Source organism: Coenobita brevimanus, chromosome 102 (assembly GCF_032717465.1).
Source record: "Coenobita brevimanus isolate Jiangsu-jjx chromosome 102, ASM3271746v2, whole genome shotgun sequence".
Classification (NCBI taxonomy): Eukaryota; Metazoa; Arthropoda; class Malacostraca; order Decapoda; family Coenobitidae; genus Coenobita; species Coenobita brevimanus.
The window spans coordinates 34130342-34202430 of record NC_137055.1 but is presented as its reverse complement, the minus strand read 5'-3'; the positions used below and the strand labels follow the sequence as shown (position 1 = coordinate 34202430).

The window sequence follows — 72089 nt, the reverse complement described above, 5'->3', positions numbered from 1 at the left end:
CTATTGTTACCGTGGACCATTCACCCAGCAAACCAAATCTCCATGGACCATGTTTCCCACTACCCACCCACACTTTCCACCTACTCACCCATTCCAACCACCCAACCACCCACCCTTTCCACTCACCCACCCATTGTGCAAGTTAGTAAGTCAGTCTCTTTAAATCCAATAGGAGAATGCCTCTTAATCATCGTGTTATATCTCCTTCATGCTGTTCAGCTTAGGGGAGACTTTTCCAGCTTGAGAGGTTAGGTATTGTAGCTTTCATTAATCCCCACACCGATGGACGTCTTCCTTAAGTTGAATAAAATCATGCAGAGGTTATCTGACTGAAAGGAGAAATACGCCATTGAATTATAGTGGTTGCGTGAGTGAAGAAGAGCACCAATAAATTGCAAATGAAGTACTCGTAATAAAGCCAATAGAAGATAAATAGATAGATACACAGACAGATAGATAGAAAGATAGATAGGTGGATAGATAGAGTACACAGCAATAAGGTACTATCGGTGAAGCATTTAACACTGGGTGAAATATTGACTGGCCACCTAAGCGTTCTTCCGTGCTACTGCCTTCGGTTTAGAATTCAAAGCCCCTCGCCTCGCTGTTATTTCCCATGAATGCAAAATACATTCATTATAAAAGTTGCAGCGTGTATGACAAAGGAGAGTGAGTGTAAGATGGAAATGCAGGGTGATGAATGGGTGATGAGTGGTGTGGTGTGGGTGATGAATGGGTGATGAGTGAAGTGGTGTGGGTGATGAATGGGTGATCAGTGAAGTGGTGTGGGTGATGAATGGGTGATTAGTGAAGTGGTGTGGATGGTGAATGGGTGATTAGTGAAGTGGTGTGGGTGGTGGTGGTGGTGGTGGTGATGGATGATGGTGTGAGTGGTGGTGGGGACAGTAGCGATTAGTGTGGGTATTGATGTGATGATGGTGATGATGGTATGAGTAATGATGATGATGATGACGATGGAGATGGTGGGTCATGAATATGGTGATGGTGGTGGTGATGATGATGATGGTGATGCCTGGGCCTATTCCTTTCCCCCTCCTCCTCCCTCCACCCTTCCTCCATCCCTCCCCTGCAAACCACTACCTCCCTCCCTCTCGAGGCTGGTATAGCAACAGGTTCCCTCCCCTCTCCTCTCTCCTTCCCCTCCACTCCCCTCCCCTCTCCTCTCCCCTCTCCTTCCCCTCCACTCCCCCTTCCCTCCCTTCCCCTCCCCCCCCTCACTTCCCATTCACTGACTCCCCTCCTCTCCTCATTCTCTCTCTCTCTCTCTCTCTCTCTCTCTCTCTCTCTCTCTCTCTCTCTCTCTCTCTCTCTCTCTCTCTCTCTTTCTATTGATCACTCTGACTCTGTATATTTGTTAGTTTCGTGGATCACCCTGCCCATTCAGTCTCCCTCCCTCATTCTCTCACGCTCTCCCTCCTTTCCTCCCTCCCTCTTTTGTCCCTTTCTCTCCCTCCCTCCTCTTTATCTCCTACTTCTCTCCTAATGTAACTTTCTATGTTTGTCTCTCCCTCTTCCCTTCTCTCTCTTTCTCTCTCCATCCCCCCCCCTTTTCCTCTTTCCCTCCCCATCCCTCGCCCCACACATAATGTCTCCCCCTTGCCTCTCTCCCTGCTTCTCCCTTCCTTACATCCCTTACATTTCACTACCTACCTCCCTCTCACGTCTCTCCACCACCCTCTCTCCCCTCTCATCCTCTGTGCCCCCCTCTTCCTCCCCCACTCCTCCCTTACCCTCATGATTCCCCATATCTTTCTCCCCTCCCTCCTCCACCCCACCTTCACTCTCGTAGTTCCCCCCTCCCCTTCCCCTCCCTCTACTCCTTCCCTCCCTCCCCTCCACAGTGTCGCCCTCTCTTCCTCTTGCCTCCCTCCGGTCATCCCTTCCCTCCCTCTTAATGACCCCCCTCACTTCCTCTCTCCCTCTCCATCCCTCTCCCTACACATATTACCCTCCTCCCTTACCTTCCTCTTCCCCTGCACCCCCTACCTTCATCACTGCCAGCCTCCCTATCTACAGCCCCGTACATTCACCACATCCACCTGTCCACCCCATAATGCAGGACCTTTAAACCTTGCACCTCATCGCAACACTCTCACCACCGCATCACCACACTCGGACACAGACACCACCACAGACCCTCATGACATCAGACCCTTGCTGCTCTGGGTGATGAGTGTGGTGGTGTAGGGAGGCAGTGCTGATGTGGTGTAATGTGAGTGAGGATGATGTGCTATAACTAAGGAAGGAAGCTCATCATAAGAGAAAGGGGAAGTAAAGGTTATTTATATATATATATATATATATATATATATATATATATATATATATATATATATATATATATATATATATATATATTCTACTTCAAATAGTGTCTCCTATGTTGATTGCAAGCAAAAACTAAAAAGCATTTACAGAGCGCATACCTCCACCAACGCAAAAGTGCCCTCTGTCGCAATGTTAACAAAAATCATGGATCAGCATCAGGATCCGAATCCGCCTCAAAATCAAATTAGTTTTTCCTTGGCGAATGGGCTAACCCCACCAGAAAATTTCATCGAATATTCGACTGTAACTTTTTTAGATATTTTGTGGACAGACAGAGACGCGTGATCGCATAACCTTCGCCAAACTTCGTTGACGGAGGTAACAACGTTCTCCGGATAAAGGTGTTAAGAATATAGGTGGCTGTGTGATCGTGTATACCGTCTAATGTCACAGTATTTTACTAAACTGTTTGATCGGTATGATTTCCCCTCCCACAGACCCCCCCAAAAAAGGACCATTTGATCTTAGCGTGATAAAATTACTTACGTCATCATTGCTGGAAAAAAGAAAAAGTTGTAACCCCTTCAGTCAGATGGCGTCTTTCATCATCTGCTATCTGCCCTGCGATTAGCTTTTCGATGTGGAGAGGTTCGGAATGGCCTGCAGTAGCGTCTTTACTGTGAGGCTTTCATAAACCGTACACGATCATCTGGTGGCAGCACAAATAACCTTCGCTTCAGAATGTCAAACACAGCAAAGGAATGAGATTTTTATGTGACTGTATGTAGTGTGCGTGATCTGTGTGCTGTAGCGAATGTGGTTTGACTGATGAATGTGACTTGAACGAGAGAGTAATGTGACTGAGCTGAGGGTCGCGTATATGGCCCCAGAATATCAAGAACACCAACATTCCAACTTTGAAGGGAAAAATCGCTCTGGGATATTAACGTCACTTGTCCACCACTACATCATTTTACAGCGGCGCCTTTGAAAATGTTTTGAGTCTGGGTACAGTTTTAAACACGAGGGTAGTGCTCTTGTTATACAGCATTCTAGGTGTCACTGGGGGCTTCGTAACACCTCTCTCATAGCTATTAATTTGAGTATTGCACATTAACATTCTCTTCTGTGTTGTGCCATTTTTTGTCATTACTGAAATGGGTTGCGTGAGTAAATAAGAGGTTACTGAGATGTGCAGAATAATTTGCCAAGTAAGAGGTGTTACAAAATCTCCAAGGAATACGTACAGTTCGATCTTATAAACCAGGGACGTGTCTCACTCAGGTGGTACTATATACTGAAGGAAGCTTGCAGATCAACTTTATACCCGTCATTTGATATTTATAAGGGAGTTATTTTGCAATTTACCTGGGCCTTTATGAAAAAAAAAAAACATAATAACGAAGACTTCTTGCATTTATTCAACATTTTTTTTTTTTTAAATCAACTTGAAGATGTGTGCTTGAACCAACTTATTTCCCTGTTCATAAAAACGAGTGTGTAGAATGCAATGACATAAGAATACAGAGGTAACTGATCTAACATAATACAACCCTAACGTAATCTGCCCGCTAACTTGGACATATCGTATTTTACCCAATCTAGTTCCCACTCTGTAGAAAAAGGTATACCATAGACGTAACTAACATAACCAGTCCAAACCAAACCAGACCAAAGTAAATGGAACCTTGCCTAACTTAACCATACTAACTTGACCGTTTATATTTTACCTAGTCTGCATCCTAGGCTATAGAAACCAGTGTGTAACATAGCTCTAACTGACCAAACCAAACAGAAGTAAGCGAAACCTAACTTAACCTAGGTAACCTGACCCTGTGTACTTTACCAGTGTGCTTCCCGGTCAATAGAAGCCAGTGTGTGAAATATATCGGCGTTATTTTTATTCACGCGCCTTGCTTTGACCTCGGTGTCCATCAGGGTTTTCTGCCGCCGTCCACCTGCCCCCGTGTGTTGAGTGACGGGGTAATGGTGGTGTGGTGTACTAGGCTTCACTGTCACCCCCCCACACCCCTACACCACCACACACATAGCCCCATACCCCTACACCACCCCACACATACCCCCATACCCCTACACCACCACACACATAGCCCCCACACCCCTACACCACCACACACATACCCCCATACCCCTACACCACCACACACATACCTCCACACCCCTATACTACCACGTACATACCCCCCACACCCCTACACCACCACACACATACCCCCACACCCCGACACAACTCTACACATACCCCCACACCCCTACACCACCCCACACATACCCCCACACCCCGACACAACTCTACACATACCCCCACACCCCTACACCACCCCACACATACCCCCACACCCCTACACCACCACACACATACCCCCACATCCCTACACCACCACACACATACCTCCACACCCCTATACTACCACGTACATACCCCCCACACCCCAACACCACCCCACACATACCCCCACACCCCTACACCACCCCACACATACCCCCACACCCCTACACCACCACACACATACCCCCCACACCTCTACACCACCCTACACATACCCCCACACCCCTACACCACCCTACACATACCCCCACACCCTTACACCACCACACACATACTCTCACACCCCTATACTACCACATACATACCCCCCACACCCCTACACCGCCACACACACAGCCCCGACACCCCTACATCACCCTACACCCCCCTACACCACCCCACACATACCCCCACACCCCTACACCACCCCACTCATACTCCTACACCCCTACACCACCCCACACATACCTCCACACCCCTACACCACCCCACACATACCTCCACACCCCTACACCACCCCACACATACCTCCACACCCCTACACCACCCCACACATACCCGTCACATCCCTACACCACCTCAAACATACCCCTCGCACACCTGCACCGCCACCTCACACCCCCCCACATCCCTCCACATCTCCACATCTCATATCTACATCTCCACACTCACTATACTCACCCACTTCGCACTCTAAACACACACACACACACACACACACACACACACACACACACACACACACACACACACACACGCAGCATGTCACGGGATCCCTGTACAAAGAAATATAGGCCTGAAAAAGTGCTTGACGAGGTATGAGTGCGTTTGAGTCGCGGGCAGTCAGTATGCGTGCAGAAGAATGTGCGTGTGATGTGCGTGTGTTTTGCGTGCGTCAGAGTGTTGAGGTGTTAGGTGCGTGTGTGGATGTGAATGAATGTGATCGGTTTGTGTGTGTGTGTGTGTGTGTGTGTGTGTGTGTGTGTGTGTGTGTGTGTGTGTGTGTGTGTATGTGTGTGTGTGTGTGTGTGTGTGTGTGTGTGTGTGTGTGGAGTGAGGAATGTGTATGACCTTCAGTCTTGTGTGTGTATTTGTCAGAAAGTAATGTGTGTGAATATTGAGGAATGTGAGTGTCTGTCAACCTATCTGTCTATCTCTCTATCCATCTATCTATCTACCTATCTGTCTATCTATCTGTATAATATGTCTTTCTGTCTGTGTGTCCGTCTGTCTGTCTAGTTGTCTCTGCATCAATGTATATATGAATGTATGTTACGTATGTATGCATGTGCGAGTATGTATGTACGTACGTATGTATGTTTATATGTGCGTGTATATATGTAATTATTTGTGTGTATAGATGGATGGATGGATATGTGAGTGTATTTATGTATGTATGTGTATGTATGTATATACGTATGAATTTATGTATATATATTTTGGAATGTAAGTCTGTTTGCATTGCTTCTGTTTTAAGTATAGGAAAACACGTGAACCGGCTATGGCTTCTTAGTGTGTGTGTGTGTGTGTGTGTGTGCGTAGCTATGTATGTGTGTATGAGTGTGCGTGTTTGGTTTTGCATATTTTAGTGAAGGCAAATCGATGCTTGTTTATGCTTTCATGTTTGTTTTTGTGTCGTGTGTGTGTTTGTGTACAGGTAGGGGGTTAGTGTGTGTGTGTGTGTGTGTGTGTATATATATATATATATATATATATATATATATATATATATATATATATATATATATATATATATATATATATATATATATATATATATATACCTAAGTAAGTGCTTTCTTGTACGTGTCTTGTTTGTATATGTGCTGTAAGTGGGAATGTTGCTAACATGTTTAGCTGTGTGTGTGTGTGTGTGTGTGTGTGTGTGTGTGTGTGTGTGTGTGTGTGTGTGTGTGTGTGTCTGTGTGTGTGTGTGTGTGTGTGTGTGTGTGTGTGTGTGTGTGTGTGTGTGTGTGTGTGTGTGTGTGTGTGTGTGTGTTTCTCTGTAGATGTGTGTGTGTGTGTAAGTATGTCCCTGTATGTACGTATGTGTGTGTGTACGCATGTCTCTGTATGTACGCATGTGCGTGTGGTAGTACAGTGAGAAGCGTGTATGTGTGCAGTCATCAAAACAATGCAATTAACACCGTCACTTGACAATATGCAAATTCCTGGTGAAGATTGAATCATTTAGAAAAACCTCAAAGCCTCGTGGCACAACAATGTCAACTAAATTTTTGGAAAGGACATTTTTGCCACGGTTCAGACCAAATTGCTCAGCTGGATAAATAAATCTGAGGGCGCGTTGTGCCGGTCGGGGGGCCAGGCGGGGAGCGGGGTGGGAGGAGGGGGAAGGAGGGCTCACAATTATTATTTATGTAGGATTGGATGAAGAACTGAAGATGAATTATTATGCTGAAATATCCTCTCTCTCTCTCTCTCTCTCTCTCTCCATAAACGTAGCTGAAACCTAATGAGTAACTGAAACCTGGCAAATTCAAACCATAGAATTTTATCGATGTAACCTAATGAGTAACTGAAACCTGGCACATTCAAACCATAGAATTTTATCATTCCTACCTCCCTCGCTCCCTCTGTCTGTCTGTCTGTCTGTCTGTCTGTCTCTCTCTCTCTCTCTCTCTCTCTCTCTCTCTCTCTCTCTCTCTCTCTCTCTCTCTCTCTCTCTCTCTCTCTCTCTCTCTATCTATCTATCTATCTATCTATCTATCTCTCTCACCGATGTTGACGAATAGGTGTTGTGTGAGCTTGCTAAAGAATGGAATTTGTTTTTATTCGTTTACATATTTTTTCATTCATTTATTTTTGTGGGATTTGGCGAAAAATAGAGGATGAAGGATGTTTATTTCACTGTTGAATATTTATTTCGATGTTGGTGGAAGATTTCATATAATTTACGAAAAGAATTTGATATTCGTATGGTATGTGTGTTTATGCAGGACTGAGAAAAAGCAGAGAATGAATAATGCAGCCTTTTTCCGCTCCTTTTTATTTATATATTGGTGTTTACGAGTTGGTAGTGTATTAATTTTCAGGCGTTCATGAATTTGGCCAAAAGAATGAATAATACTGATTTCTTTCTTTCTTTCGTGAGTGTTATATTGGTAACAACTATGCGAAGAATAAACTTATTTCATTCTCTCTTATTTGGGATTCCTGCTAACGTGTTGTGTGATTATTGTCAGGAGTGGGATTTGTTTTTACGTATTTATTTATTCTCTTTTTCATCTGTGTAATTTACATTTGATGCGCCGATTCTTTCTCCCATTTTTAAGATATTCATAAAATAATGTTATGTGAATCTAACAATACATAGAAACTGTATATATTTATTTATTTATTTTTATTTATTTATTTATTTATTTATTTTTTTTTGCAAAGAACAGACGACGATTTTTTATTTATTTATTTATTTTTTCTTTCGCTTTTTGATGTTCACGCATAGTTGGATATGTGATGGATACGTAAATTTCGCTGAAAGAAAAAAATAGCCCTCATATATCACACTATTTACACCTTAACTGCCGTAATTGCTGATATCCGTTGTTTTTTCCCAGTTTAAACCTTTATACCGAGGATTATATTTTTATTATTCTTGTTATCACTAGTGTTTTTGCTCCCTAACCAGGCCCAGATTTTTTTCCCATTGTCACTTATTTCCCGTACGTCGGAGGCAGAAAAAGACAACGTTGCGGCTCTATATTCTTTCCATAGGATTTCTTGGTCACCAGCATCATATTCTTGTGTTAATCTATTGTCAGAACTCTGCATTCAAGATGGAGAGACGGCAGTTTAAGGCCAAGCTAAAGTACAAGGAGTGTAAACAATGTACCTGAGCTCTGGGAGGACGTGTTGTAGCGAGGGTGATCATGAAGGCTATCTCTAAATCATCTGGTTCAAAAAGTCTGTCTAAAGGTGAATGCCATCGTCTTGAGACAGCAAGAACTGGAAAGCACTAAGAGAGTACAAACTTCCGCCAGTTCCAGTAAAATATAAGATTTACTGTTTCAGTTCCTCTTACCTACCAGATGAATACTTTTACGGTCTCATATAGTCGGTTAATTCTACGATCTTAGACAGCTGTGTTACACAGTCTCAAACAGCGCATACCTCCGTCGATGCCAATAAAATTTATTATTTCATCCTGCATCCGGTTCCGGATCCACACCAAAATCATAGCAACATTTCCTTGACACACTGCCCACCTATCCACGAGACTTCACTGAAATTCAGCAACAACTTTCTATGATATGCACAAGCAGACAAACATGGATGAGTACATAACTATTTACAACATCACTGGGGGAGGTAAGTGAATAAAAAATTACGTCATAGGACTACAGGCGTTTAAAGCATCTCTTTGCCCTTATGTACAGTTGTCCCGACCATGAGAGAGATAATGGTGACGGTATGTACACAGTCTGAATAATATCGTCCTGCATTAACTGGAATAGAATGGCAGCGTTTCCCCCACCATGAAATAGTTAGTGAGTAATCACCAGCATCCTTTCTTTGCTTTCACAATTTACACATTCATGTGGTGACACCGATATAAGTAGCTGGATGGGCTGCCCAGTTATGCGAACGTCCATCACTGCCCTCCAGATCCTCTGAAAGGAGGATATTGGATTGCAGATGAAGGGCATCTTCAACCTACAGTTCACCTGATTCAGGTTCAATTCAACCTGGGGCGACAACTGCAACAACAACCCTCCTTTCCCCTCCTGTCCATGTCTCCACCAACTGTGCAGCTATGAGAGGGGTCTGGGGGGGCCCGTCCCCCAGTCAAGCCTTTGACCCCAACCCCCCCTCCGGCATATTTAATCTTTTTTGTTATTATTTCCGTCAATGAAGCTGGACGGAGGTTATGTACCCACCCGTGTGTGTTTGTTTGTTTGTTTATGTACAGTATGTCTCAAAAAGTTGTTATTGAATTTCAGTGAAGTTTCATGGATAAGGGGGGGGGAGTGGGTCAAGGAAGAGTTGATTAGATTTTGAGATGCATCCGGATCCGGATCCAGGAATAAATTATTACCTTTATTCGCATCGGCAGACTTATGCTCTCTGTGACTGTATAACAGGGCGGACTATGACCGTACAATTTACTGACTATGTGGGACTGTAAAAGCATTCGTCTGGTGGGAAAGAGGAATGGCAGCTGTATATCTTAAATTTTATTAGCGTTGACGGAAGTATGAGCTCTCTGAGTGCTTTCTGGTGTAGTGTGCACACACTGTTAAGCAAATGGCCCCTCAGAATATGTGGCTTGGCCCCAACTTGGTCCCGATCTCTCACCTGTACCCATCTATCTCCAGCTCGCAGCTGGCAGAACCCTTGTTAGATCTCCTGACAGGTTAGACTTTTGGGTAGTAGGAGGTTGACAAAAAGCTGGTCATGGGACTGAAGGGGTTAATTGATTGTTTGTATTTATTCCTGAGGGATAGGTCACCAGTTGGTAAAATGAAGAGGCTTAATTAGGGAGGGTGAAAAGTGTTCGCTCTGCTCCTGATCACATTAATCCGTATATATGTATGAATGAATGAATGTATGTACGAATGCTTATGAATATAGGAGCTGTAGTGGCTCGGTGGTTATCATACTCGTCTCATCATGCGTGGGACCCAAGTATTGAGTTCGAATCCAAGCCGCTGCGGATATTTAAAGTGGGTGCTGATAGAATGTCTTTTCAAATGCTATCTGATGACACATATAGACTCTGACACACGCAAACATAGCCATTACAGCACCTGAAAAATCACCTGTCTCATTTCTCCTACAGACACTCCTTCCCCAATCATACTTCGCCAGCACAGACAAGGATTAATTCGTTTTATCATTCTCCCTCCGACGGGAAGGTTCGGACTCCTGCTGTGGACTTAGTAAGGACTGATACAGATACACACGTTGCTGGAGAGTGACGCCTTCATGTGGTGGCACCAATATAACCGAGCTGCTCCACTGCCCGGTTATACACGCGTCTCTCAGCTCCTTCCCTATCTCTCGAAATAAGTTGGACTGCAGGGAATGGCAAGTCAGTCTCCAGTACACCGAGTTCACGTGTCACATTACTACTATACGTTTTTACTCTAACTTGGCACAGATTTTCATACTTTTGATGCTTATTTCGTGTTGCTCAGTGGCAGAAAAAGACAATACTAAGGCTCTACATCCTCTCCACAGCACTTTTTCGTGACTAATATCACATTGTAGTGCTAATGTATTGTCATAGCTCAGCATTAAAATTGGAGTGATGGTAATTTGAGGCCACGTTTGAATGAAGTATAACACTAATACTGATACTGTACATGATTACACATATAGGTCAGAAATCTCTCTCTCTCTCCCTCTCTCTCTCTCTCTCTCTCTCTCTCTCTCTCTCTCTCTCTCTCTCTCTCTCTCTCTCTCTCTCACACACACACACACACACACACACACACACACACACACACACACACACACACACACACACACACACACACACACACACACACACACACACACACACACACACACGTTATCAGATTAAAGAAGTTAAGCTTTCTCATACCAAGTTAAGTACTGTTGACTCACGCTGCACGAAAACAAAATATATTTCTAGAGTTTACTTTAATTTGACTTAGTTTAGCTTAGTGTTACTTAGTTTAATTTATTTTTTAGTGTAGTGCAGTGTAGTGTAGCGTAGTGTAGTGTAGTGTAGTGTAGTGTAGTGTAGTGTAGTATAGTGTAGTGTAGTGTAGTATAGTGTAGTGTAGTGTAGTGTAGTGTAGTGTAGTGTAGTGTAGTGTAGTGTTGAGTAGTGTAGTGTAGTGTAGTGTAGTGTAGTGTAGTGTAGTGTAGTGCAGTGTAGTGTAGTGTGGTGTAGTGTAGTGTAGTGTTGAGTAGTGTAGTGCTTTAAAATATAGTTTAGTGTAGTGTAGGGCAGTGTAGTGTGGTGATGGGTAATGTTATTTAGCTTAGGGTTTAGCTTAGTTTAGCTGTGTACTCACCGCCATGATGCAGCACGGCCGTCACCACCAACACCAGCAACAAGTACCGCCCCATCCTCACGCTCTTCTCACTCTCACGCCGCCAAACCTTCACTCCTCCCAACCCTCACTCTAAGTCACTCTTCTTTCCTCTGGTCAACTCTGTAGTCTTGAAATAGAGTCAGTTTAGTCAGTAGTCTTCCAAGGAGAGTTAATAATTTTCTTTTCTGTTGATATTCCTTTTTTCAGTTTAGTTATTATTGGTTTATAGTCCTTTTCTGTTAATTTATTTTGTCCTTTATTTCTATTGAGTTCCTTTTATTCCAGTTAGATTTTTTTCAAGGTTTCATAATTCTTTTGTCAACCTTCCGCGGATCTCCTAACTTCAGACAATATTCCCTCACCAATCTCGTAATTTAGTTAGTATTGTGCCACGAATCTGTTAATTTACTTATTATTATCCCTGGATCTCTTAATTCAATAATATTCTCGATACCTGTTAGTTTATTCATGACTCTTATTAATTCAGTTACTGTCTCTCCACGAGTCCTTTAATTCAGTAAGCGTTCTTCATTTAATTCTGTTAGTGTTTTTAAAAGATCTGTTATTTAGTATTTTTCCACGTATCTCATAAATGCTGTTGCCTGGGACCCTATTTTCAAGAGGACGAGAAGGTTACCTAGCACCTTTTCCTTAGCGATTTAGGTTCAAGGCGAGACATTAGTTTTCTCTTCTATGTTATTATGCAGTTTCAACATCGACAATAGTTTGTATATATAACACAGAGGAGAAACACTACCATGCCTTTTTCGGAAATAAGATGATGAGGAAAAGGTGTTCAGGAGTCTCGTGTTGCTGTTATGCTCTGGGCTTATCTCAGATGTGAACCCGGTGGATTACAGGCTACAGATGCCCATTCGGGGATAGGGAGGGAGCTGAGGGACGTTTGTATAACCAGGAAGTGGATCCGCCCAGTTATTTCGGTGCCTCCACAAGAAGGAGGGTGAAGGGACGTTTGTATAACCAGGCAGTAGAGCCGCCTACTTATTCCAGTGCCTCCACAAGAAGGCTTCCCTCTTCAGCCTTCTTTAACGGACAAGACTACGGCCGTAGAGGCTTGGAGAGGTTGTTGGTGTGTTCGTGACTGTTAACTTTAACTATGTCAGGTCGGACCAATAAGTGAGTGTTGGTGCAGACTATGAGGGAAGGTCAGGGCATCGCTCAGGCTTTATTGTATTGCTTTATTTTGCTTTCCTTTCCTTTACTTTTAACCTTTTGGCTGCTACGACGCCTCTCAGTTGCAAATAATCTGTATTTGGCTAATACAAAATTCCCAAATGTACCAATAACAGCGATATGGATTCTGAATGTTGTTTTAAAGCCCTTGTTAGAATTTCTCGTGTGGAAAAAATCGTCTAGTTTAACCTAAATAAAGTTCTTCAGTGCACCAGTAACAACGATATTCTTACTGCTTTATTTTTCACCTTTTGACTGTTACGTTTTTTCTCAGATGAACGAGATGGTACCATTTAAGATACTGTTGGTTACTTAAGACTGTTTTAAGGCTCTATGTGACGTTAGGTTACTTAAGACAGTTGATAAGCCTCTAATCGATAAGATTTGCCTTAGATGAAAGTTTTGAAACAGAAAGAGGGAAAGTATGGATGACTGCTCGAGTGCCAGAATTTCTCACAGGTAAAAAAATCTCCTAATGTTAGCCTGAATAGAATACCAAAGTGTACTAAGACCTGCTAAAGAGTTAAATATATGTCGCTAAGTGTATATAAACTTCCAGGAGTAGCTAAATGAGTTAAATATACGTCGCTAAGTATATATAAACTTCTAAGAGTAACTAAAAGAGTTAAATACACGTCGCTAAATATATATAAACTTCCAAGAGTAGCTAAAAGAGTTAAATATACTTCGTTATGATTAAAAGCGGCGTTGAGAGCGGAATGGAAACACGCCAGAAAGTGACAGTGCGAAGCGAAGATGGTCCATTGCGCACTGAAGAACCAGGGACCATTTGTCATTTATTATCTTATTCTTATCGCTCCTCTTCCTGATCTTAGTTAAAAGTAAATTGCTCTTGCATATTTTAAGAGGTGGCTTAGAGCGTTTATTTATTTATTCGTGCATTTATTTATTTATTATTATTATTATTGTTATTATTATTATTATTGTTATTATTATTATTATTATTATTATTATTCTCGAGCGGCCACTCTTTCAGGCTCAGTTTTTATTGTAAGTGAATAATGATAAAGTTCTTATAATTATGAAAGTACTACGTGTTTCTTATGCTACTGAATTCCTGTGGAGAAACTGAGGCTTTGAGAAACAAGAGTCTTACGAACTTTATCTCTAGGTCCACGGTAGTCTTACGAACTTTATCTCTAGGTCCACGGTAGTCTTACGAACTTTATCTCTAGGTGCACGGTATTCTTACGAACTTTATCTCTAGGTGCACGGGAGTCTTACGAACTTAATCTCTAGGTGCACGGGAGTCTTACGAACTTAATCTCTAGGTGCACGGGAGTCTTACGAACTTTATCTGAAGTGCACGGGAGTCTTACGAACTTTATCTCTCTCAGTGCGCGTGAATATTGACGCTGCTAAGAGATGCAAGGGGAATCTGGACATTGAATCTTTACTACAAGATACACAGAACCTTACGAAATTTTTGTTAAAGTACACGAAATTACCTTAACAATGGATGCCCACGAATCTTACGAATATTATCCCAAGGTGCTTAGAAATATTAGGGAATTTTATCATACTGCGAGATTGGCAAAAACTTCCAATTTTTATCTTCGTGCACGGAATCTTACGAACGATATCTCCATGTGCACGGGGATCTTACGAACTTATCCCCATGTGCACTAGTATATCAGGGAATTTCATCTGTAAGTGCACTTAAACTCAGATATTTAAGGTGCACGGTGACATGGAAATTCTGTCTCAGTGCACGGGAATGTCGTTTTTACTTTTACGTGCACTGGACTATTACGAATCTCATCTCTAAGTGCACGAAACCCTAGAAATTTTATCTCTAGAAGCACGTAAATGTAATCTTAACTAAAGGTGCACGTAATTCTAGAAAAAATATCTTTAGATGTGTACGTGTGTCTCGGAGTGAAGGGATGAGGGGGTGGAGGTGTGGTGGTGCGAGTGAGTGGAGCGAGGCGGGAGAGCTGACGTGCACCCCCTCTGACCGCTAGCATGACACTGGTTTGCGTCGCGTGGCTTCCAGTGTTTTAGCCCCTCCTTCCAACCCCCCTTCCCCCTCCATCTCCTCCCTGCTTCCCCTAGCCACCACAGGGTCAACAAGTGTATAGTCACTCAACTCGCACGCAACGCACTTAGCACACTGACATACTGACGAACTTAACACTTAGTACACCGCACTCCACATTGAGAACATACTAACAAATTTACCACATACACAGATAACACATCGCCACATTTAACACATACATAGAGAAAACAAACTCAGGCAAACTTAACACATACGCACCATATTCTACATAGAAAACACGTTAACACCAAAAAATTACAATACATCACATACCACATAGAGAACACACTACCATCCTAATTATCTTATCACACAAGCAAACAACGTAACGCTTACAGAACACTCATACCGCACTGACACATAAAGCAGCTCCCACAGAACACAAGTAGCACGCTAACGCACTAACATAAAGAACTAAAACGCCTCTTCATTTAGTTGGAATCTAGGAGTAAGTGAAATCTGGCAGGTTGCGACCGTAGAGTGTTTTAAGCGTCACACCCCGATCTCTCTCTCTCTCTCTCTCTCTCTCTCTCTCTCTCTCTCTCTCACACACACACACACACACACACACACACACACACACACACACTTTTCTATTTATTGGCATGTCTTTCTGCGCCATTGTCGATATAATGTTAGCCCAGTGAGCGTGGGTGCCTGTAATACATTAAAGCGTTTAATCTCTCTTCATGCCAACCTTCATTACAGTCTTTTTATTTGTGCAGGGAGAGTCTAGTGACAGATAGATAGATAGATGGATATAGAGATAGATAGATAGATACAGATAGACAGATGGATAGATATAGATAGATCGACTGGCAGACAGACAGAGACAGAAAAGTGTGTGTGTGTGTGTGTGTGTGTGTGTGTGTGTGTGTGTGTGTGTGTGTGTGTGTGTGTGTGTGTGTGTGTGTGTGTGTGTGTGTGTGTGTGTGTGGCTTCCAGTGTTTTAGCCCCCCTTCCAGCCCCCCTTCCCCCTCCATCTCCCCCCTTCCGTCCCTAGCCACCACAGGGTCAACAGGTGTATAGTCACTCAACTCGTACGCAACGCACTTAGCACACTGACATACTGACTAACTTAACACTTAGCACACCGCATTCCTCATTAAGATCACACTAAAAAATTTAACACATACACAAATAGCACAATAACATATTAACACATACATAGAGAACACAAACACTAGCAAACGTAACACATACGTACCACATTCTCAATAGGGTGGAGTCAAAGGCTTTTCGTCTCATTAACTCCCCTCCCCTTACTGGCTCCCTTCAACCTCTGTCTCCTCGTTTCATTGTTGCCTCTTTATCTCTTTTCTATCTCTACTTTCATGGTCAATGCTCCTCTGAACTGTCTGCTTGCATCCCTACACCTCTACTACGGGTGTGTAGCACCCATCCAACAACAAACTCTCATTCATTTTCTGTCCAACTCTCTAATGCAAGAGTTAACTTTTACTCCTCGTCCTTCATTTATGCAACAGGCCAACTCTGGAACTGTCTCCCTCTGTCTGTATTTCCTACTTCTTATGATCTTTAGTCTTTCAAAAGAAGTGTGTCCAGGCATCTCGAAAGGAACGGATCTTGAATTTGGCTCTCTTTTGTATTGTTGTTGTTTTTTTTTAAAGAACTTTTTTGAGGGCTCCTAGCCTTTGGTTCCTTCTTCCTCGCATAAAGAAAAAAAATTCCACTCAGAAAACACACTAACAGCAAAAATCAACACACGTCACATGTCACAGAGAGAACACACTACCATCCTAATAAACATATCACACAAGCACACAACGTAACACCCCCAGAACACTCATTCCACACTAACACATAAGGCAGCTCCCACAGAACACACTCTTACACACTAACATAACGCACTCAAACGTCCCTTCAGCTTTACTATTTGCTATAAATATAGGAGTAAATGAAATCTGGCAAGTGGCGACCGTAGAGTTTTGACCATTTTCTATGAATCTAGGAAGTGTAAATGAAATCTGGCGAGTGGCGACCGTAGAGTCGTATAAGCCTCTCTCTCTCTCTCTCTCTCTCTCTCTCTCTCTCTCTCTCTCTCTCTCTCTCTCACTTCTCTATCTGTCGGCATGTCTTTCTGTGCCGTTGTCGATATAATGTAAGCACAGAGAGCGTGGTTGCCTGTAACACATTAAAGCGTTTAATCTGTTAACATGCCAGTCTTCATTACATTCTCTTTACTTGTGTTAGGAGAGTCTAGTAACAGATGGATAGGTAGATTAATAGATAGATTGACAGATAAATAGACAGATATATAGGTAGATCGACTTGCAGACAAAAAGAGACAGAGAAATACAAGTATGTGTGTGTGTGTGTGTGTGTGTGTGTGTGTGTGTGTGTGTGTGTGAGAGAGAGAGAGAGAGAGAGAGAGAGAGAGAGAGAGAGAGAGAGTGAGTCCACACCTGGCACCTGACCTTCCGCGAGTTACCTGTTCGAGACTAATTAGATTAACGCACCTTGGGTCAAAGTTCATGTTAAATGCGATCCTCAACCGGACTGCCTAGGTCATTGGCGAGACGGAAATAGGTCAGAGGTCATGGAAGGTGAGAGGTTACGGTTTTTATGTGATTAAAGGTGATTAGAGGTCACATTATACGACTGATCTTTTTATGGGAAAAGGAAATAAGTCTAATAGGTTAGAAGTCACGTCGCAAAAGGTCTGTGCTAAAAGAAATAAGGTTAAAGGAGATGAAAGGTGAGAAGTGAGGGTCCGACGTGGTTTGGGGTGAGTAGGGGTCAGATTTCATGATTGTTTTGTGATTAAGTGGAGGGTAAGTGATATAGGTGAGATGTCGAGTTTGCTAATTGGTTCCTGTGAGGTGGAATAAGGTCAAAGGTTAGGTCAGGTGGAGATGTGGTGTTCCAATATGACACCACTAGTTCTCCAAGCCTTTATCTGTATACTCTGTTACTTAAATGAGTCTGATCACCGGATAATTACATGAATTGACAACGCTCTTTTTATTCTAACTTTACCTAAAATTGCCTTCTTTCCATCTTGAATGCTGAGTTGCAAGGCTAGATTATCACTAAAATTTGATGCTAGTCACGAAGAAGTGCTATTGAAAGAATGCACAACAATAGCCTTGCCTTTAACTGTCACTGAGCTGCGTGAAGTTACAACAGGATGGAAATTTGGGTCAGCTTGGAGTAGAAAGAATACAGTAACTAATATTAAAATAATTACTTCAGTCCTATCAAGTTCTTTTACTTTTAGATATAATGTTACTATGTTGATATTAAAACTATATTTCTAGATCTAGCTGTAAAGGGAAAAGGTAATATGATGTACATGAGAAGAGGAAGAGGAGGGATGGCAGTGTGTGTGTGTGTGTGTGTGTGTGTGTGTGTGTGTGTGTGTGTGTGTGTGTGTGTGTGTGTGTGTGTGTGTGTGTGTGAGGGGAGAGAGAGAGAGAAAGAGAGACAGACAGACAGACAGAGAATTAAAGTGGGGGGAAAGATGAGCTAGGGGAAAACAGACGGACGGGGGAGGGGAAAAAAGTGAAGGGAAGGAAAATTGAGGGAGAGATGGGACAACTAAAGGGGTTCTTTCATGAGGAGAATAGAAATAGGTAGGATGGAAATAGCACCACATATGAGGGTGAGTGGTTATGCATGATCACTGGGAGGCGGGGGAGGTGGGGAGAGAGAGAGAGAGAGAGAGAGAGAGAGAGAGAGAGAGAGAGAGAGAGAGAGAGAGACCAAAAATATAAGGTTGGGAAAATGTTTGACTTGCGATAAAGGGTTAATGGTATTGCAGTTTGAAAGAGGATTATAGCATCAAGGATGAGATAAAATTTATATACGTATTGCTACACACACACACACACACACACACACACACCGCTCGCTGGTGCAATGGTAACGTTCTCGCTTGCCAACTGGTGGACGGGAGTTCGCGCCTCGCTCAGGTTACGAAAAGTTTCACTGACGAAGTGGGTGGTTACTGTCCCCCTTGAGCAAGGGGACGGGTGTGTGCGTGTGTGAAGGTCACAGCCTTGCCCTTAGATCGGACTATATGAGCTCCCAGCTCCCTTCGGGGAGGGTAAAAGCTGACAATCACGACCATCAAGTGATCCTGACCGACCCGGTGAATTACACACACACACACACACACACACACACACACACCAATCAAAGAACGAGTGTGGAGAATGTTTACCAGGGAACGAGCTTGGAGCATATTTCAGCTGTCGAAATGTTGTACGTCATTCATTTCATTCTTGTCGTCTCGTTGGTCGTTTCACTTTAACCTGGACCAAATTTTCGTCCTTTTGTTTATCACGTGGATCAGTGGGAGAAAAATGCAGCACTGAGACTCTTTATTCTTTCCCTGTCACTTCTTCCTGACTGCCATCATATATCGGTGTTAATCTTATGCTACAACTCAGCATTCAAGATGGAGAGATGACAGTTTTCGGCCAGGTTGAAGTGAAAAGAGTATATTACATGGGATTCTGCCGATTAATAGAGAGATCTCGTGCTGAAGGTGTTAGAAAGTGGTGTTTAGGAGCTGAGAGAGAGGGATGGGGTGGGAGAGTGAAGAAGGGAGTGAGGGAGTGAGGGAGTGAGGTAGGGGGTGGGGGAGGGTGGGTGGGGCGCCAGGGAACCAACTGATAAGGCTGTGGTAAACCCTGGGGAAAGTACACGATCTTTCTCTTTCCTCACTCCACACCCACTCCTCCTCCACTCTTCCCGCTCTCCCACTCCACACCCACTCCTCCCTCCCTCTTTCCTCTCATCCTTTTTTCCCCAGAACACCTCCGTTCATCTTCCATCCCATTTACAGACTTCCTCTTTCCTCTCCTTCTCCTACCTTTCCTTCTTCCCTTTCTCTCACCCTCTCTCTTTCTTGCTTCCTCTCTTTTTCTCCTCCCCCATACTCCCACGTTACTCTCCACCCCATTCCTTCCTCCACTTCCCTTTCCCTGCCCCCTCTCTCTCTCTCTCTCTCTCTCTTTCCCTTCCCCAACCCTTCCTCATCCCCTACCATTCCCTCCTCTCTCATCTTCCTCACTCTCCCCCCCCCTCCTCTCTCTCTCTCTCTCTCTCTCTCTCCAGATAATTCCTCCTCCTCTTCTTATCACTCTCCACCATTGTCTCGAAAGCTCCGAGGTCCACACACACACACACACACACACACACACACACACCTCTATATAAACCAGTGTATGTAGACATACCCGTACATAGAGACAGATGGAAGAACAGTCAAATGGATATACTGAGAGATAAATAGATCGATAGATATGTAGAAAGACAGACAGACAGATAGATAGACAGATAGATACATTGCCTGATAGATAGACTCTGGACACAGAATAGTAAGTCCACTTCCATGGTACGTACGTCCTCGTACAACACACCAACCAACAATTGACTTCCTGCAGCCCTCACACGCCACCTGTTGCACACTAGTACCCACCGTCTATGCTGTGATGCTCTAAGGACAACACATAATTATGGTGGTAATGGGGGTGTTAATGGCATATGGTGTGGCGTTAATGGCGGTGGTATTATGTTAATGGTGGTGTTAATGGCAGTGGTGTGGTGTTGACTGCAGTGAAGAACAGTGAACATGGTAATAATCAAGCTTTTCCTGCAACAGCCAAAGTTGAACTCGCAACCATGCAGTCCTCCTTCCAATAGCCTAACCATTGTACCAATTCATATACAAAGAATCATAACCATACAAACCATGCATGCAAATTCATACTCGCATACACACATAATACATAAAAATACCAACATAATATGCACGTTCACCTATGTACTGTACATGCATACTCACGCGCGCATACATACATACATACTCGTACATGCATACATACATACACAGGTCAACGCTCACACACATTCTCAACAAATTATGGCTGCATGCGTGTATGTGCGTTCATGCATATTATAGCCTAAAATAGGAACTGATGCACTGTTTATTACACATCGATGCACATGTACACTAGTTTCCATATGTGTCACACACACACACACACACACACACATTACATTCACTCCTCCCTCTCAGTCTATCTATCTGTTTCTCTGTCTATCAGTCAGTCTATCTCTCTACCTACTTATCTTTATCAATCAGTCAGTCTATTTATCTATCTATCTATCTATTGCCAGACGCCATAATCCCGCAAGGGGTGGCCATTTGACTTTGAGTTAATGGTTTTATGGGGAGGGACACTAACCCTCCACCAACCTGCTTGTTGACACACTTATCCATCATCTCATATCTAATTCTGACAGGCAGCTCGTACACTGTAGTTCTCTCTCACTACAACCTCAGAAAATGTAAAAATTGTCTCTCATACTAAAATTTCTTTTCAGTATTTCCTTATATCTGCCCAAACGTATGGTGGGGTTTTGGTGGGGTGGATTGGGGTATGGTGGGGTTTTGGTGGGGTGGATTGGGGTATGGTGGGGTTTTAGTGAGGTGGATTGGGGTATGGTGGGGTTTTGGTGGGGTGGATTGGGGTATGGTGGGGTTTTGGTGGGGTGGATTGGGGTATGGTGGGGTTTTAGTGAGGTGGATTGGAGTATGGTGGGGTTTTGATTGGGTATATTGGGTTATGGCAAGGTTTGGTGGGGTTAATTGGGGTAAATGAGGGATTTGGTAAGTTGGATTCTGGTATGGTGGGGTTTTGGTAGAGTGGATTGGGGTATCATGGGGTTTTGGTAGAGTGGATTGGGGTATCATGGGGTTTTGGTTGGGTAGATAGGGATATGGCAGGGTCTGGAAGGGTGGATTCAAGTATATGTGGCATTTGGTGGGCTGGACTGGGGTATGATTTGGTTTTGGTGGGGTGGATTGGGGCATGGTGGGTGAGGTGAATTGGGATATGGTGGGGTTTTATGGGGTGGATTGAGGTATGGCAGGGTTTGGTGGGGTGGATTGGGGTAAACACAGAGTTTGGTTGGATGGATTGGGGTAAACACTGAGTTTGGTGAGGTGGATTCAGGTAAACGTGAGTTTGGTGGGATGGACTGGGGTAAACGTAGTGTTTGGTGGGGTGAATTGGGGTAAACACAGAGTCTGTTGGAATGAATTGGAGTAAATGCAGAGTTTGGTGGGTGGACTGGGGTATGATGGGGTTTTGGTTTAGTACCGTACTTTAGGGTATGACAGTGTGTGGTGGGGTGGATTGAAGTATGGTAGATTTTTAATAAGGTGGACTGGAGTATACTGGGGTTTGGTGGGGTGGACTGGGGGACTGGGGTATGGCAGTGTTTGGTGGGGTCTGACTCAGTCCTGTAAAAGTACAGATATGCAAGAACACATGCACACATACACACTTAGCCATCATCTCACCTAAGCACAACAAATACGATTTATTGATTGCTATGAAAATGATAAATTCTGCTTACTGAAAGCCATTGTTCTCTATCATTAGGAAATGCAAAATCTTTATGAGATTTTCTGTATATATTTTGCACAAGAATTAAAAAAAAAATAACTCAGGAGCTACAGTCTAATCACAAAAAAGGGAAAATCAAAGGAAGCACACAAATTCTCCCCCAATTCACCTCACAACAAATTAAAAAAATGCAAAAACTCTATGACAGGACCAGACCTGATCACAACCATTTGCATCAAACATCTCTCCCATAGCTATAACTATCTTCACTGAAAACATTCTACAAACAGTTCATCTGAATAAAAAATTATTAAATGACAAACCCTCGTCGTCTCACCCTTAGCAGCTACTGAGAAAAGCTTCAAAGAACACAAAATATTGATTTAATAACAATAACTGGATATCAAAATGTCAAATTATATAGATCATTTGCTCCAAGAAAGAAAAATACTCCCAACCAAAGACTGCAAGAACATGAGAGGTATGCACAGGATCCATCCCACCCTTGCAATTTCATTCTGCACCATCCTCCCCCCAAAAAATAAAAGAAAATCCAAACACTACACAGGACATCTCAATAACATCCTTCCCCCTCCACCCACTACTGCATAAATATAAATATATTCATAAATACACAACCACCAAAAGCCATCCAAAACCTACACCCAAACACCAATTTTCAAGAACCCCCCCACTGCACACATTCACTTTACAGATTCTTCCCTTCCTAGAGTGACATAAATTCCTCCAGCCAGAATATAATGTGGCCTCATAATTCCCTGATTTAGTAACAAAAGGTACAACTCATGAACAAATGACTATGCCCTCACTGTAATGCAGACTCCCATACCACACCACGCTTATTCACCTCTGAATGTCACTCACAGCCCAGATGAACCTTCAATATAATCTTCAAAAAATATTCCTGAGAGTGCCCAAATGAACTAGTTAGTTTCCTGGATTCTACAAGGTTCATGTCCAGATGAACCTGGAGCAACAATGACAATAACAAAAACAAGAAAAGCCTATACCAATACTGCATGTAGGACTAGCAACACTGCTCTCTTTATATGGTACAATGATACATATTTTTTATATACACAGATTTACTTAATGTTACATGTATAAGTACTTCAAAAATCTTAATTTGCAAGTTTTTCAATCCATCTCAGGATGGAAAAAAAAATCTTTAAAGACCTATTTCAACTGACAAGGACTTCATACAAATTGGTGTTATCAACAGTAAGTTATCTTGACTTCTTTACTTCTTCCATGCAAGCACTTCCCCCACCACCTTGTGCTGGTCAGTCTCCTTGTTATTTCACCTTACACAAGTCTTGTGCTGCAGCCACCATCCCTGAATAAAAGACAACAAACATGTACTGTATGAACACAAACATACAAAATACTGTAGTACAAAGACAACAAAAACTGAGGCATAAGAACAGGAACACATAAAATATTCCCAAAACATTAAAAACTAAGACAAGCATTTACACCTATCATTTGAGAAAAAAAAAAGGTCTATGACACAATGAAAGTCTGTTGGTCTATGAGGACGCAATGAAGTGTGTACACCTCATTTGCTTACTAACATATGCAAAATCTTATTGTACCACTGTACAGTACTTTCCAGGATAATCTTCATGAGATGAAATACAGCTTATTACAGATACCAGTATACTGTTTATGACTGACCATCGCTTGCAAATTCTGTACAGCATGACAGGTAAGACTGCAGGCCACCCACATCATACCGGCCAGCCACAGGAAGGCAGTATACCGGCACCTGTTCGACCAAGGCCGAAATGAACTTGCCTGTTGCGTCTCGACAGCTAAGTGGCTGTTCTTGAGTCCGATCCAGGAATTCCTGTTGAGATGGCAAAGAATAGTCACACCTCTAATCACCATCATTATCATCATTATCATTACCAGCACAATCACCTTCAATACCAACACCATCAACATCATGAGCATTACCAGTATCATCACCATCATCACCCATCCTCAACTCAAAAAAAGTATCAGTAATCAGGCATTAGCTTGAATACAGTACAGTAAGTCCTCGCTCTACCGATATGTCAGGAATGTATTCCAAAATACCACAAATTTTTCATTTAACTGTTACTGTAAATTGAGGGAAATCAGTAAATGAGTCTTACAAGTACCAAAGGGAGTTCTATATGTAATCTTCTTGAAATTTTTGGTGGATCTGATTAAAAAATAAAAAATAAAAGACAAAAGGGAAATACTCATATACTGAGGACATAATGTACTGACTTAAAGAGGATTAAAACATCAAAATACCTGAATGAGAGGCAGTGATACAGCTGAGATGAGGTAAACACATGGACACTGAAGACGGGAGGCTGTCTCATGGGGCTGAGGCTTCTCCAGCAGATGCCTCACACGGTCGCTCTCATCTATCTCAATGATCCCATGCTGTTGAGGCCACAGAAATCTTAGAAAACGCTAATATAATTAACCAGTAAAAGTACGTTTTACTTTAAGCAGCAGAAGGACTTTACCAGTTCAACTGCTATTGCTCCAGTTTGTTGTATGTATTTTTCTATTTTCATGGTGTTAAACAACTGTTTTCTGTTGACTTGTTTCCCTCTTGTTGATTAGATGCTGCTGCTGCTGATGATGATGTTATCATCACATTTTTTATGCCTCTCTGACATTTGTAATGGTAGACTTGCTGAAACTTACTCAAATCTTGGTTAAGTTAGGATAGGTTAAATTGTTAGATTAGGTTAGGATAACTGCTATATTGGGTTAGGTCAGATTTAGTTGTTAGGTAAAATTGTAAGGCTAAGAAGAGGTACTAAAAGGTGACCAGGATATATGTTGGAAGTGTTCACCATTACACTCGAGAAACAGTTGAGACAGTGGAAGGAACATAGCTAAAAACAACAGTGAAAGAAATTTAACATGAAACGTTCATTTACCAGTACCACCCCAAAAATAACCAGAAAATATAAGACAAACAGGAAGCAGAACTGATTTGGCAAGGAGCTTCTGCTTCTTAAAGTAATGCATCTATCTATCTATTGCCAGAAGCCTCAATCCCGTTTGGGGTGGCCACAAACAAATCGCCTCCAAGTCGTCCTGTCCACCGCCATTTCACTGCCCTGCTCCCAACTCACACCCCCCACTCTCATATACCTCTCCACCCCATCCCTCCATCTCATCCTCGGCCTCCCCCTCCCTCTTCCCCACTCCACCTCACTCACATACACTCTCTTTGTCAGTCTTTCACCCTCCATCCTCTCCACATGGCCAAACCACCTCAGTGTGTTCCTCATAACGCTTCCTATCACATCCACATCCACACCACAACGCTCCTTTATATCCTCATTCATCAGCCTGTCTCTCCATGTGACTCCACAAGCTCCTCTTAAATAACTCATTTCCACTGCTCTCACTCTTGACTTGTGTCCTTCCAACAACGTCCAAGCTTCACTTCCGTACGTTAGAGTTGGTATCACAATACTGTCATGTAGTAACTTTTTCACTTCCATGCTCACTTCCCTGTTTCTTATCACTGCTTTCAAAGAACCAGCAACCTTTCTTCCCTGCTCTACCCTTTCAAGCACTTCACCCTCCAAACCTCCATCCTTACTCATCACACTACCCAAGTACTTAAACGTACTCACATTTTCCAATTCCTCACCATCCAACCTCGCTGTACATTCACTGGCTTCACCTCTCTCAAAGACCATCACTTTACTCTTCCCTACATTCACCTTCAGATTCCGTTTCTTACACACTCTCCCAAACTCATCCACCAAGCCTTGCAGCTCCTCTTCGTCTTCACTCAACAACACAGTATCATCTGCAAACAACAGTACAGGGAGTTTCCAAACACTATCCCCTCTTACCAGGGCCACTCCAACATCCACTACCCTACCTTGTACCTCTTTTATTACCCCATCCATGTACAGATTGAACAACCATGGAGACATGACACATCCCTGTTTCAACTCAACTTTCAAAGAGAAAAATTCACTTAGTTCACCATCCATACGCACTGCAGCCTTCACACCATCGTACATACTCTTCACAGCATTCAACAACTTCCCATCTAATCCATATATTCTTAACACTTTCCATAATCCTTGTCTATCCACCCTGTCATATGCTTTCTCCAAATCCATGAAAGCCGCATACAACTTCTTTCCCTTCTCTAGAAACTTTTCCACTAAAGATCTCAGAATGAATATCTGATCTACACAACCTCTTCCCTTCCTAAAGCCTCCCTGTTCTTCTCCAACTAAATTCTCTGTTCTTTCTCTAACTCTGTTAATAAGTATCCTAGCATACACTTTTCCTATTATACTAAGAAGACAAATGCCCCTATGATTACCACACACTTTTTTTTCCCCTTTTCCTTTGTACAAGGGAATAATTATACCTGACTTCCAATCCTCCGGGACTCTACCTTCCTCCCAGGCCAATCTGCACATCTTCCACATCTATTCTACTACTATCTCTCCCCCATGCTTCAACATTTCACCACACACTCCATCAATTCCTGGGGCTTTCCCCGATTTAACTTTCTTCATTGCTTCCACAACTTCTATCCTACTGATTTCTTCCTGTCTTCTCACCTCCCTCCTTCTCCCAGCCATTCCCCAGCCACTTATACTCACATTACTTCCATCCTCTATGTTCAACAATTCCTTAAAGTGTTCTCTCCATCTGCTTACTTTTTCTCCCTTCTCCACTAGTAATCTACCATTTTTATCATTCACTCCCCTGCTAACTTCACTTCCACCCTGTCTTACTCTTTTCACCTCTTTCCTTACAGTCCCTCCACTTTACACTCAAATTCCTTCCAAATTCCTCATCCACTCTCTTCTTACTCTCTCTTACTATTCTTTTCACCTCTCTCTTTCTTTCTACATATAACTCTCTCTTCCACCTCTCAACTTCTTCCACGCCCGTATATCTCATCCATTCATTGTATGCTTTCTTCTTTTGTGCCACAGCCTGTTTCACCTCTTCAGTCCACCACGCTGTTCCTTGCACCCCCCTCCGTCTTCTCTTCCTTCCACACACCACATCACATGCTGCACATATTTCTTCTGTAAATATCCTACACAAACCTTCCACGTCTCCCATCTGCTCCAATTCATATTTGCCCAATCGTTCCCCCACTTCTCTCTTATACTCTGCCTTTTTCTCATCCTCTTGTAACCTTTCCACTCTCCTTGCAACTACTCCTTCCTCTCGTCTTTCCCTTCTTCTATTCCTCCATCTTACTTGAATTCTAATTCTGGCCACCACCAAGTAGTGGTCAGAAAGTCCACTCCCCCAGCCTCTATAAACTCTTGCATCCATTACACATCTTCGCATCCTTTCATCCAAACACACATAATCAATCATTGCCTTCCTTTCATTCAGTTCACCACCCACCCTTCTCATCACTCGCCATGTATACCTGTGGATCATTTTATGCTTGAAGAGGGTATTGGCTATCACCAACCCCCTCCCAGCACAAATGTCCACTAACGCACTCCCATTCTCATCTATCTCAGCAGGCACACCCCACTCACCAACTATTCCATCCACCTTCACATTCCCAACTTTACCATTCATATCACCAATCAAAAACACTCTCTCATTCCTTCTAAACTTTTCCATGCACACTTCTACATTTGTCCAGAACTCTTCTCTCACTCTTCTAGCACGATCTTGCGTTGGCGCATACACACACACAATCACCCACATTTGTATTCCAACTTTCAACTTTACCCACACAATCCTTGACCCAACTGATCCATACTGTCTTATGCTCCTCTTCCATCTTTTACTCACAACTATACATACTCCTTCCTTTGCCCTCTCATTCTCACCTACTCCTGCACATATACCCCATCCATACTCCCATTCTCTCACACTTTCTCCTCACCATTTTGTTTCAGTTATTCCACATACATCCACTTTCCCACCCTCAAGCACCTGGAAAATCTCTCTCTCTTTCACCTGTGTTTATCAATTAACTTGTGCAATATAATGATAATGCCAAAATTAACTAATGAAAGAACAGTGGAGAACAGTGTGACAACCAGATCTGTTTGTGGTCACTCCCTCTGAGATTAAGGCTTCTAGCAAAAGACAGATGAATAGACAGAGATGGACAGATAGAAAGACAGACAGATAAATATAGAGATCAGTGGTGGGCAAGTTAATGAAAAACGTTAGCTTGGTTAACTGTTAATCCATCAATCCGTCATGTAGCTCTGTTAAAGTTAATTTGCTAATTCCACCATTAAATTAATGGGAATTAACCGTTAACCCATTAATCCGCTAGTTTTTTAAACGTTAAATTGGCTAATCACTATTCTGATAGTCTGCTAATATGCTACTTGCCAATTTTTGTTTTTTACATATGAAACTCGGTTTTCCTTTATAAAAGACACCCTCACTAGCCACAACAGTTTCCTGACTGTCCAGTCTGTCCTGGCTGACTTCAGTCTCACTTGCAGACAACTGAGACAAGTGGACAGATTCTTGCGATGTACTTGATTGAGACACCATCACTATGAGTCTATGATCGCTCCACAGTCAAAAGTTCTGTTGGCTTGAGTCACTATGATACTAACAATTTGATGATGTAAATGATGACTTAAAACACTTCTAACCTAAAGTGACCTGTAACAGAAATAACGGATTAATGCATTAACAAAAAAAATTAGCTTTGTTATTAATGGATCAACGATTAACGTGTTAATGTCCACCACTTATACAGACAGATGGACTGACAGATACACAGAAGTGACAATTAGAGGGTTACCAAATAAATGAGTGTTTACCTTTGAAACATTCTCCTCAGAGACAGGACATCCCAGCACCAAACATGCCCTTCCATCTTCTTTCTTCAGTGACTCAAATTTAGATATCATAGTTGCCAGGGAAAAATCACATTTCAGGAGTGTGTCACTGAAATTACAGTAGGTGAGAATATTAGTGAACAAAAGAACATATAGGAATACACACTCAGTCAGGTGCTGTACTGTTTCTTTCCATCATCATCATCAGCAGCAGTATCCTAGCTAACTTATATTTCTTACTAATATCTAATACTAATTCTGTTCTCACTGCAAAAGACCACCTTTTTACCTCGAGTGTCACATTTCCTACCAACTCACCCAGCCACAAACAGTGTGTCGTTAGGGCATCCCTGTACCCCCAGTGCCATACAGGCAACAGCACCACTACGACCTTCATTACTGTTGCTGCCATCACTTACAATCGTCACTTCCTGTGGTAGTGTCTTACTCCACTGCTCATACCTGAAGCCATGTTCATATTACTATACAAGAAAAGATAGAATGATAAATCTTACACAATTATGAATTAAGCCTTTCATTCTGAAGATGTACTTTTTACTTTATTTCTTGCTACTTTCACTTGCTTTTTGCATTATTTACCTCGTTCATGTGTGCAGCACCATTATGTTAAGCATACTGTAATTTAAAGTTCTGCACTCACATGACTACAGTGGCCTTTTCCCCATATGCTGGTACTGTACATCAATATCCAGAAAAACTCCGAGTATAAGCTCACTATTGTCAGAGTGGATATTCCCCAAATTTATGGACTTACAACAAGCGGGTTGGTGGAGGGTTGGTGCCCCTCCCTGTAAAACAACTAACTCAGTGTCAAATGGCCACCCTTTACGGGATTGTGGTGTCTGGCAATAGACAGATAGATAGATAGACTTTGCACACACAACACCGGGCTCTTATTTCAGCCCAGTCAGTGGTGTGATGGCTTTGGATGACTTATCAGTGAACTTAAAATGGCATTTTATATTAATCTACCGAGGATTTAAAAAAAAAAAAAAAAAAAAACTTGGGGGATTACTATACTGTACTTGCTATCTGAGTAGTTTTTCTTGTCCATTTTCTGCCTAAGTAAAGGGTCCCCTATAAAGGAACAGATATATGCGCTTAACCTACATGTCTCAATGAAACATAAAATTTAACATAACCCACAGCGGCTTATGCAGATCATTGACAACTACCACCAAACTGGAGATCTGTGGCACTGTGCTGAAGCAATGGATCCAGTGAGTAACCAGTGGGACTCCACCCACTGGCAACAAAGGTTTGGGGATCCCTATCAGGTGACTGTACTTCCCGCTGGTGTCATCTTGTAGGTCACGCTCCAGTCTGAAATTGAAGACAGGAGAAAAAGCTTTGCTGATACATGAGTCCTTATAGACTTTTTTTTTTTCTTCTTTACATTCTTCTGAATTACAGTTTTCAGCACTCAGATGTTTGGGGTTCTAGGTACGGTACTGTAGTTCTTGGAGCACAGCAACATGGGATGTTCCCCTCATTCATGTTCCAGATGAAGTATAAGGGTTATATCCAAGAACCCCTTGTCACACGCGCATAGATCAAACAGGGTTTTAATGACATCGATACACACTAGCCGAACGGGGCAAAAAGCTCAAAAATGTTACTTCCAGCATGGCACGAAAACTACTGCTGTCCTGTAATATCTGTTTATTCTATCACCTCTATGAACACTTCCATTTGCTCTGAGTCAAACCTTACATTGCACATCCAAAAAAGTCTAAGATATAACCAGCAAACCTGGTGCCATAACCTGCAGCTAAAACTACTGCCTTCATCATGTCTGTCACAGTTGCCAAGTTGTAACCACTTGCCATTCTTGATTCTGGTAAGTTTTATGAGCCAATTATTTTCTTGTGCATGCCCTAATGTGTAACAAAACTTCGACCTTTCATCTTATATGATCTTTGAAATTCAAAGGTCAGTACTGATGTATATTTAACATATTTCCATCTACAGCAAAGTCATATACCTTGGTAACACTGCACCCAACCGTCAACAAGTATGGGGAAGTTCCGGATATTTGTATCATTCGGATATAATGAACGAACGACGATGTATTTAACCAATGATGTATTTTTATATGACATAAACACGCAAGCCTGATTGCCAAATATGCATCAATATCCTATCAGTAATGAAGAATTAGCTATGCCCATTCTCATGTTCTCGGGTGTACGCATACCATTCATTGACCAGTGTTTACATTGTAATTTAAACGACATTTAAATCCATTCATTGTTCTTTAAACCCATTCATGCGTGTCTGTGCCATTGTAGTTGGCAGATACCGCAAGAAATCAAATTGCTGGTAAATGAGGTGGGGAAAAATCGAGTAGTAGGCGCTTTCTTCTTTGGTTTAGGAGGCTGTGCAACTTATTACTCTCTAGAGTACGTTTATTCAAAATGACCAAGAATAGATTAAGATTTACAGATTAGACAACAGATATATAAAGACAGATATCAGCAATAAATTTTATTAATCAACGACACAGGTGTGGTGTAGGTACTGTACAGTAGGATAGCAGGTAAACTTATATCCTTGACAGTGTCTGTAGTGGAGCAGCCTGTGTAATAAGACTGGTAATACTACTATTATGTACAGAGCTGAATAAACAGGCTTGTTGGAGTCATACCACAAGGCGGTTTGAGCCGGACTGCAGTTAGCAAATGTCATGAGTATGTGTGTAAATTTTTAAGGTGTATTGAGCGATAGTTGTTAACCTACCACAGGTGACTCCTACTGCGGTGGTGTCATTTTAAGTGGATCCATATAACGAAAGCGAGTGAACCATTTTTATGTACACAGACGGCAAACATCTGTTATATGAAATTCGTCTCCTGTGATATTAAAACATATCTAAATTGCATTTCTAAAATAAGGTTCCATCTTCAGCCATTAAGCTGTGTATAGACTTCTTTAGCCGTTTACGTTTGTATCGAATTTATTTATGTAGTGAAGTACACATATTTCATAGATAAAAAAAAAAAATGCTAAATTCATGCATGATTGTTATCAATGCCTGTGGGTAGTAATATGTTTGTGTAATGGCTTCAATTGCCATCAGGCTGTTTTGTTCCATCATGTATATATAAAGATTTATCAATTGAGTTCCAGTTCTCCTTCTTGTGTTTATACTCCGATAAAAGAATATTGAATCCTCCATATTCCCTCTTAGTCCCCTAGCGGCTGATTGTGAGAGATATCCAGTCTTTCAGCACTTATTGTGTTGGCTGAGAGCTCTGTTGTTTCCAAGGCATTGAAGGGAGATATATCGATGTGTGGCAATCTGGTGGTGTTTCTAGCGGCATGATTCCCAGATAGTGAGGGTGGCGAGATGAGGCAGATAGCGAGATAGTGAGGCAGGCGAGATGAGGCAGGTGATGAGGTGGTGACGACGCTGAGGACGCAACACAGGTGAGGCAGGGTTGGGGCTGTCTCATCTGCTAAATTTCCCATTATCATTCCTTTAAGTTCATGCTTCTGTTACCCAGCCTATAATTTTCTTGCTTCATATAGAGCAACAACAGGTATTTATCTGTAGGCCAAGTTAGTAATGCTCAAGTATTGGTCAGTATGGTGCATATTCTTTGCATTAGAAAGTTACTTTATGTAGTTATGTATATATATAAGAACTGTACTTTGCTTGTATTCCATGTACAAAATATCCAAGCATATGAGTTATTTAGGACATCCATATTGTATAGATCTGTATTGAACCGTGTATATTTCTACGCTGATTCACAGAATTCATTTACAAGTACCGTAGTTAGTATTTGTTGGCCTCTTCTGACTACTGTATTTGAAACAACTCTGAACATACTCATGACCAGGATGGCTCAAGCTCAGGGCTGTATTATATTCCAGCTAATGCTATATAATTTTATTCAGCTGGGAATCAGTCATAACAGTGTGAGAGTGTTGATTCTGGTACTGTTAATCTTCTTATAGATGGGCTAATGCAGGCCTTTTATTCCAGCTAATGCCAGGTGACTTAATGCAGCTGAGAGTGAGTTATAGGAGCCTGAGAGTGTTAAATAGAGGCACTAATTCTTCATCAAGCATTGTGGATGTATTCGTAAGAGCAAGTATGTTAAACAAAAATTTCTTTAAGTGAAGGTTGTGTTCTGGCATAAAGATTAGGTATATTCTCATGCAGTATTAGTATGTCATATTCAAAGCTAGGAAAAGCAAAATAGTACAGTATACCAGATCTCTCATGTAATCAGGCATGCATACAAGTTACTAAAATCTCTTCTCTCCAACTACTGGTAGTCACCTTAATCCTGGAAAAGGTGGCTACAAAGAAGAAGTCTTTGTTACCCAGTATAAATAATTTGAAACAGTAATAACTGTATGATTTTATCATAAATTATAAAAGGGTAGGCAGTACCCCAGCACAATAACTTCTGATGAGCTTGATGATAGTGGGCCATATCTCAGCTCTTAGCCCATACTGATCACTCTAATAGGGGTTTCAGGCAAATCACCTACCGTACTGTATAATGACTACAGGTGTTGAATAGATGCTTGTCCAAAAATAGGGCCATGCCTTTCCCTCTGTGTTGGAAGTTTTAAGCCTATGGTTGTAAGAACAAATTAAGGTAATTTGTGATGGGCTTGCACATATCATAGAATTTTCTGAAGTACTGTATAATAACCTTATATTTTTGTGTAAACTTCCAAGGTCAGAAACTTCCATTTCAGTTTTAGTGAGTGGTGGGAGGAATCAACAACTCGGAGTAAAAAAAAAAAAAAAAAGTGCATTGTTTGAGTCATTATACACTGCCTCATGACAAATGACCCTCCTACAAGGTCATTGATATTTCATATGCTTACTGATGCTTGAGGGACATAAATTAGATGACATGTTGAAATAAGTTATTTCAGGTCTGTGAACTGGAGCTAAGATTTCTGGGACTTGCATGATGTGTAAATAAGTTTGTGACCCATTTCTCTGGTTATGCTGGAAGTAGTTTCCCCACTTTCATATTTATAATTCTTGATTTCCAGATCCTGCCTTACTCTGTCCTCAGCTGAAAAAACAGTGATGATGATATAGTCGTAGGAGTAACTACAGTATTTACAACCCTAGGCACTTTTGAACACTAACTCAGTGGACTGGTGACCAAAGTTGCCCTTGTTACGCCTTTCCTTCTTTTGGGAGATAGGGAGGGAATTGAGGGACATCTGTATGGCTGGGCAACTCCACCACTCAAGTAATACCTGTAATGGTGCCACTGCTTGGAGGCACTGCGCTCCAGAACCTCGATCATTATGAACAGACTTAATAGCAAGTATGAGCTTTAAAAATACAGTATTACCATATAATATTGACTGAGTGTATTGTTTGTGTTTATAGGTGGTGCCTGGCCTCGAGGGGTGGGTCAGGTGTGGTGGGCAGCGGGACCAATGGGGAAGTGCTTCTCCTGCCTCAAGGTTCCTCCCCCAGCCCATCAGCACCACCAGCACCACCACCACTCCTCCCTCCATCACCAACTTCCCCCCAGGCCTGACAATGACCGGCCCAGAGGTGAGCCAATACAGCTGTACTGTACAGCTACTGCATTCATGGTAGTAGTAGTTGTATTAGTAGCTAGTAGTTAGAGTAGTAATAGTAGTAGTACTGGTAATAAGAGTAATAGTAATAGTTGTAGCTCCAGGTTCATCTAAAATGCAAGCCCATGGGACTGCAGAATGAAGTTATCCTTCTACCTTCCGCCATCTTTCTTTTGAGGGATAAGGAGATGATAGAGGGAAGTTTGTACAACCAGGCAGCTCCACTACCCAGTCATATTGGTGCCACTACATGAAGGCATCCCTCACCAGCACTACAGCATTCATAGTTGAGTGATTATGCACCAGTAAGCAGGGAAAGAAATAAAAGAGGCACATTGAGGTGATGTATGCATGTACTAAGAATGGGCATGAATAGGGTGCCAAAGAATGTCTTGTAAGTATGAGATTTAGGTAATGTTGCAAGAGGAAGACAGTATATGGTTTGGAAGATGAGAGTGGTGTACCATAGTATGAGTATATTGGCAGGGTTGGAGAAAATCACCGATTTAAAAAAGAAAATCAAGTAATCATTTTTTTAAATTTAAATTGGATTTTTTTAAATTTAAATAAGATTTTTTTTTTTTATCTGTTATTTTTTTTCCCAACCTTGTTTGTACCTTTGGGAATTCTGTCAGAAGAGTACCATACTGGGTCTTTTTTTCCTCCCACTTGCTGCAATGCTTCCATTAGGCATGATTATATATCACTGTTCAAATAAACAGACTTACAAAATTGAAAATAATAAATGTGAATGGGAAGTGGGAGTAAGGCAGTGCACCACAGGCTAGCACTTCTTGGTATGGGAAAGGTTACTCATACTCAGGGTTGAAAAAATGGCATATATATATATATATATATATACTTCAGTTTAATATTTTATTTAAATCAGATTTTTATATTTAAATTGATTGTTTTACTTAATTGAATTATTTATTTTTATTTATTTATTTTTTCACTTTTATGGAGACTTTTTTTTTGTACTAAGCTTTTACCAGTGTTAAATGAAGTCATATTTTGGTATCATACATTTATTACCCAAAAGTTGCTATGCAACTTGAAAAGACATGATGCATTAAAGGCTTTCCTAACCAGAGCACTTATTATTATCAAAGAGCCTTCTTTCCTCTGGTTTTTAAGATTTGCCTTGTAACAAAAGGCAATCTCTTGTGCTTGACTTGATCAAGATCAGTACAGGAAGAGTACAGGCCAAGCAGACTTGATCCTTCTGTACAATACACATCCATCACTTTCTGTCTTCTAAATTTTTACTATGTTTATATTAAAAAAATCAATTTTGATTTAAATCGTGATTTTTTTCACTCTGATTTAAATCATAACAATAATAGAAGGAAGAGGAGTGACAGAAATACTGATAGATATTTGAGAGTAGAAAGTAACTTGCCAACAGCTCTGTTTTGGCCATCCCTTTTCAAGGAATTAGTGTAGTAGTAGTTTCAACCCTAGGTTCTTAGGGACATGAACCCTGTGGACCACAGGTTGAAGCTGCCATTTTGCTGCAGTTCACCCTCCTCTTGAGAAGACACAGTGGGAGTTGAGAAGCATTCATATAACCTGTTCTGCTGCCTGGGTATGTTGATGTCACCATGCGAAAGTGCCCCTCTCCTGCAGTGGATCTTTTTCAGCGCCTGTCAAGGGATTCCCAGGGAAGATCAAGACCTCATAGGCAACAATGATGTATTAATTATGCTGTATGTTTCAGAAGTGAGTGAAAGTGGGAGTAGTGTGAGTGGCGTGGAGGGCCGTTCACCTGTGCCCCCACCAGACACCCAGAGCAATGGTAGTGGCAAAAACTCCATTGTCATTGGTGGCTCGGAGAAGAGACTCTTTTGTACAAGAATCCCACCCCTCACCAAGTCTGGAAATGAAGTACGGCGACCACCATCAAAGGAATACTCTGAGGCAAAGATTGCAGTGTTGTTTGACCATTACAAGGACCAGCATTGTGACTACATTCTCTCGGAAGGTATCGAACGCTTGTGTATGGATCTTGACGTGAAGCCAGAGGAATTCAAAGTTTTAGTTCTTGCCTGGAAGTTTGGGGCAGAAACCATGTGTCGATTTAGTAGAGGGGAGTTTTATAGTGGATGTAAGGCCCTCAGAGTGGACAGTGTTAAGGGCATCCAGTCAAAGTTCCCTGAAATGTTACTTGAAGTTCAGGATCCAGAAAAGTTCAAGGACCTCTATCGCTTCACGTTCAAATTCGGACTGGATGCAGAGGCTGGACAACGAATCCTACCGTCCGACATGGCAGTGCTGCTCTGGAAGCTCGTGTTCTCGCAACGGGAACCCAGCATTCTGAAGCGGTGGCTGACCTTCCTGGAGAGGCACCCCAACATCAGGGGCATTCCCCGGGACACCTGGAATATGTTCCTAAATTTCATTGAGGCTGTGGGCGATGACCTTGGTTCCTACGATGATACCGAGGCCTGGCCCAGCCTCTTTGATGACTTTGTGGAGCATGAAAATGATCAGCTAAACCAGAATATCACCAAGGACCACAAAGAGGAGAGTGAATAATGACACATCAAGGCTAGCATTATTGTCACCTTCACATCAGGGGAAGTATTTATAAAGGATCCTAACCAGTTTACAGGATAAACATCACAACAGGACACTGTTATCACAGATCATCATGTTATTTTTTTATTTTATTGCATTAATATTCACTCTAATTTAATAGTGAAATGTTTAGTAGCTGTGTGAGTGAAGACATACATAAATCCGTGCAATCATCTTCACAACTTAAGCTTAGGAGAGTTTATAAATATGGCCCCAGTTCACTAAGAGTTAGCAAAACTCATCTTCACATGGTTCAGTAAGTTAGGGGAATGTCTTTGTCACACAAATCCAGTGAGAGTTAGGGCAACTGTCATCTTTATATAAGTTCACCCGGAACCAGTAGTAGAAAATTTAGGTTGACTTATCATTGTGATCACAAGAACTGCTCATGTGTATAGTTTAGTAAGATGAGCTCTACTGCCAGGATGATCTATAATGGTTGACATTGAACAGAATAGAAACAGGGCATGACAGGTTCTAAACACAAGCTGCTGTCTTTAAGTTCATATGTGAATGTGAGGCTTTCACAAAGTACTATTGTTTACCAGAAGTGTTTGAATGGAAATTACTCATCCATTGGTATTGAGGAAATAGCTGTACCTTACCTTAAGTTTCTTTTCATTTTGTATCACAGCTTTCTCATAATTACTGAAGTTTTAGTTTTCATTAAATCTTGTTCGTTAAATGCTTTATAAATGTAATCACATTGATATTGAGAACTTTTTATTGATATCTGTTTATATTTTTTTAATTAATGGAAAAAACAGTTCCTGATACCACATGAAGTATAATTTTCATACTAGGCTATAGGATTGCAAAGTTTATTCATTGTGAAGAAAATCCATTATTTGACAGTTTTACCTTCTTCAGGCCGGTGATGTATTTTTTTTTATATACCAGGTAATTTACAGATGATAGTATTCATTTTATGATAGATTTTTGAAATGGAGGGGTTAGTTGTAGCCTCTCTTAATCCCTTCATTGCTGATCTTAATCAGAAGAAGATGAATATACTCATCCAGAGGTAGCAGGGATAAACTAATACATCATCATAGTGAAGGGGTTAAAGTCATCTGAATGGAGCAGGTGTAGTTGGCAGTCAGGGCCCAGATTTACAGACAAACTCACAGGCAATTTCCTTCTTGTAGCTTGGATTTTGAATTGATGGAAGAAAGAGATAAGGAGAGTTTTTGGTAACTCCTTTCTTTGTCCCTTCTGCATAGCCTAAAACACTTGAGCTAAGTCTGTGCAGGTCCTTTCTTGGTCCTGTTTTAAAAAATGGAAGATGGCTCATTAATTTTTATTTTGTAGCTAGGTATGTTTTAGTAATCTCTTCCATTTTCTTTTCTGCATAAAACAAAAAATATCTTGCTCATGATAATTTTCCTCTCATAGCTGACATTTGTTTTTTGCAGAAAGTACGAGAAACATGGGAAAGAAACAAGGAGAGTTTCTGCAGTCTCCATTCTTTGCCCTTTCTGCATAAAATGGAAGGTAGCTCATTTCAGTTTTTCTCTCACAACTAATATTTGTGTTTGCAGAGAGAAGAAAAGACTTGGGAAAGCAGTACACTCTTCTCTTCTCTCCAGAAAAACAAGCCCTTGTTATGAGGGAGTTGTTAGCTTGTTTGTGAATTAGGGCCCAGTATGTGAGCTGTAGACCTGTTTGTAAATGTCCTAATTGAGGTATGGAACAAAGGAGTTGCAAGTGTTTGTTTAAGTGATTTAGGTTATTTTGGTAAAGTTAAGATGTTAAGGCTTTTTGCTCAAGAGGCAGAGAGAGATGTCATGATTTTTTTTGCTAGTAATTTACCTCTTCAGTACAGTGATGTCTTTTATGACTGTATATTCTTACTACTACATGACTGATTTGTGTAACTTAGGAGACAGAAGTAGAAGAGACAAACTAGCCCCTTCCCTACTTGGGGGTTTTCCTAAAATGAATAAAATTATCTAGTAGTAGCGATGATAAACTGATGAAAGACCACAATATTGAAGAGAGATTTGTCTTGTGAATTATTAGGTTAATCATGAAGTTTGATTTGTACTTAAATACATTTTGTGTTTGAATATTGTACCATGTGATGCTGCTATCTTGTCAACACGATACCCCATCTAGTGTGATGTGATACAAATTCAGAGTATTGGTCATTGTATACTAGGGAAGCGGATCGTGATACAAATTCAGAGTATTGGTCATTGTATACTAGGGAAGCAGATCTTCAACCCTTTCATTGTGGCGACGTCTTTTTCTATTAGGGTATTTTCTTGCTGCCTCAGGGTGGCAATATTCAACTGCAGAGAGAATTTTTGAAATAGAGGGGTTAGGTAAGGTGCATTCAGTCAGCCAGCCAATCAATTAGTCTGTCCAGTGACAACATGTTTCCTCTTAAAGGAGTCCTCATATTGAATTTAGTCATGGTACAGCTAATATTTTTTATGGACTTGAAGTTAAACCAGATCTTAAAATCAACTAACTTCTCAAAACATACTGGAAACTGTTGGGAGAACGGATGTTGGAGCTGTGTAATAAGATCTGTTACAGTTTTAGTCTCAGCTTTCAGCATGAGCTTTGACTCTGTGTACTTGTGACTGGATGTTTTCGCTCTCATTGTAGTAGGGTACATCTTTCTTTACCAATAATCCCACCGCTACTAAGGAACACGCTGAAGCTGCATGAAATGTTTAGTACTGTAGCAGCTAGAAGTAAATATAAAAAGACACAACGAAATTGATGGGGTTAATTGCTCGACTCTGGTAATGTCTTTCGTAGGGTACCCTTTCTGCTGCCTGATGACTTCAAATACGGCTGGATCTAAGCCATCCAGTTTGAAAAGTCTGTGCTAAGTTTAATAAGATCATCAAAAGGTGCCAAGTGTGAAGCAAAAAAGATGTTCCTGGTCTGAATGTGTTAAAGAATGGAATTATTGCAGTAGTTACTGTGTACTGATAACACCACTGTTTGATGGTTACCATGGTTTTCCTTACCAACTTTTATCACAGTGATTTAGAGTATCTTTTGGTGCTGGGGAGGGATACCTTCTCACTGTATTACCAGTATAATCAGGAGGAAGAGCTACTTCGTTATACAGATGTCCCTCAGCTCCCTTTGTGGAAAAGTGCAAGTCGTGGACGAGTGAAATTACAAATCAGAATGGACTGTAATGCAGGAAATGGAAAACAGTAGGCTGACTAATACCAGTGATTGCCTTGGAAGAGAAGACTTAGATCAGAGATAAGAAGAGACAAAACTTGACTCTTTCAATCAGTGGTGTATTTTGGTAGTTTACTCCTGCCATCTGCAGATGATTTTATTAGACTGGATGGATCTGTATTAAGAAAAGGGTTATTGAATGCCATATCTAGCTCCTCCAGTTTGAAAATTCTATCATAATATGAATAAAATAGCAAGTATATGACTAAAATGTGACATCATATTGAATGGGCAACATGTCATGGATTCAAGGGATTTATTAAATCTGAATTACTGTACATAGTTCTGCTAGTTTAATTTTGCTTCACCTAGACAATAGCTTTTATTTCATTTCAAAAGGCCTTTTTTATTTTAAGAGGTTTAGTAAGGATGTATCTAACCTCTACCGGTAGAAAAGTCTATCCCAGGCTGAACAAGATTGTGAGGTGGAGGGAGGGTAACCGGATAGCTTAGGATAGGTGACGTAGAGAGGATTCGTTTATGGCCACTCCTTCGCGAATTCCGTCATGTGGCTGAAGAGAGATCGATAGATACCAGGTACTAAGGATTTTAAGTTCTTGTAGAAAAGCCGTGCATATTACATCAGAGAATATTGGCACTTTCAGCATGATGATTTTTTTTCCATCCAGATGATTTTACTAAATTTAAGATAGACTTCAAACTGGAGGAAGTAAGATATAGCCATCATAGACCCTCTAACTTTTTAAATTCCTGCCTGGTTTTAATAAAATTGTCCTGCATTGTCCTGAGTAAAATGAGAAATGTGTCATGGTAGAGGTGGGGTTAAGGTATAGCTAATGCCATATGCTACTAAGGAAGAGGATCATGGAGCCTCCTCAGGTGACAAGAATATATGATATGTTAATGTATTTTACGAGCTGTGATTAATTTTCTGGGACTGGAACTTGCTTCAATTATTGTCTTGGAAAATTATCTGTTTGTCATCGTGGTTGTCTTTTGAACATACCGTAGTTACTTCTGTAAATGAAGAATATCCATTTGTCATCTTTTGTTTGATATTGCATGTTTCTATGAAGTGAGGGGTGATGTTTTGGATATTTTATCAGTGTAAATTTGTTAAAGAATATTTGCTAAATATTCAGTGGTATCACATGACAAGTTATTTAGTGTTTGTCAGTGAATGACAAACATGGTTTATCTAGTGCAATGTTACCAGTGTGTTTATAAATTTTACAAAATGATGACTCCTTTCCTGACATATCAATTGTAGATTTAATTATTCATGTTTCATATATCATTTTACCAAGCGTAACTTACTGCAGGATTTTTCAAATGGTCTTTTGAATTTAATTTATAACCACTTACGTGCTAGTAGAACTTCACAGATGCTTTAATTGGAAATGCAGCACATACAGTGTTATTGCCTCTGATAATATTTTATTTGTACTGGTATAATTTTCTATGATATATTAAAGATTTGGAAAGTAAAATGATTAAGATATTTCATAATAAACAAGGTGCTTATACGGCATTGTATTGGAAATAAGTGATACTGATGTGTAGAGTCGCACACATCTAACTGTGTACTGCTCTTAGTCTGTTGAACCAGAAATTTAATCCTTATATGGTTATTTAAGATTAAAGTCTTGCTAATACAGGTAGTTTGAAATGTGTAAAGGAGTCATTCATCTTGACCATAACGGTGCACTTTTGTGTGTGAGGCAGCCTGTGGCTATCACTGGGACCCAGATCCACAAACTCACAATCATCTCCCTATCCTTACTTGATTTGTTTTCCCTGGAAGGACATGGAGTGGAAAGTGCAGAAACTTCCCACATTTCTTCATATTCCTGCAAATGAAAATCTGAGTTATGGCAGATTTGACAGTAAGTTTGTGGATCTGGCCTTGAATACATAGAGGTTATAACAAGTCAGGATGAGGAGCAGGCTTTACTCATATCACCAACAACTTGGGTTGTCCTCTCCCTCAAATCTCTCACTGAATGGGTCTTGCTGAACAGATACAGTGAGTCCTTGTTATAAGTTGCTTTTGATTTTATATTAATTTTTAATGTTGAATCCACAGAGTGGTAAAAATTGCTTGTTAAACTTCCACTGCTACTTTTAAACCCACAGAAAATTACAGAAATATTACTGATTAAGCTTCCACTTCTACCTCTAAAGATGATTTGCTGGTTTCTCCTACTTTACAGTACCAGTTGTGTGAATTAGGTTGTGACATATTTAGATGCTTGGTGGAGTGGTTGATAGGGGTCTGGGGTCAGAGGAGAACATGCACCAACTTGCCGTGATTAAAATACAGTAGGGAAGCATGGTGGCCATTTACCGCTTAAATTTTGTAGTCAATAATAATCTAGCCTTAGGCCCCCCTAAACCTTCCAAAAGGAGTAATGAAAGCTTGGCTGTTAGCAACTTTTTAGATCTAAGAGTGTCTCTGTCCATCTGTCTCTCACTAACAATTGACCGATACAAGGTGCAACAATCTTGTAGATTTTTTTTTTTTTTTTTCCCCAGGCACAAGGCAGTTGACTCATGTAGATTTTATTAATTGTAGTGAAGTAACATCACACTAAATCACAAAAAACACCATACCAGCCCCCTACATCGCACCACAAAAATTCACCCTCCGACACCACATGACACCAAGGTCATTAATTAATAGTGAAGGGTCTTTAAGATCTAACATATAGTACCTATGTATTTGTTTATATATACAATACATTTAAACATACTCCCAACTTATAGTGAGGACTGCCTGTATCAAAACCCAGAGAAGAGCCTTAAGCTTTAACACTGCCCGTATTGTGTTGTGATTTAGAAGGCTTAGCTCAAAGGAAGTAAATGTATGCTCTTCAATCCTGTAACATGTTTTGTTTAAGTATTCTTGCTATGTCTAAGCAGTTTCACTCAGCATAGGAACTATCTATAGTATCTTTTTAAAGTCTATATCTATCCCCTGTAGATAGGAAAGTTTCTAATAAGTTGAATAAACTCGCTAGAAATAGCAAGAGTAAAATTTAAATCCATCATTGTACGAAAGAGGTTGTAGTATGATAATTTGCTGAACAAGGATGAATTAATATCAAGATTCAGAATGACCAGTGTTTATATACAGTTAACCCCTTCAGTCAGTACTGATTATGTATATTATTCTTGCTGTTTCTAGGTGATTTTATTCAAATTAGGAAAGAGTCTTCGGACAGATGAGATTTATTTGCCCATCATTAAACCTGTCACTAATGGCACTAGATCCTCCGGGGTTGAATAGAAAATTTGAATGAAATTATCTGGTGGCAGGTTGATGAAAAAGAAAACGTTACTTAGTTTGAAGGAGTTAAGTTGATAAGAAATATAAGTAAAACTGCCGTAATGTTCCACCTATCTCAGCCTCTGCAGTCCGATGTTGCATGTTTTATTTTTCATCTTCCAGCCTCTAGATGACTTCACCATAGGAGAACCACATGGTAATGAAAGGGTTAATGAGAACTGTAAGGACATTATTTAACCCCTCTATTTTGAAAAATCTCTCCAGTTAGGAAAATCTCTCTAGTTCAATATTGCTTCTCTTAACAAAATCTCTCTTTAGAAAAGTCTTTTAAATTAGAAAATTCTCTGCAGTCCGAAAAATATCTCCTGAACAGAACAATTGTTTGGAGATAGCAAGAATAAAATGTCAAATACTACATTGACTTGAAAGGGTTACTGTAAAATTCTCTCTGTGTTATAATGTCTTAGTTTATAATTTTTCCAAGTCTGTTTTGTATGCAGCTGGAGTGTTCCCCATCCATATCTCTTGCCTGGTTGTAGTTAATCCCTACATTTCAGTGACATATTTAGGGGAGACATCTTGTAGTGAAGGAGTCAGTGAAAGTCATATCTAACCCTCCTGTTCAAAAAGCCTGTACAGAGCTGAATAAAACTTGCTGCAGATAGCAAGAATAAATAAAAAAGGCCCAGCAGAGTGCAGGCCAAAGTTGTCCTTCTTCCACAGACCATCATCCTCCTTTTGGGGGGTAGGGAAGAGATTGAGGGACATTTGTAAAATCAGGAAACTCCACCACCAAGTCATATCAGTGCCATCACGTGAAGGCACCCTCGCCAGCATCTTTCATATTGGAGGTGCTAGATATTACCATCATTAACTCCATAACATTTGGAGATCCTTCCCTTATTGAACAGGTATTGTCAGGAAGCAGCAAGAATAAAATAAAGACTATGTCATTGGATTGAAGGGATGAAACATTTGATTTTACAAATATAATGGAAAATATTCAGGAACTACTGTATGTGTCTGTAGAGAATCACAGGAATCTTAACATTTTTAAGTAAGTGGTTGCCCAAGCAGAACTGTCTACTTTCATAATTTCTGTTTATAGACTGTCATTATCAAAATTTTATTGGCATTTCCCTGACTGCTGTGTTGATAGAAGGTGCTACATGAAACATTTTTGTGATGGCAGTTTGAAGCATACATCAGTCGAGTGTGAAAAGGAAAGTACTCCCTGACCTTTAGGGAGGAGTGAGAAGTATGGAATGTGTAACACAATGCTGGTAGGGGATTGTCAGTAAAATTTGGCTTATGGTAGAACACAAATATGTATCAATATATATCTGTCATACAGAACCATACTGTAGGTTTGCTAGGACATCACACATCCTTCTTCAGGGACAGCGGGGGTTCAGGTGTTCATCACTAGTGCTATAAATTTTCTTCAACTTGAATTTATACTTCTGAATTTTTTTTTTTTTTTTTTTTCCAACATTCATTATTGAGAAAGTAAAATCTGTCTCACATTTTTCCATCATCATATTTCCATTGTGGTTGTTTTATTTCAAGTGTATAGCCTTATTAAGATTTGTAAAGTGTTTCATGACATTTAATGCAGCACAGATTATTGGTGCATGTGATAGGGATGATTGCTAACATCCCTCAACTCCCTCCTTATCCCCCAAGGGGAGGATGATGGACTGCAGGGTTAAGGGCAACTTCAGTCTTCAGCCCACCAGGTTCATGTCCAGATGACCCTAGGGCCTTAACAAGAACAACAATAGAATTGTGATTAAATAAGTATGAACTATGTTCTCTATGTTTATAAGGAAAGAACTTTTCATGTGTGCAACAATAGTGATCCCTTTATCAACGGTTGTCTTTCCAGGTTTTTATCAGACTAAGAGCAACCCTCATAGTTCCGTGTGACTTTCCCTGAATTAACACTGTGAGACTCCTATGACTGTCTCGTAGCTGTATAAAAATGACCGTCTTGTAGCTGTATAAAATCATCTGTCATCAACTGGAATAGCATACTAGACAAGTCCTGGCCAGGAGAGGGTTAATGGTGACAATATTAATGCTCCTGGGCCCCTGTAACTCACTCAGCTATATAAAATCATGTGGCTTTAGCTGAAGTGGATTGCTAGAGTTGTACTGACTGTGAGAGAATTAATCTGTCTTCCTTGACACCCCTTGTATTGGTTTTCAAAGTGTAAAGGGTGTCATTGAAGTATCAGACCCATTGCATATTAGAATAAAAAAGAAAATTAAAGTATAGAGTGAGGTTTTGCATGAGTTGAGTCACACCATAATTGTCATCATGATCATCATCCTGCCCATTTTTCCCACATTAGGATTGAGTGAGGTGGGGTCCAGGGAAACAAGGAAAGAAAAAATTTGAATATGTTAAAACATTCAACAGCATATGCTCCTTGCAGATGCTTGTATAATTTTTTGTTCTTTTGGTTGTATTCCAGGAGGCTTAAGAAATTTTGTAACGCCTCTTCCTTAGTGATTTATTCCCCATATTACACCTTAGTATCCTCTTGTGTGTTGTTGGTGCAAACTTGGTCAATATGTAAAGCCATTTAAATAGCATACGAGTGAAAGTTAAGGTGTAAAAAACAAAATATTTCGCAAAAGAAGAGTTGATGCAAAGTCTCTCATGCTACCCAGAATATGGCCCATAGTATGGTGAATCCTTGTTATGGGCATGCTTGTTTTAGGCTCCTTGTCCACAGGTTCCTTTATTACTCTTATTACCTATTTTATTTTTTATTTTATTTTATTCTTGCTACTACCAGACTATTTTATTCAAGTTAGGGGAAGCCTATTGTATTTTGAGGTATTAATGAATGATGTGTCCTAACTGCTCCAGTTCAAAAAGTCTCTCCTAAGATGAACAGTGTCATCTGGAGATAGGAGGAATAAAATCCAAGAGATTTCCTTGTTTTGAAGGGATTAAGTCCACATTAATCACATTTCCAGTTAAAGCTCGAGTGCTGCCCATAATACTTAATTTTCATTTTCCCCTGATTTGCAGTACTATATTTCATATACTCTAACTTGGCCTGAAAATTGCCATATCATTATCTTGAATGCTGAGTTGTAACAATAACTTGGCACTAGACTGGTGTCAGTCACGAAGAAGTGCTATGAAATCATGCAGAGCCATAGTATTGTCTTTTTCAGCCATTGACGTATGGGAAATAAACTACAGGAGAACGAAAATCAGGGCCAAGTTAAGATGAAAAGAGTATAGTTATGCGATAATAGTTATGATAGTTTGGTAAACATCCCCAGCTTATAATGAGGATTGCCTGCATCTTTGCTTTATGATGTGCCCTATACTCGGCTCTGCACATACAGGGTCTCTTTATACCATTACTGTGTGAAGTGATTGATTATTGTAATGCCTTTTGCTTATGTGTCTCTTGGAATCTATTGTTGTTTGAAAATGTATGTGCTGATTACTAATTTGCTAGAATGTTACATGTTTTTAAATGCACATACCGCACTGTACATTATGGGATCTGAGGTAGATATTCTGAACTAGAATAACTGTTAGTGACAGTCATCACTGAATCTCGTCTGTGATTCATAGGGCCGTATTGAAAGTGAATTGGAGATTCTGCAACACCCCTTCCTTAGCAATTTACTCTGTACATTACACCCCAGTGTCCTGTGTTATTGATGCAGACTATTTTGACGTTAAGATGATTTAAATAGCATACAAGTGAATGGAAAGGTGTAATATGCAAAGTAAATCACTAAGGAGGAGGTGCTGCAAAGCCTCCTATGCCACCTAGAATGTGGCCTGTAGATTCTGTACCACGTGCAGAAAACTTGCATCATTAGCAAATCTTGTAGACCAGGGATCCATTGAATTTATGAACAGAGTCTCAAACGTCCAGTAACTGCAGTGCTAAGAAAGTGTGGAATATGTTTGTGATATACCAGGGGCCACATTCCCTCAGGTTTTGGAAGCCCTCTCACATCTCTTCCCCAACAACCTGGGCTGAGAAATTCTAACAAGGAACCTCCTCTTGTATCTCAGGTGTACTTTTGCAGGAATTACAAGTAGTGGAGAGTTTTTGAGGCTTCCCATGTATCTTGTTCTTCCTGGAAAGTATATTTTAGTTATGGAAGGGAGTTGATCATGAGTTTTTGTAAAACCCCTCCCTGATTTGCTTATTGTACCATAATATACATTGGTGTGTGTTAACTAGCATTGTTGGAAGTGACTTTCCATAAGTACTATATAGTCAGTCCTCCAGTTGCAAGCTTCATTGGTTTCATTACCGTATACTTTTTTTTTATTTTAAAGACACGTTGAGGGAATAATAGTATCAGCAAAACAAGAAAAAAAAAAAAAAAGGACCACTCCAAAGAACATTAGCAACTTTGTGAAAATCATGAGAAGTGAGGAGCTGTGGATGATTGGTTATGAGCACAGTACTTTATAGCCATTTATACATTAGTTGATTTAGTACATGGTGTGTGATTCAAGACTGTTGATAAAATTTACTCTAAGTCCATTCTCAGTCACATTAATGTCCTTTTCACGTTATAAATACTCTCCACCTTTTTGTTTCATTTATCTCAGTGAATTAACCTTTAATTTTATCCATACCTTCTCTTCCACTCCCTTTCCCAACCTTAGTGTCATGGCCTGTGTCTCCTGGCACTAGAATATAATTTTGCATTCATGTTACTCGATCATTCATAAGTAGAGGACTGCCTGTACAAGGGAATATTATGTTAATATGATATTAGCAAAACAATGTGGTCAGGAAGAGGTGCCAGTAAGTGTCCTAACCTGAGGAGACTGCAGCCCCACATGTGTCACTTTAGGAAGTTGTGTAAAAATAGGCATTGCTACACTAGAGTTGTCAACTCTAAAGGCACTAGAATGTTGCTAGGTACTGTTACAATTAGATGTTCCTTGATACTACCCTGCCAGGTGTGGCATCAGAAGGTATTATGTAAAATAATTGTATATGATTGCATTATGAAGCACACAACAAAAGAGTATGAAAGGAAGGATATTTTCTGATGTTTAGGGAGGAATGAGAAGTATTGAAGGCAGGAAACAGTGCTGGCAGGGGATTGTCAGCAAACGTTTGCTTGTGATATACACACATCTGCAGAAATTGCTAGGCATGGTACTATAATCTCTAGAGTATCACCAGAGTATTAAGAAAATCTAATAGAATATTGCTAAAATATTGTTAGAGCATCTTGAATAATACTAGATTTTATGCCATTAATCATCAAAATTTTGCACTGTATAGATGTTAATACAGTATCTCTTGATCCAGTGTTCCTAGTGCTAAATTGGCAACCCAGCCTTCCAGTTTGTGTAGGAAGCCATTACCACCTTCCTCTTATTTCAGGTTTCTTCAGCATGCAGTGGATCATGTGCAATTTTGTTTTATTATCATTTTCTGCTAGATGGTGCTCTCGAGCTGTTGAATAGCCTTTTCACGAGTAAGTTAATCAGGCATCTATCAAGTCTAAGTTTGTTTCTGTATTGATTTTACCTACAAATTAACTAGTTTTCCTTACTAGTATATTCTTGGTAGATTGATATTACCAGTCAGTCGATTAGACTTCTTTATAAATAAATTTGTTTTGGGATTGACTTTATCAGCAGGTTAATTAGACTTCTATACCAGTAAAATTTATTCATGGATCAATGTAACCAGCCCAGCTCCTAATTCATTGACTCGTCAAAGGGTAAACTCCACCAGCTTCAGACGCCCGAGATTCACCATCCTTGTGTGATGGCCAATGTTGCGTGGATGAGGCCTTAGCAAGCTCCCTCAATGAAGTGTACTTAACCAGTCATTGGGACTAAATTTTTTTCATTTCCTGGTGAGGGTTTCAGTTGGAGAGGAAGCCTGGAGGTACAGCCAGGAACATCAGTTTGCCTTTTGGTTCACCGTGTCTTTTTCCTCACTTTCCTCTGTTGGCTTACATTTCTAAGCTGAGAGAGGCTGTAGGTGACTACATAAATGGTGTGTCAATGCGGAAAGTGATGAACTTGCATAAGTGTTATGTTGACCCACTGAAATAGCAGGCCAACTTTTGTCCCTGACTGTGCAGTTGGGAACTGAGTTTGCCTACTGTTTTTGCCACTAGTGCTTCTCATTTGCCTCTGCTGGCTTATACTCCTAAGCTGAGGGAGGCTTGGCATGTTTCTCTGCCTGTTGATAACTCGTCCTGATATTTGATATGCACTGGAGAGATAAATAACATGCATGCCCTAAGTGTGAAGTAGATGCAGTGGAATAGTAGGCAAACTTGTGATCCTGACTGTACACTGAGCCTTGTTTGTGTATTAGGACTTAAGTGTAGCATTTTGAGATTACCGTACATTTAAACATAGATACCTGAAACCTATCCCATTACAGAACCCATTGTGTAATCTTGCATCATACCCTTGAATAAAAGTTTCCCTATAATGGGTTGTATTTTAAGTGGCATTGGAGATTTAATAACGCCTTTTCCTTAGTGACTAATTCTGCTTGTACCACCTCAGTATCTTCTTTATGTAGGTCTGGGGCTTAGAACATCCCAGTTGGAGTGATAGCCTTGTATAGGTTCAATCTCTGAGAGATGACAGGAGGTTATTGACTATGCAGTGCCTTCAAGGGAAGGATACTGGTCATCTAATCTTATTTAGACTGGTTTACAGTAGCCTGCAGTCTCCAGACCCTGAAGTGGTAATAAGGGATTGTCTGTTCTTTTTCTGTGCTACTGATGCTAACTTTGATACTGTTTAAATGATATACAGTAAACTGCATACAAGAAACTGTTGAAGGTGTTATATGCAAAATAAACAGCAAAGTAAAGGGTGCTACAAAGTTTCCTATGCCACCTAGAGTACAGGCCAGTGTATGGTCCTGAATTGTATTTTGAGCTCAACCTCCACCCCTACCCTTGGTTGGAGGAAAGTTGCAGCCAGAGTTCCACACTAGATAAAGATCTGTTATACAATCATTGGTGATATATATATATATATATATATATAAAAATAACAAAAAAAATTTGGTTTTACGCCAGGTATCCCCGAAGGGCTAAGGCGTTGCCTCTGGGTAGAGGACTTTTGGACTGGAGCGTGTAGCATTTTATGACCAGATGCCCTTCCTGATGTCTGCCAATGACCCTTGGGTGGATTCGATCCTCCGACCCTTCGGTCAGAGTGGAGCGCTCTAACCCACTGAGCCACAGCATAAAATTGCCTTATCTCCATCATGAATGCTAAGTTGTAACTAGATTAATACAAGAATATTACATGAGTCACAAAGAAGTGCTTTAGAATGGATGCACAGTATAATTGTAGCATTGTCTTTCACTGCCACTGAGTTATGTTAAATGATCTACAAGTGGACAAAAATTCTGGCCAACATAAGGTGGCAGAGCTGTAGTGTGAAACTCTGACAGACTGCACAAGGAATAGTTTACAGTGTCATTATTACTGTATTGTGCAGTTGTTAATAGCTTTAACTACAAACAGCAGGTCTTCATTTAATGTGAAACCCTTCTTATGACTTCTTTTTAGCAAGTAGGGGGAGAGAGGGTGAGCAGATAGAATAATTCATGACTGTACCATCAGAGTGTAGATGGTAGGTAGGTGAGGTTGAAGCCACATATGATGTAGTGTTTCACTGTTATAAAAATGGAACAAGTAACCATGTGTGGTGTATCAAAACTCAATTGGAGTACTGTATTATGTATTATGTTCTAATAATGCATAAGTTTGTAGGGTTCACCTCATTCAAGATTATGAAAGGGGGAAAAATCCTTATATTAAGGAGCACTGTAACATGTCTAAGATGTGTCATGGTAACTCAGTGACTTTACATTATTGATCTTTCATTTTATATGGTATGTTTTTTGAACCTCTTTAATCATGTGACATATTTTGTATTTTATTCCTGCTACCACCAGATATTTTGGTTCAACTTAGGGAGAGAAATTGAGTTATGGGGGGTGTAATGTACAGTAGACTGTTTCCAACTCAGTCACTACATATGATTTCTCTAACATCAACTACTTCACTTGGATGACGTATTTAAGAGTTTATTTGCTTTATGACTGTTTTATTCAGCTCAGGGGAGACTTTGAATTGGAGGAGTTAGGTATAGGCTTCGTTAACCCCTACATTTACTCAAGTCCTCCCTAAGTTCAGTTAAATCATAAGAAACAACGAGAGTACAGTACTTAGAAGTAGACCACTGGATTCAAGGTGTTAATAAAATCCTCTGGAGGTAGGAAGAATAAACCAATAAGTTATGTCATTAGATTGAAGAGGTTAACAATTTCCAGGATTGTTTGTTGTGGTGTTACTGTAATGCAGAACAATGACCCAAGGCAGTATTCTCATCAGTTGACCCCTTGATTCTGGGTGACATAATTTTTAGTTCATTCTTGCTACTGTTAGATGATTATTTTTAACTTAAGTAGGGCATCTCTTGTTGAAGAGCTTAAAGAAGGCTCTGCTTAACCACTTCAGTCTTGTGTCATATTTTTCTAGACTATTCATGCTACTCTAGATGGTGTTAGCTTTGGTATAATGGCTGGCTGTGAAGGGGTTAATGAAGGCTATATCCCTTCCAGCTCAGAAAGTCTTTCCAAAGCCATGTAAAATCATCTGCAGATAGAAAGAATAAGATAAAGAGTATGTTGTCAGATTGAGGGGATTAACTCCTCTTGTTCAAGATGTCAGTCCTGAGCTGAATAAAGGTCTCTAAAAGTAACAAGAATAAAATAAGAAATTTGTTAGTGGAGTTAAGGGGTTATGGAGGTTCCCTGTCACTTCCTCCTCACCAGTTTATTTCTGAATATGCCATGTAATTATTCTCTTGTATGCAATTTGTGCACTCTGTCTTTGATTGTAGGTGATGTCATTTTTAGTTTATCTGCTAACAGGTGATTTTTTTCAGCTTCAGAAAGGCTGTTGTGTTAAAGGGGTTTGTCAAGGCTGTATCTAACCCCTAAAGTTTTAGAAGCCTAAGGGAAGCTGATGAAAATTGTCATATGGCAAGAATAAATGAAAAGGGACATCCACAGGCTCACTGAGTTAAAAAGATACTGTACAAGTAGCATAGAAGGAAATACTGCAGGTGATATTCAGGATACACTGCTAAGGGAGAGGTGTTTAAGTGCCTCCTGAACTGACCAGAATCTTGACCTAAGAACCCTGTAGTGATGTGTGAGAAGCCAGACAACACAGTGGTTAAACCCTTTCCATCCAGTGACTTATTTTGTTTATTCTTGCTACCACCACATGATTTCATTTAGCATAGGAAAGAGATACTGTTCCTAAAGTGTAATATAAGGCTATACTGACCATATATGAAAAATATCTCGAGCTGATTAAAATCCAATTCATAAAAATTGAGCCGCTGTTCAATTTATGCTTAGAGTATTATCTTAGACCATATTTCCTCACTATTAATATAACCATCATGAACTAATCCTTCAGGCCAGCCCAATGAGAGCCATGTTATTGGGAGCTCAGTGGTCTGGGTCAATAGATTTTAAAAATAATAATAATGTAATATAAATCAGTTTAGAACGGACTTTTTCCCGGAAAGGGTGAACGAAGGTTATGTTTAACTTCTTCATACTATATATGAGAAATCTCTCCCAGGCTGAGTAAGATCGTCTGGTAGTAGCAGGAGTTTAATACGAGTAGTGTCTTTCAGTTGATGGGGGTCAAGAGAAACAGTACACAGCTTGATAAGGACTGGGCTGTAGGGTTGATGTTTTATGTAATTGTACAATTGTTGTTGCTTTGGTCGTAAGCTCATCTGAAATGTGAACCCAGTGGAATGTAGGCTTAAGTTGCCATTTTACAGTCCACCATCCTCCTTTCAGGGATAGGGGAGTAGTGGAGGGACGTTTGTATAACTGGGCAGTGGAGCTGCCTTGTTATAATGATGCCACCACATGAAGGTGTCCCTTTCCTGTAAGGTCTTGTTATGGGTCCCCTTGTTATATATTTTCTTTGCTAGTAAGTCCATGGTAAAGTACAGAAAAATTATCATTAAAAATTTAGGGCTGACTGACACTTTCACCCACTGGATTTTATCCTTGTGAATCTGGGTGACAAACCAGCCTACAAACATTCAGCCACAGCACAGAGCCTAGCAAGTGTGCGTAGACCCTGATGGAGCTGGTGTTTGTCTCACACTGTATTACAGGGCCTTTTCTCTGACCAAGTGACCTGTACTGTCTGCTGTCTCACATGAATGCTAGATTTATAACATACATGATGCATGAAAAAATGATGCAATGTTTCCCCTTAAGAAATCCCCACATTGAGAATGGCCATGGTACAGCTGATGTTATTTGTGGACTGGAAACTAAACCAAGTGCCAAAACCAGCCAATTACTCCCAAGCAGTTGGGTAAAAAGAATCTATTCGATGTAATAAGATTTGTGACTGTGATTGTCTCAGCATGGACTTTAACTCTGTTTATGTTTCTGATTGTGGCAAGTCACTAAGCCTCTAGCCACGCTTGTGGCAGTATCTCCCAAGGTAGTACCTTGGGCCGATCTACTACACTTAATGGAGTGGTACAGCATTGGATGATGGCTGGATAATGGAAACCTGCAGTACATAACTAGCGACAATAAATACTGGGTAGTATTTTACAATGATGCAAACTGTGTTCTTCCATAATTTTATGTACTCCACAATACATTTTGGAGTTCATTATCTGGGTATTCATTGTTTTGAGTATGTAAACTTTATCTTGTTGCTTTACTTGCATCAGTTCACAGTACTTTCCAGTGATCAGTTATCCAGTATTTGAGAAAAATAAGTTTTATTTTTATATCAACATATACATATAAGTTCATGTTAAAGAAGGAACCTGCAGATTACATTTTTGTTTTCTGTATGTCTGTGTATTTTTCTATCAGTCAGTCTGTTGCTCAGTCTGTAGCTAAATGCCTCAATCCTGGCGGTATGAAAGAAATTACTGTATTAAGGTTTGGAAGATGTGTACAGAATAGAAAAAAATAATTTGAACTCTTAACATGATGCAGATACAGACATACTGTAATTTGGAGAAAACTCGTATACAGAATTATGTTGTTTTTGTTTTTTCGTGAATTTTATACCGTATACAGTTTTGTATGATGCTGGGCAGGAATCAAACCAAAAGACACAGGAGTTGACTGAATTTTAAGTTCTCCTCTTAAGTTCTCCCCTTAAGAAAGGGCTCTTGGGTCACAACACACTGTGGCTTATGTGCAATGGTTTATGTTCTAGGGGTGACCAGAGGCTTTCCAGCATGTAAAACTGTATCAGAAGCATAGGTCAGTCTTCTACCCATACATGGTCTGGACTAACAGGAGCCCAGCCTCAGACCCCTACACTCCGAAGGGGGCAAAATGGGACATGCTGGATACCGTTTTACAGTTACCATTTACCATTTTGCTCGATAACAAATTATGGAAAAGGAGGACCCAGTGGTGCATAGGTTAGCATGTTTGTCTTGCTGCAAAAAGAATCTGTTCTCTATTCTCAGGCTGGCCAGACTTTTTTTTTTTTTCCCCCACCTAGCAGTACGATTGGGGACCTGGAATTAGTCATCTATTGCAGGTTGGGTTTTAGGGAAAGATTGTTATTTACCTAAACTGATTGTCTGTTTTAATGACACCTGTGCAGTTGATGGACATAAATCTGAGCTTTTCTCTTATGGATAATCAGAATTCTACTGTATTCTCTCTCTTCATGTTGTTCTGATAATTTTACTGGCCACTGGAAATGGGTCATGTTGTTGTTGGTATCGTGACCCCAGGCTCATCTGAACATGAACCTGATGGACTGCAGTCTTTAGTTGCCCTTCACTTGTCGTCCATCTTACTCCTCTTGAAGGGTAGAAAGTAGAGAGATGTTTGTATAATTGGGAAGCAGAGCTATCTGCATAAATTCATGCTCCCATGGGAAGGTATCCCTATCCATCCCTAGAAATGGGTGATTCATTTTTTTTTTATATCTGCATTTTGTGTGTTCTTGGGATAATCAGTTATTAAATGTTTGTCGACATTGGATCATCAAGTATAAGACTTTGATGGTGAGAATTGGTAGTTTCAAACCCCTTGTGGTATCTGTTCCTGAAATTTTTGCAGTTTTTATCTAAATATCTATGTTCACTGCTGTAAATTGTATTTTTTGCATGTCTGCCATTGTTTGGAGATAACCTATTTATTTTTATATTGTTTTGTCAGTTATTGTCGAATGTTGATCATTGTTATGTGCTGTACAGTATTGTACTGTATTTTGCATTTGTCCAGATTTTTCCAAAGCAGGTAATGGCAGCCACACTTATTTTCATGGCTTTCAGAGACATCGTTATTTGTGTCTAACGTTTTCATGAGCCACTGGAGACACTGTATAGAGAACCCTGTCTGACTTTCAATGCTTAACCTTTTCAGACTGATGACATTCACTTTAGATGATTCTTCTTGTCTCCAGATGATTGTATTCAGGATATGGGAGATCTTTTGAAGTGGATGAGTTAACTGTAGCCTTAATTAATACCTTTACTGCTAGACATCTATCCCAAATCGAATCAAATCATCTGTGGGGTAAGAAGAATAAAGTGCATCAGTAGATCAAAAGGATAAGTCATAACACTGAGGGAACCGACATGAAGAGCCCAGACACAAGTCTAACAGCAAAGGTTTCGTTATTCAGTGCAGAGAATAGTCATTCCTTGCTTAATTTAGTCAGTTTAACACTTTGGCTAGCATCAGATGATTTTATTATGCCCAAGAGAAACCTGGGATGCCAGAAATGTTAAAAACTGTCACAGTTAATGCGTCATGTGAGAATAAACAGTCACACTTTATTCCAGCTTATGACAGGCGATATCATTATGCTAACTGAAACTCACCACAACCGGAAGGTTAATGTTCTTGATATATGAGTGAGACAGCTTTAGCTGATGCACATGTTATTAGCTTCTTGTGGAAGGATTGTAACGTTGATAGGCTCTTATAACTCACTCATCTGAATAAACTCGAATTTTCATGACCGAGTGGGTTAACAGTACCAGTAGTAGCACTGAAGTCCCTATGACACACTCAGCTTAATATATTTGTTTGACATTAGCTGAAATAATGCACTAGAAAACACACAGCCCTGAGAGAGTTAAGCACATACTGTGTATTAATTTCTGACTTGAAAGTAACCTGATCTTGAATCATTATTAACATGAAGTAGATATTCACTTTCACCATCTTGACAACAGAACTTGGTTACAGAATATTAGTTGAGGAGTACTGCTGCTTGTTGTCTGCTCATTTTACTCTAACTCCACCTAAAATTGCCATCGACCAAACATGAAAACTGAATAGTATTAGTTAATCAGTACTTGAATATGATGCTAGTAGTGAAGAAATGCAATGGAAAGGATATAGAGCCATTGAAACTTTTTTTTTTTTCCACTAACCTGCTTGAAATAAACTACAAAAGGATGAAAATCTGGGTTAATAAAAATAAAGTAAATACATGATCTTGACGAAGAGAAGTTGAATTCTGCAATTGCTCTATCTTGCAGGGTTTCCTCTATACTGCTCTACTGCTCTGTACTCATTGTACTCTAACGTGGCCTAAGCATGTCATTTTCATCTTACAATGCTGAGTTGTAACAGATTAGTCCCTGAATACGGTGCCAGTCATGAAGATTAGCCCCTGAATATGGTGCCAGTCATGAAGAAATGCTATGTAAACGATGTGGAGCTGTACTGTTGTCTTTTTCTACCACTGAGCTCCATAAAATAAGCTGCAAAAGCATGCAAATTTGGGCCTAGTTAAAGTTAAAAAAAAAAAAAAAAAAAAAAAACATATCCACTCTTCTTCTGGCACACACATCTAGAATTCCTTGAGACAGCAGACACTTGGTTTTAAACCATTTTGTGATATTTCTTTGTAAAGGAGAAAAGCTTTTGTATTATTTAGTTAATTGCTGTGATTATGACAGCTTAAACAATCTCTCGTGATTTGTGATTTCTGTAGTTCCAAATAGAATTTTTGTATTATTGATGTCTTTGCATAATCCCCCATAATGGCAGAAATGATGTATTAGTCGTAGAATATTTGATGTGCTAGAAAAGATTAGGATAAATACTTTGAGATGGTGTGGCCATGTGGAGAGGATGAATAATAAGAGACTGACTAGGAGAGTATGCAAGGTGGAGGGGGGGGGGAAAGAGGAAACGGGATGAGATGAAGGGATGGGATGGAGAGGCATATGAGAGAGGTGTGCGAGTTGAAGAGAGGGCAGTCTGTTGGTAGAAGACAGAATAACATGAATTTGATTAGTTTGTGGGCACCCCTTATGGGATTAAGGCATTTGGCAATAGATAAGTAGCGTAGTTTAGATGGATATCTTATGTCAATAAATGGACAGCTGGTGGTCTAGTGAGTTAAGATGTGGCCCATAAAGGTTTATTGAAGGAATGGTGGGGACTTATTGCTCCCATTATGCCTAAGGGGCTGATGTCTGCCTACTCTTGCCTTTAGTGCCTGGACTGAACAATCTAACTCCAGGCTCCAGCACTCTTCATGAGGTAGTCAAGAATGAAGCAATAATGAACAGTGTGCATTGAAGAAAAATTAACAGTGGGACAAGGTGTATCTCACAATAAGGAGAAAGTATTACGCATTCAAGTGGCACAATACAGGTTGGTAATTGAGGGATAAACTACATTCTGCAAGTCAGTTTAGTTTTAAATGACTCCTAAACTGTATCAGTTTGTGTGAAGCTATATGGAGACCTCACTGTATTTCAGGGGTTAGGTCTGAGTGCGAAAGTGTGGGTACAGCTGCACATTTTTCAGGTCAGTCTGCGGAACATATGTGCTGACAACACAAGTGGTCGGTCTGCGTGCTATTATACAGTACAGAAGCAGGAGATGGTGGCCGAGGGGGTTGCTTATTTTAGTTACCTGTTCTAATCTGACAGAAATCCCTAACCCCTATCCGGTTAGTTGATGCCTAAGTCAAGAGTGAGAGCAATGGAGATGAGTTATTTGAGATGAACATGGGGAGTCACATGGAGAGACAGACTGACAAATGAGGACATGAAGGAGCGTTGTGGTGTGGATGTGGATGCGATAAGAAGCGTTAGGAGAAACACACTGAGGTGGTTTGTCCATGTAGAGATGATGGAGAGAGAGAGACTGACGAGGAGAGTTTATGTGAGTGAAGTGGAGAGGGGGGGAGAGGGAGGGGGAGGCCAAGGATGAGATGGATGGAGTGGAGAGGTATATGAGAGAGGGGTGTATGAGCTGGGGGGAGGGCGACATGGAGGCAATTTGTTTGTGGCCACCTCTTACGGGATTAAGGCGTCTGGCAATTGACAAATAGATAGAACAATATTCTGTTCACTTGGCTTAAGATTACCATCACTCTGTCTTGAATGCTGAGCTGCAACAATGAACACGAGACTCTGATGCCAGTCAAGAAAAAGTGTTATGGGAAGGATGTTAAGCAGTAGTCTTGTCTGTTCTGCCGATGAGGTATGGGAAATAAGCCGCAAAAGGATGAAACCCGAGGCCAAGTTTAAGATGGGCAAACTATAGTAACTAAGGAGACATTCCTGCCTCATATTCAAGGCTCACTGAGTTTCATGTAACCATAATTTGGTATATAAGTTGTGTGGATGGCTCAGTTCCGTCAGGTGAAAATAAACTTATACTGTGTACTGTATATTCAAGGTAGGTATTGGTGCCCACTATCCACTAACTCGATGTGGTGCTGTCTTCGGGTGACTCTTCGCTACGTGACAACCCAAATGGTTTACTGTAATCCAGGAAACCATTTACTGGTGATAGTCATGTAACCAAATGATGCCTGGTGGCCAAGAGCATAAGGTTAAGGCTCTCCAACCGGATGAGGTCCACAGGGGTTTACATTAGAAGAACGTTGGACTTTATTGCTCACAATATACCAATCGGGGACCATAAGGCTGGCCGCCCTGGCCAGAGTAACACTAGCCTAAGCCTCGGGCCCCTACGCAACTGATGGATTAGAATAAGATATGCTGATGGATTGATAAATTTACTCTGCCATATCAACACACAGGACTTCCGAGACACGAATGTTGAAACGGCATAGGAGATGCAAAATGAAATACTGAAATGATCGTCGCTAACAGAACACCAGTTGCAGCTACAAGCCAAGCTCAGTAAGACTTTATTGAAGGAAGCGGAGTATAAGTTACAGACAAATGCCATGTAAAATGACTATTTGAACTTCACTTACATACAAGAATTTGTCAAAAACACGAAGGTGAATCATACTGTAAGCAGTTTCCTCGAAGCTTCAGAGCACTGAGGGAACCGCCCCCTGTAGTCCCACATGGATATGGTGGAGAAGAAACAACGGGGAAGAATGAGTTGTTGTTTTCGTACCCCAGTCTGTCAGGCAGAGCAGACCCATTTGCCACAAGCAAGCAGCAGCCTTTTTGAGGCAAATATCGTTTAGCCGGGGCTGAAACAGGGTTCTTCCACATGGCGATGTACAGGGAAATTGGAGCAGGTATAGCTTCTAAGAGGTTGAGCTATGTGTAGGAGATATATATTAGTAATGGTCTCGGCCCGGACATTGACCTCTTGGTAAATGTAGCTGAGTTCCCCTCTTATGAGTGATGTACAAGGCCAGCTACCTGGCCTGGGCCCCACGTCACTCCCATAGTAGTACCTCCCGGGGTGATGATAACTAAAAAGCCCGCCGCCGGACCTCCCACCTCACCACCCCCCACCCCACCACCAGGCCGCTACCACACCACCACCCCAGGAGGATACAACGGCGGGGTTAGTGACCCCGGTCAAGAGGGTCACCGGGACACTACTGTCCTGAGCCCCTGTTCCCTGCAACTGCCCCAACACCAGGTGACCAGGGAAAGGCAACTACCTTGCGGGCGGGACAACTAGATTCAGTCCCAAGTAACACCGTATTGACGGCTATTGTTACACCCTCTAGGGCAGGAGGCCCAAGGCTACGGCCTAATAAAGTGTACCAGGGTAGAGAGACCCAAGACTCCGGCCTTAGTACACCCCGGAGAGAGAGTTGCCCCAGTGCATCCCTCTCCTGCTGTTCTACGGGAGCAACACCGCGCCGACGGTCCCTATACGTGGCGGGGAAGGAGCGGCCCCGTACGCCCTTCAGTTGCTTCTCGTCGGGAAGATCAGCTCCCGGCTACGGCCGAAGTACGTACCAGGGTAAAGAGCCCCTGAAGATAGCCTCAGTACGTACTGGAGAGAGTGTGGCCTCTGTGCCTCCTATTCCAGCTTTTCCCTACTACGGGAGCAACACTGCGCCAACGGTTCCTATACGTGGCGGGGAAGGAGCGGCCCTGTACGCCCTTCAGTTGCTCCTTGCAAGGCAGGTAGGCTTCCGGCTCCTGCCGAGGCACGTACCAGGGTAGAGAAGCCCCTGAAGATAGCCTCAGTACGTACTGGAGAGAGTGTGGCCTCTGTGACCCCTACTCCTGCTTTTCCCATACTACGGGAGCAACACCGCGCCGACGGTCCCTATACGTGGCGGGGAAGGAGCGGCCCTGTACGCCCTTCAGTTGCTCCTTGTGCGACGGGTAGGCTCACGGCCACAGCCAACGTACGTACCAGGGTAAGGCGACCCAAGGCTCCGGCCTCAGGACGTACCGGAGAGGACACGGGCTACGTGAGTCCTTCTCCAGCCTCTTCCCCCTGTGGGAGCCCTTCGTCACCACCCGGGAATATAGCCCCGGAGGTGTCACTAGAGTGGTGGCAAGGCCCGATATCGGACCTACCTCCCACGCCTGGGAGATCCTTGTTCCTTCCCGAGTCCCGATGGAGAAGTTGCCGCAGCCCAGCCCTGTCGGCGCCTCTCCCCATAGGCGCCTGCAGTCCCAGGACCCCCAGGCCAGACCCACCGGCTCCCGACGAAGGCGACCCAGGCTCCCTCACCCCACGGAGCCAGAGACGACAGGTCCGACTGCTCCGGCTGTTCGGCCCCAGTCCCGAGGGCCACCTCTCAGGTCGAGGCCCCCAGACAGGAGGGCCTCCCTGCACCCCACCGACGAGGCTCCAACTCGAGGGCCACCTCTCAGGTCGAGGCCCCCAGACAGAAGGGCCTCCCTGCACCTCACCGACGAGTGTGATCCGGGCAGTGACTCCCCTGCGGGTAATCCCTTGCCCTCTGCAGGCCGGGTCTCCCTAGGGTTCTCCCCTCACGCCCCTGTCACGGAGTGAACATTACCCAGGAGATACAGGTAAATAGTGACGCCCCTTGTGCCGAGAACAAACCAGGTGAAATAACAGTGAACAGTGACCGAGTGAAGACCAGTGTGAAACCAGCAACAGTTACCATTAGTCCAAAAGAACTCAGTGCCCGGCAGGACAGAGAATGAACCTTAGAGTAATTATACGAGTCCCCCCAATAAAAGAACTTTCTGTGAATGAATAGAGACTAGGGTGCGCGGGTAGATTAAAAGCCTGTAAGTGTCGCCGCGACTAAGCGACTGTGTCAAGTTTTGCGATCCGCACCCTGTCTTATTTATAATAGTATTTCCCCTACGGACTTCCAATCTTGTTTATTCCCTTTGTGGTCAGTTCAGTGTATATCCTGCCTAAAAGTGACATGTGGACAATAACATATATAATTCAAGACATCCCTGTATGTGCATTGTATTGTGTACTAAGTGTGACTGTATCTTGTGGTGCAGAAGGTTAACTCTGTGTCCCTGTCCCCTGTATCTCAAATATCACTCTGTGTTTTATTGTAACGGTTAGAATTAAGGCAATAGATGTGTTAAGGTATACTCCCTGGTTTTTATGTCCTGTTCCTTTGTGGGTGCTTTACTTCCGGTCAGGAAAGAGCACCCCGCTTCAGTCGCTAGTGTTTTTAGGACGAGAAGTCGCCTTAGAAACACCAGCATAACAATAACTAAGTACCATTTTGATGGGCTAGAGTGTGCTACACCTTACGCAAGGATGACCCGGGACTATGCAGGGGAGGGTCGCTTGTCTTCCTTCTGCCGGATACATGCTCCGGTCGCACACCCAAAGGAAGAATGAGTGAAAACAAACAGTGAGAAGGAGGAGTAGAAAGGGAAGAGATGGCGTGAGGGAGAAGAAAGAAAAGTAAACAAATGAAAGATGGAGGACGAACAAAAAATGGAGAGAGAGAGAGAGAGAGAGAGAGAGAGAGAGAGAGAGAGAGAGAGAGAGAGAGAGAGAAAATGGAGGAGGAGATGGTGGTGGTGGTGGTGGAGAGGGAGGGTAGGAAGTGCAACGAGGGAGGAGGAAAAATGCGAAACAAGGAAAAAGAATACCAAGGGAGAATGAAAAGACGTAAGAGTGAGGAAAAATCGAAGGAAAAGCACAGGAGAATGAAAAGCGAGCGAGAAGCAGCAGGAGTGAGAAAAAAGTGAAGTAGCCGAAGGATGAGCAAGGGACGATGCTTCAGAAGGAAAGATGAGTGAGAAAAGTCAGTGAACCGAAGCAAGTGACTAAGAATGAAAAGTATATAAGGGGAACTGCAAGTAATAGGACGAAGGAGGGAGGAGGAACGTGAGGAATAAAGATGAGGAGGAGGAGAGTGAGGAATAGTGAGGTGAAAAAAAGAAAGATCAGGTGAAGACGAATGAGCGAGGAATCAGAGTAAAGGAGATGAAGGAGGAGTTAAGATGAAGGAAACGCGAGGAGGAAGGAGAATGAAAACCTAGGGAGATGAAAGAAAATGGAAGACTTGCAACGAGGCTGTTGGAGGAGGAGGGAAATAAGAAAGAAGGATGCTAAGGGCGAGGACGCAGAAGAAAGACTACGTAAGTAAGGTAGGAACGATACGAAATTCAGTGTGTCGTGAACCTCCGTGGTGAGTGGGTGTGCGTCGCTCCGCCCTTCTCATCCTTTCCTCCCCCTGCCTCTCTCACATCAAGTAAAAAGCAATAGTAAAGGATTATCCACGTCTGTCAGGACTTTTGGGTTGGCAGATGGTGGGTGACGGGTGCTGCTGTGTGCTGGTGAGTTAGTGTGACATTCCTTTTTAGGTCTATTTTGTAACGTAGTCTTCGAGCGTCGCTTCGCCTTGCTTTCCCGCCAAAATACCTTTGCGTTCATGCTCGGGTAGCCTATATGCGCATTATGTATACGTAAAAAAATCCAGCATTTGTCAACGCTCTCAGGTTCCTCTGATTTACTCTCAGCTGAAGAAAATCGTCTGGTTTTAGCTAGAAGATAGTACCACACTTGAGCCGCTCCGACAAAGAAGAGAGATAACAGTGATATTGTTTAACAGACACATGTAAGCTTATTGGAAAAATTGTCATATAAAAAAAGATTAAAAAAAAAAAAGAGAAATCCGAACTTCTGGACCTGCCCCTTCTCTTATATCCACCACGGTTAAGCTTCGTACACTACTTGAAATTAATCGTCTTGAACTTTTCACACCAGCCAAAATTCTCTTGAGCCATGTACAGTCAGGGCAAAGAGTTCGCCCAATATATCACCTATTCTCACTTTCTTCATCTGGCCAATGATCCTTAGCTGAGAGAGACATAGTGTGCTTGTGAGAGGTGATTCGCTCAGATGTGATGTGTTGAGGGGAGAGAGACGGACATAGCCTATGTGTGAAGTAGACGCAGTTAAATAATAGACGAACCTTTATCACCGACTGTACGCCAATCATCAACCCGAGGACGTAAATTTCAGCATCTTGTCTTTAGCATTTTCTCATACATTGCATAAGAGACGTACACAGTTATATTAACACATCAGATACATATAGAAACTGTTAAGGAGGGATAAATAGCTCTCCGTAATGAGGTCCGCTGTAGGACTGGATCTTCTCTCAGACTTAGAGTGACAGTCAGATGTAACTAATCCATGTTGGTGAAGTACGAATGGGGAAGAGGTGTCTATAGGAAAAGTGTTGCCTGTACGAGTATGTTGTACTGGCTATGTTTTTGTGAGTCAGTATATTTCTGGGAGAACCGCCTGAGTGCGAAAGTATAGGAACATTTGAAAGGACATGATGCTGACATCTACTTTTAATGTCCGCCACGCCGTGACCTCGCACCGTTTACACTAAGGCCACGTATCACGAGATGAAATGGTGGTCGGATGGGTAGAGAAGTGTTGTGTCTTAAGAAATGTCTTGAGGTCGATCGCAGGCCAGACAGAGAACACTTTGATGAACTGAACTTCGCTAAAACAGAATTTCCTGATCTTCCACAAGGCCCCCCGACGGACCATAAAACACCCCACACTAACACCGGTGCACCAGTCCTCAGTGAGACAGCCCTGGCATGCGTTCAGTACGGACGACGGGTATTAGTGCCAAAGTAATGACATGTAAAGGTGTATGACACTTGGGAGGACTGTGAGACCACAGGGAATGGGAAGTTAAGCCTATGCCCAGAGTAGAACACACACACACACACACACACACACACACACACACACACACAGCTCTAACCCTGTGAGAATATATGAGTCAAAGTGTAATGAGAATACTGTGTAAAGAGTGACATGTGTTTTTAGTATAGCATGGATACGGGTTGTGAATTCGCGTCGTGGTCTGTACTTCCTGTCACGTGAGATGTCCATTGTGTCCGTTCTGGTGGTGTCCGTGGGGATGGTGGCGGTAGCGTCCGTCCGTCGTAATGTCCCCTGTTGTGTGTTGATGTCCGTAGCTGGTACTGGTTAGTCTCTAGGTCCCTACGTGTCTGTCGGTGCAATGGCCTTTTTTTTTTTTTTTTTTAAGTGATTGTCTTTTCTGTTTATTGTCTTTTTCTTCTTCTTCGTCTTCTTCTCCTTCTTCTCCTCCTTCTCCTCCTCCTCCTCCTCCTCCTCCTCCTCCTCCTCCTTCTTCTTCCTCTTTCTGAGGGGATTCATGGGTGTTTGTCTTCTGTTGTTCTGTAGAGTTGTCTGCGGTGGTGTTTTAAACGTTAGGATATATCACACACACACACACACACACACACACACACACACACACACACACACACACACACACACACACAGACATACAGTATATACACTCTCTCTCTCTCTCTCTCTCTCTCTCTCCGTAAAAACAAACACATACACATTTATCAAAGCTCCTCCCCTCAACCTCACTCTCCTCCCTCCATCTCTCCCCCACTCCCTCCCTCCCTTCTTTTATCTCTCCCTCTCTCCCTCCCTTCTTTTATCGCTCCCTCCCTCCATTCTCTTCTCTCTCCCCACCCCTTTCCTCGCCATCTTCTTTCATCCTTATTTCCTCTTCTCTCTCTCTCTCTCTCTCTCTCCTTTCATCCTTATTTCCTCTTCTCTCTCTCTCTCTCTCTCTCTCTCTCTCTCTCTCTCTCTCTCTCTCTCTCTCTCTCATCCACATTAATGCAACGCTCACACTTACGCACGGCCTGACAAAAAAACACGAGAATATTACACACACACACACACACACACACACACACACACACACACACACACACACCTCAAGCACGTTATTATTCACTCTGGCTTGGTTGTGAAGTGCTTGGTGGGTGAGTCAAGATGAAAGCAAAGAGAAGCAGTCGTGTACACAGGTAGAGAGAGAGAGGGAGAGAGAGAATATAGCCGCTGGTTTTCTTGTTGACTTTCTTTAGTGGTAGGTAAGGGCGCCGACCATCCACTCACTCTATGTAGTGCTGCCTGCAGGTGACTTTGCACTGAATGACAAATTAAATGGTATCTGTAACCCAGGAAAGCATTTGCTACGTTGGGTGGTATCCATATAACCAAATGGAGCCTGGTGGTCTAGGGGGTTAGGGCTCTCCAACTGGAAATAGTTTTTTAGGAATTTATATGGAAGAAATTATTGGGATTTATTTTTCACATAATGCCTCTCAGAGGCGAGTGAGGCTGGCCACCCCCACCTTAAATATCGGGATTCAGTAGCCTAGCCCGGGGCCCTTACTCTCTTGATAGGATAAAAATGGAATGGATAGGTAGATAGACTTTTATTGTTATTATTATTATTATTATTATTATTATTATTTATTATTATTATTATTATTATTATTATTATTATTATTATTATCTTAACCTTCCCGCTCCCCTTCCCCCAGTGTCCCTCGCTCACTTCCTCACTCTCTCTTTTCTTAGCGTCATGCTGGCTAACTCTCACTTCACTCTCAAGGATGCTTCTCTCTCTCTCTCTCTCTCTCTCTCTCTCTCTCTCTCTCTCTCTCACACGCAGCTTGTCTCGTGGGAAATTGTTAGATATATACTTATGAGTGTAAGTTTCTTCATTTTCCGCTATCTCTCTCTCTTGTTTTTCTTACTGTGGATTTTTTTTTATTACTTTCCGAGACAATTATTTATTTTTACCTCTTAATTCTTCAACCCGAGGGCGTCATTCCGTCTTATTTCGCTGCTGTCAGTGAGAGAGAGAGAGAGAGAGAGAGAGAGAGAGAGAGAGAGAGAGAGAGAGAGAGGAGATTCGGAAATTCGCTAGGATCGGATGGAACATGCTAACATCCAGTGGGTCAGAGTGGAAAAGGATAGGAGAGGTGTTTGTCCTGCAGTGAATTGACTCTGGATGATGATGATGATGGTGATAATGATAATGATGGCGATGACGTTGATGATGATGATGATGGCGATGATGATGATGATGATGGCGATGATGATGATGATGATGATGATGATGATGGCGATGATGATGATGATGATGATGATGAAGGGAGTGAGTTAATGGAGTGTGTTTGTTGATGATAGTGTGTTTGTCAGTCCGAACCTTTTCCTCCTTGTTCATATGATTATAACCTTGAATAAATTAAGTGGCAAGGTCCCTTTTTTCCGAAGGCGCCTTTTTTTTTTAATTCTTGCTACAACCAAATTATTTATTCAGCTTAGAAAAGATTTTTTTTTGAACGGGAAGGGTTAGATGTCTTGATGAACCTCCTAGATGCATAGATATCTTTTCTAAGGTGACCCAAATCGTGTCTAGGTAGCAAGAGTAAACTAGTTGACGTCACTTGATCTAAGGGGTTAAGTGGATGGTTTTAGACGAGTGGATGTAGGTGGATGGGTTGAGCAGAATGGAGTGTTTACGTAAATATATGTAAGTGAGGTGAGAACCATTGTACAATCCGATTTTAAAGTTCGTTCGCCTCTCCTTCCTCCTTTTTATCGCTGGATTTATAGGCTCTGAATATGACGTGGGGAATAAGACGCCTATTATCATTCATCTGTGAGTAATAGTACGCATCTGTGCTCGCAACGTGTCACTGAAACATCTGTAAATCCAGCAATGAGGAAGAGGCGAAGAAAATGTTTCAACGGTTGGGTTGAGATAAATGTGGGAATGAGACAAGGGTATGTGATGCCTTCATGGTTGTTCATTGTTTTGTGAGGATGGGGTTATGAGAGGGATCAAGGTGAGAGTCAGGAAAACATTGGGGAAACTGATTGATGGTGAACAGGGGAAGCCAGTGGTGCTTTGTTTGACACGTCTAGTTATTATTTTTAATTTTTTACAGAGGGTGAACACATGAATGAAAGGCAAATTAAATAGAAAAATAATCCATATTCTAGATTACATTCTAGATCTATACTCGTTAAACACCGCTGTATGTTTTACAGGAACGCAGTATTCCGTACATAAGGATTTTGGACATTTTAAGCTAGTTATCTAAGACGTTATTTTTTTTTCTGTGGTACTGCGTAATCCTACGTTATGCCTTGCTCACTTTGAAAGCAAGTCGGTCAAAGTCCCCATATTTTTTTTCTTTTTTTGCGTACTGCTCCTCACTTGTCGCCTGGTGTGCTGTTCTGACTTGTGGTTGCCTCATGTTGCAAGCACGTAAATGGCCCCGTCGTTTATGTCATCAGTACAATAAACTCATTGCCGCTTCTCGCATCATTGCACTTGGGCATGCGTGTGCTCTTGAGGCGGGGCATGTGTGTGGGTGGGGCTGGGAGGTTGGTTGACCTTTTTAACTTGCGGACGTCAATGTTATTTTATTCATGCTGCGTCTAGATTATTTCAATTAATGTAAGGGAGTCTCATATCATAAGTCAGCACTCTTAGACCCTTACGACTCACAGCTGAATAAAATCGTCCGGTGTTAGCTGGAATAGAACAGACTCCAAAATTGTTTACTCTCTACCATGAAAAGTTAATGATACCAACATAACACACTGTCCTCACTCTCAGTTGAATAAAATCGCCTGGCATCACAGTAGAGGGGTATGCGTGTGCTGTAGGGCTGGGCGCGTGGGTGGGTAGGTGGGTGGATGGGTGGGGCAGGGTGGGTGGGTGGGTGGATGGGTGGGGCAGGATGGACTGACCTTCTCAACCCTCGTAGGTCATTTTGATTTTGCTTTAGCTGCTTCCAGACGTCTTAACCCTTTCACACCTCGTACGTGCTTTTCGTTTTATTCCTGCCATCTCCAGACAATTATTTTCAATTCCGGAGAGCACCCCTGTAGCGAGATATTGAAGACCATACCTAACTCTCACATTTGTAAAAAAAAAAAAAAAAAAATGAAAAATCTAAAAATCTCTTCTAAGCAGAGTAAAATCGTCTCTTGGCAGCAACAATATGACGGTATAATAATTCGTCATAGGAGCACAAGAGCTGGGACATGGGTGATGGGTGGGGCTGGTGGCTTGACATTTGCATCCCTCTGACATCACTTTTATTTCATTCCTCCTATTACCATTCACTTTATTCCGTGGGGGTTGGCTGTGATTAGGGTAACATATTCACCCCCGCAGACTTCTTAATTAAGTTCATTGTTACTCTGTTCTTGCGACCTCTAAGCAGTTTCTTTTGGTGGGCAGCTGGGAATGCCTGGTGTGACCTTTATAACGCTCGATCGTCATTTATATTTTATCACTGCTGCTACGATTTAGGTCATTACGTGGGTGTGTGGATGAGGTTGACTAGACATTTGTAACCTGGCATTATTCATGTTATATCTTGTTACTATCAGACAGCAGATTACATTGGTGGATGGGGCTGCATTGATTGTCTTTTTTTTTAATGTAACTGGTAATCTTAATTTGTCTAAAATGTGGTTACAGGTATACAGCATTCACCATTTTGTACTCTCATTTGTAACGCTTGGGCGTCAGTTATCTTCTATCTTTCCTGCTATGGGATAAATTGTTACGTGGGAGGCTGCGTAAGGCTGGGTAGGGCTTGATTTTTGTAACTCCCGGCCGTCATCTTTATTTTATCCTCTTCTCCCAGAAAGCTTTGTTACGAGGGTGGATGGAGCTGCATGCATTAACCTTTGCAAGTCTCGGATGTCATTTTTATATTAGTCATGCTGTTATTAGGTACATTATTACGTGGGTGGATGGGTGAGTCTGGCTTGCTTGACCTTATTAACCAGCGGACGTCATTCTTATTTTATCCTTGCTTATCATACAGTCGGGTACGTGCAAGTTTTCCCTCCCCTCCCCTGCCCTAGTATGACATGCACTTGGAAACCTATTTTCGTCTAAGTTCAGCAAAGTGTAGAACATATAAGAATGTTTGATGATAGGCAATGAAAACAAAACATGCTTACAAGGTGTCATGCATTGATTTATTGATGTGGTGGTGACGTCACTACCAACAAAGAAGTGATGTCATTGCCAGCTAAGGAGTGGGGTTACTGCTGTCGACACATAAATGAAGCCTGGTATTATGGCGAACATAGACACTTCGGTCGGTTTTTAGCACATAAGCTCTAAGGAAAAAAAAAAAGTTAGTATCCCATCTTCAACTAGGATTAATAATTTCAGTCCTGTGATGCATTTTTCATTTAATTTCTTCTTCTTCAAATTTTATTCAACCATCAACGGACCTCTGCTAGTGGAGAGGTTAATGAGAACTGGATGTAACCCCGCCACATCGAAAAGTCTATCCCAATTTGAATAAAGCGAATTGAGATATAAGAAGAGGCGAAAAATAGGTCATTGGATGCAAGAAAAAAAGTGCAAGTACCCTATTCTTCCTACTCAGACAGCTTCCTTACGTGGGTGGATGGATGGGTGAGGCTGGACCATCCTAACCCCGGGACGTTCATTCTTATTAGCCTGTATCAACCAAATAATTTTATGGCGAGTGTGTGGGTTTGTTCTTGTTTCTACCAATTGATTTTTATTACGTGTGTGTGTGTGTGTGTGTGTGTGTGTGTGTGTGTGTGTGTTTTATTCTCACCACCTTCAGACAGCTTTATAGTGTGGGTAGTTGAGTTTTCATCGTCAAACATGGCTACTTCCTCTCCTCGTTTTTTCTTTTTGTCCCCAGGCTTATTAGTAGAAGTAGTAGTAGTAGTCGTAGTAGTAGTAGAAGTAACAGTAGTATTAGTATTAGTAGTAGCAGAAGTAGCAGTAGTTTTTTACTCGGGGAAAGGCCTCTCGAAGTGAAGGGGTTTATGAGAGCTGTGTCTAACCCATCCAGTTAAAAATACATCTCCTAAAATTCATATAATTTCCAGGAAGTGACAAAAATACACTTTAAATAGCGTGCCCGGGACTGAATGGGTAAAAATAGGTAATGGGGTGTAAGTACGTGTAGGTGGTGGTTGTAAATAGGGATAAATGGGTGTAAATAGGCAAAAAACTGGTGGAAATAGGTATAAATGGGTGTAGAGAGGTATGAATGGGGGTAGATAAGTATGAATGAGTGTAGATAAGTATGAATAGGTGTAAATAGGTAGGAATGGGTGCTTGAATGAAATAATAAGCGTCTGAGTGTGTCGTATATGGGTTAAGTGGCTAATTTAAGTAAATATATGGAGGTGGACGTTTATTTTATTCATACAAGTACTACATGACTTTATTTTGCCCTAGGAGACTTTACTGGTGGTTGGTGGTGGCGACCTATCATCCACTCACTGGATGTAGTGCTGCCTACTTCTTCCTTCACCTTAATCATTCTGTTTCTGTGTCTGCCCTCCTCTCTTCCTATATATCCCATCTTTCCTCTCACTTTTCATTATCCTTCTTCCTCTCCAGGTGGCTTTACATTGGGTGACCAGCATAATTGTTTCTTGTAAGCCAGGAAACCATTTACAACGCTGGGTGGTAACAATATAACCAACCCATACATGTTCCTTACGTGCCAACAAGTGGGTTGGCAGAGGGTTAGTGACTCTCCTCGTAAAACAACTAACTCAGACAAACAACCACCCCATACGGGATTATGGCGTCTGGCTATAGATAGATAGATAGGTAGATAGAGATTTTATTTATTTATCTATTTATTTTTATTAGAAAGGTTAGGTTATAACCTTCATTAGTTTTTACATGTTAGAATAAAATATTACCTTGAAAGAGAGAGAGAGAG

At 41.4% G+C, this 72089-nt stretch overlaps 2 protein-coding genes across 2 annotated transcripts; one reads left to right on the top strand and one right to left on the bottom strand.

Annotated features, from left to right (window-relative positions):
* Nucleotides 1-23348: 23348 nt before the first annotated feature.
* Nucleotides 23349-30934, bottom strand: LOC145415314 (mannose-1-phosphate guanylyltransferase catalytic subunit beta-like). The gene is made up of 7 exons (XM_080284591.1): nucleotides 30897-30934; nucleotides 30291-30467; nucleotides 29442-29585; nucleotides 29106-29232; nucleotides 24592-24726; nucleotides 23983-24154; nucleotides 23349-23641 (listed from the first exon to the last, which is right to left on the bottom strand). The coding sequence occupies exons 1-7, from the start codon at nucleotides 30932-30934 to the stop codon at nucleotides 23601-23603; spliced, it is 834 nt and encodes a 277-aa protein (XP_080140717.1). The 3' UTR covers nucleotides 23349-23600.
* Nucleotides 30935-34568: 3634 nt separating this feature from the next.
* On the top strand, nucleotides 34569-37253 carry SCCRO3 (defective in cullin neddylation 1 domain containing SCCRO3). Its single transcript, XM_080284568.1, has 2 exons — nucleotides 34569-34689; nucleotides 36436-37253. Exons 1-2 carry the CDS (start codon nucleotides 34569-34571, stop codon nucleotides 37251-37253), a joined length of 939 nt encoding a protein of 312 aa, XP_080140694.1.
* Nucleotides 37254-72089: the final 34836 nt, after the last annotated feature.

Coding starts and splice junctions, on each gene's coding strand:
- SCCRO3 (XM_080284568.1), top strand. CDS start 34,569: ATGGGGAAGTGCTTCTCCTGCCTCAAGGTTCCTCCCCCAGCCCATCAG. Junction 34,690..36,435: donor TGACAATGACCGGCCCAGAG/GTGAGCCAATAC, acceptor TGTATGTTTCAG/AAGTGAGTGAAAGTGGGAGT.
- LOC145415314 (XM_080284591.1), bottom strand. CDS start 30,934: ATGAAGGCAGTAGTTTTAGCTGCAGGTTATGGCACCAG. Junction 30,468..30,896: donor GCTGCAGGTTATGGCACCAG/GTTTGCTGGTTA, acceptor CTTCAATTTCAG/ACTGGAGCGTGACCTACAAG. Junction 24,155..24,591: donor TATCACTGCCTCTCATTCAG/GTATTTTGATGT, acceptor CCATCTCAACAG/GAATTCCTGGATCGGACTCA.